The following is a 72,089-nucleotide window of genomic DNA, read 5'->3' as shown; positions in this document are numbered from 1 at the left end:
TTCTAATCTTGATGGCCTGTCCTGCGGCTGGATAATCAATTTTGAAATCCCATAACAACCTCTTTAATTTTCTCTGGAAAAATGAAAGCTGCACAGTGGGCAGCATCATCAGCTTGAAAATATCACTATTTTGCTAATTTATTTAATTATGTAAATTAGCATAAATCTATACTCTTACTAAAAATCCTCAGGAGCTGCTGACTAAGTATGACTCAGTGATGAAGGACAAGCTAGTTATTTATATATAAGGCCCCAAACAGGAAAGTCCAATATGTTCTGGAAAGTTGGCTGAGTCTCAAGTGACATAAGTACTTCCTTTACCAGTTCAGTCCATGAGCCACGGATTTTATGAATACACAGTAAATTGGTCACAGGATGCACTGGGCCTGTTCAACTGGAAATTCTTGGAGCTCCGCTAATGATTATAATGAAAGGGTGTGAGTGTTCGTCCTTGCCTTTTGTTGTCATACCATATAAAAATCTTTAAAATATGCAAATGCAATTCAAGTCCACAGACAGACCGGCCATATAGGAATTGGCTTAACGCAAACTGGATATTGAAGACTTCACATATGTGCTTTAATTATTTATTGTTGTTAACTCTCTCTGCAGGCTTCTTAACCTCTTAAGGACGTATGACGTGTATATCCGTTATAGGCCACCTCCCCCTCTTAGGTTTGGGCTCCAGCGATGAGTCGACATCTTTTTCGGCACATGACAGCTGATTTAATCAGATTTCTTGTGCCCCTAACAGCCGCGGATGGAATTGCAATCCACCTGCGGCTGTTAACTACTTACGGCAGAATTTAACTTGCGCAAACCAGATACATGTCTTAGCTTCGCCCATCGTCACCCCTGTCACATGATTGCGGGGCGCCGATGGGTTGGCATGACAACCTGGGGTCTGCAGGAGACCCCTGTGGTCGTCATTGTCTGACTGCTATGAGCACCACCTGGCGGTTGGCGCTCATGGCAGGTGATCATTTTAGCTACACAAGCGATCAGATGATGGCAACTTCTAGTCTCCCAGGGAGACTATTGAAGCCTGTAAAAAGTAAAAAAAAAAAGTTTTTAAAATTTTTTAAAAGTTATACATGGCCATATTGACGGAAAAATGAAAAAGTTATGGCAAAGAAACGAAAAAACTGAACTATACCTGGTCGTTAAGGGGTTAAAGTGCTTTTTTTGTTTACTTAAACATATATATTTTTGATTAAAAGTGATTCAACTTTTTATGTTTGTTTCTTACTTAACTTATTTTTAAAATATCTACTTGCTGTCGATAAATGGAAACATTCTTGTGCAGCGTGATGGCTCAGTAGTTATTATTATTCCTTTACAGGACTAGAGTTCCAACTTTAAAAGGGGGACATTTATTTTATTGGTAGAGCCAAAGATTTGCACAATACGCAACAGCATTTTACACCATTTAATACACTATGTTTAGTACTTATGAATTTAAAAATGATAAGTAAAGGTGGTGCGGGTAACCTTTTCCTGTAAAGTACAACATATCTATGATTGCATTTTTATATAAAAGTCACAGAAGGCATGGAACAATCACATTTACGCTGCAAGCTTATTGTTTAACATGCATAAAAAGTTGTAAATTTCTACTATGAGTGATATTTGACAAATAAGTCTTTCCCCTGTTATAAAATATTGAGAAGCGAACAAAATACCATGTTTAAAAAGTCACAATTTGCACAAAATGTCAAAAATAACTTGTGATATTTTACGTATTAAGTTCTCACTCTTATCTAACAATGGGGGGTGTACTATACGTGCTTAAAGAGGACCTTCCTTTCGTCAAATTTTAACATGTTGCACTGGACCAGTGCTTTCAGACTCCAACCTTTCTGACCTTGAGAGCCACATCCTGCTCTGAGAGAGGGTCGCGAGCCACATCTTGCTCTGAGAGAGGGTCACGAGCCACATCCATCTCTGAGATAGGGTCGCAAGCCACATCCAGCTCTGAGAGAGGGTCGGGAGCCACATTCAGGTCTGAGAGAGGGTCACGAGCCACATCCATCTCTGAGATAGGGTCGCAAGCCACATCCAGCTCTGAGAGAGGGTCGGGAGCCACATTCAGGTCTGAGAGAGGGTCGCGAGCCACATCCAGCTCAGAGAGAGGGTCTCAAGCCACATGCAGCTCTGAGAGAGGGTCATGAGCCACATCCATCTCTGAGATAGGGTCGCAAGCCACATCCAGCTCTGAGAGAGGGTCGGGAGCCACATTCAGGTCTGAGATAGGGTCACGAGCCACATCCAGCTCTGAGAGAGGGTCGCGAGCCACATCCAGCTCTGAGAGAGGGTCGCGAGCCACATCCAGCTCTGAGAGAGGGTCTCAAGCCACATCCAGCTCTGAGAGAGGGTCATGAGCCACATCCATCTCTGAGATAGGGTCGCAAGCCACATCCAGCTCTGAGAGAGGGTCACGAGCCACATCCAGCTCTGAGAGAGGGTCTCAAGCCACATCCAGCTCTGAGAGAGGGTCATGAGCCACATCCATCTCTGAGATAGGGTCGCAAGCCACATCCAGCTCTGAGAGAGGGTCACGAGCCACATCCATCTCTGAGATAGGGTTGCAAGCCACATCCAGCTCTGAGAGAGGGTCGCGAGCCACATCCAGCTCAGAGAGAGGGTCTCAAGCCACATGCAGCTCTGAGAGAGGGTCATGAGCCACATCCATCTCTGAGATAGGGTCGCAAGCCACATCCAGCTCTGAGAGAGGGTCGGGAGCCACATTCAGGTCTGAGATAGGGTCACGAGCCACATCCAGCTCTGAGAGAGGGTCGCGAGCCACATCCAGCTCTGAGAGAGGGTCGCGAGCCACATCCAGCTCTGAGAGAGGGTCTCAAGCCACATCCAGCTCTGAGAGAGGGTCATGAGCCACATCCATCTCTGAGATAGGGTCGCAAGCCACATCCAGCTCTGAGAGAGGGTCACGAGCCACATCCAGCTCTGAGAGAGGGTCTCAAGCCACATCCAGCTCTGAGAGGGGGTCATGAGCCACATCCATCTCTGAGATAGGGTCGCAAGCCACATCCAGCTCTGAGAGAGGGTCGCGAGCCACATCCAGCTGAGAGAGCGTCGCATACCACATCCAGCTCTGAGAGAGGGTCATGAGCCACATCCAGCTCTGAGATAGGGTCGCGAGCCACATCCAGCTCTGAGGGTCGCAAGCCACATCCAGCTCTGAGAGAGGTTCATGAGCCACATCCAGCTCTGAGAGAGGGTCGCGAGCCACATCCAGCTCTGAGAGAGGGTCATGAGCCACATCCAGCTCTGAGATAGGGTCACGAGCCACATCCAGCTCTGAGAGAGGGTCATGAGCCACATCCAGCTCTGAGATAGGGTCGTGAGCCACATCCAGCTCTGAGATAGGGTCGCGAGCCACATCCAGCTCTGAGATAGGGTCACGAGCCACATCCAGCTCTGAGATAGGGTCGTGAGTCACATCCAGCTCTGAGAGAGGGTCATGAGCCACATCCAGCTCTGAGAGAGGGTCATGAGCCACATCCAGCTCTGAGAGAGGGTCGCAAGCCACATCCAGCTCTGAGATAGGGTCACGAGCCACATCCAGCTCTGAGATAGGGTCGTGAGCCACATCCAGCTGAGAGAGGGTCACGAGCCACATCCAGCTCTGAGAGGGTCACGAGCCACATCCAGCTCTGAGATAGGATCGTGAGCCACATCCAGCGCCTGTCCCCCTCACAGTAGTGGTAACCAAATGCCCCATTACAGGTTTAATAATAACCAAAGCTTTTCCACAGAAATCACCCCGAAGCAGAATACCAAGATCCAGAGGTTCCCCATCTTCATAGATGAATGTTGTTGGATAGTGTTTGAAAAAACAAACAAAACAAAGACCTTTGCAATTTACTGTTTATTCAAATTTGTAGCCGTTCTTGAGTATTAACACTTTTCTTTTGTTTACAGCTACTTGCCTGGGAGACCGACCACCACTGCTAGACAACAGAACATGCACAGTGCTTTTGAGCTCTTGTCTATATCTATATATATATGTCTATGGTCCACTTACGTCTGTTTGTCTGTTTGTCACGGAAATCCCACGTCACTGATTGGTCGCGGCCGGCTGGGCACGACCAATCAGCAACAGGCACAGTCCAGCCGCAAATTGGCCCCTCCCTACTCTCCTCCAGTCAGTGCCCCCTCCATACTCACCTCCAGTCAGCACCCACATAGCGTTTTAGCAGTCCGTTAAACGGACTGTGTTACACCACGGCATAACGCTTCTTGTGGAGAGTGACTGGCCTGGCGTGCCAGTGTAAGGAGACTTATAGGCCATGCAATATTCCTATAGAAGAGGACTAGAACTCCAGGGTCAACAGAAAGGGGCCAGGTAATGTAATAAAATGAATAAACTATATAATAAAAAGGTTTCCTAGATTTTCCTAGCCAATGCCAAGGACAAGAACATTTATTTTCTGGGTTTTTAATCACAAAATATCAAATTAACCCAGACCAACATGTCACTTCTCCTAGATTAATCCTCACGTTAGATAACACTAATTTTAATTATACTGTAAGGTTATTTACTTGGAGAGTAGCCCCCATATCTGCAGGTTAATAGAATTTTTTTACTTGACAGGTTTCCCTTTAAAAATAACTAAACTTTCATTTTTTTTAATAATTTTGCCATGCATGGAAACCTATGAAACGTTGCAAATCCCTTTATTAGGGGATTTGTCTTTATTCCTGTAAAACAAAAGGAAACCTCTGCTTTTCCCCAGCCTTCAGCTGCACTGATATCAGGACGTGTTCATTTGGAGTACAGCTGATGGCAGTGATGGGTCAGCAGCACCTGTGTCCTCCTCCAGGTGTTGTGATTAACAGAGCAGTCTCCTGTAGAAGCTCATCCCCAAAGTTAATGAGACACAGGTGCAGAACTGACCCATCACTGCCATCAGCTGTACTCCAAATGTGTATATTCTGATATTAATGCAGTTAAAGGCTGGGAAAAAGCAGAGGTTTGCATTTTTCTTACAGGAATTAAGACAAATCCTCTAATAAAAGGGATTTGCAAAGTTTCATAACTTTCCATGTTGGACAGAATTATAAAAATGAAAAAAATAAAAGTTGAGTAACTTTTTAAAGTATGCATTGTCGGAGGTCCGTGTACTCTGCATGGATGCAATGAATCTCATTATAGGAGAAGGCGCCTGCTCACACCGAGGAGGCAGGAACAGGTTAACCAGAGGTGGCCTGATGGCGAAATGTTTCTAAACATGGCTTCCCTTACAGGATCCGGTATTTCCAGTTGATCTGGAGTACATTAGTCTGCTGTAAAGATTGTAACATACGAAGTGAGTGTGACCCTTAAAGAGGAAATATCATCGTGATATTCTTTTATTATTTGTGTACCGTTAAATAAAAGGAAACTTCGCTCCATCCTATTAGGACAAAGTTCCCAATCTATGTGTTACATACAATGTTGCGTCAGTTAAGGTAATGCTGTGAACGCTCTTCCTGTTTTATAGTATCTGACATTTTATATGATGGGGCCCCCATCCTGACTTCTGGGAGCCACGGTAATAGCTAGCTGCAGTTCCGGAGCCTCAGTCCTTGAAAGGTATAAGAAACAGGTAGCAAAAATGATCCCCAAAATAGTGTCACCCACATGTCCCCTGGATTGTGCCACATTGTCACACAGCTTGTGGTCCACAAACTTGAGGAATTATAGCGCCTATACCCCTTTAATAGGGCCATATGCTCATTGGGCACAGCTACGAATCCAGATTTCTACTATACGCGTCTAGTGGTGGGTTCAGCATTCCCATTCCACTGCCACTGGGAATTTCGGGGCCCAATACTGGCAAAATTTTTTGGGCCCCCTTGAGACTCTGCCCAGACTCCACCCCTTGACCCATCCACAGTCCCACTGCCCTCTCTTAGAAAAACTCCACTTCTGCTCCACGTCCTCACCAATCACACATTTACAGTTCCCATCACCACTACATAACCAGCAGCTTTTGTTTTGGCCAAAATATTTTTTAATCCGCCACCATGACAAAGTAGACTCTTTTGGCCGGGCTCTACTCTACTGTAGCTTATTAAACATTTGTTAAAATATCCAATACAATTTCGGCATATTTTTATTTATTTTTCAATTTTTAAAATGACTAATAATATCTCAAACAAGGAACAAATACCACCGCACCATGACCAGATGACATATTACCATGACATAGTGACCGAATACTATAATACTGCGCACTAATAAAAAAACACAATACTAATATCACCATAAGTGCCATTATACACAGGAGATCTGTACTTCATATGCAGTGTATAATGTCAGTATACAGGTATTACAGTGATCAGTGACATTATACACAGGAGCCCTGTATATAGTGTATAGTGTACAGGAAATACAGTGATCACCAGTAACATTATACACAGGAGCTCTGTATATACTGTAGAGTCAGTATACAGGTAATACAGTGACTCACCAGTGACATTATACACAGGAGCTCTGTATATAGTGTATAGTGTAAAGCTAATATAGTGATCAGTGACATTATACACATGAGCTCTGTATATAGTATAAGTGTACAGATAATACAGGGATCACCAGTAACATTATACACAAGAGCCCTGTATATAGTGTCAGTGTACAGGAAATACAGTGATCAGTGACATTGAACACAGGAGCTCTGTATACAGCGTCAGTGTTCAGGCAATACAGTGATCACCAGTGACATTATACATAGGAACTCTGTATATAGTGTACAGGTAATACAATGATTACCAGTGACATTATATACAGGAGCTCTACATATAGTATATAGTGTACAGGAAATACAGTGATCACCAGTGACATTATACACAGGAGCCCTGTATATAGTGTCAGTCTACAGGTAATACAGTGATCACCAGTGACATTATACACAGGAACTCCGTATATAGTGTACAGGTAATACAATAATTACCAGTGACATTATATACAGGAGCTCTTTATTTAGTGTATAGTGTACAGGAAATACAGTGATCACCAGTGACATTATACACAGGAGCTCTGTATATAGTGTCAGTTTACAGGTAATACAGTGATCACCGGTTACATTATATACAGGAGCTCTGTATCTAGTGTGTAGTGTAAAGGTAATACAGTTGTAGCGCCCCCACTGCCGCAGGGCCGAGGGGTACCCGATACCGGGCCTCTGAGTCTCTGCTCTGGGGTTGTCACGGTGGCTAGACCCGGTCCGTGACCCTGCTGAGGGGCGTACAGTAATAGATGTGTGTGGATGATGGTGGTGAGGCTGTGGTGGTGCGGTGCAGTAAATAACGAGGACACCAGGTTGCAGTCTCTTTACCTCTTTACTGAAGATCTCTGGGTCCTCAGTCCGGAATACGGTTCACCAGGCTGCGCAAGTCCGGCCGGTCCAATGGCACCTCCGGAGTTCTCCTCACAGGTGGAAATCGGTGCCTTCCTTCTAGCGCTATGTGTTGTGGTCCTTCCCTGCTGTGCTTACGGAAAGTCCCCACAACCGTTGTGTCTGTTTCTTAAGTTCCCTCACAACTCGATTAAATGATGTTCTTCTAATCCTCCGTCCCTCCCTGGTGTTCTGGTTGGGACGGCACCCGTATGACGGGTAGGCTCGGAGCTCTTCCGGGACCCTAGAGTCGCCCCTCTCCACAAGTTGCCCCCCAAGACTGCATAGGTGATTTAAGTTAGACAGCCCGCCTTAGACTGACTGTCCTGCCGCTGTTTAGAGTATTGCTTGAAGCTGAATGTTATGATACTCCCTCGGCGTTCCGGCCACCGGTAGTGCGCCTCAGTAGGGTGTTGCTCCGGTCTTACAGCACGACCCCTACTGGTATTTCTCCTTTTGCTTGATCTCGTTTCTCACTCAGCACAATCTATCTCGCTTCTAGTCCTTCCTTGGGCACCGCCGCTACCCGGAGCAGGCGCGGTCCCGTTACGTTCGTTCAAGTTGCCAAGCCTCTGTCAGGATCCCACCCCTGACAGAGACCCTACTGTATCTTCCCCTACAACACCCTCTGCCACAAGGTGTTGCCTGGTTCCAACCCAGTCAGCTTTCTGATCTAACTTCCTGCCTGACCCCCAGTTTACCCACTATGGTGGGGAGTGGCCTAATGAATAGCACCCTTAGCTCCCCCCGGAGGCCCAGCTGTGAAATGTATTGGTGTCTGTGATACCTGATCAGATGAACTCCTTCAGTGCCATCAGACGCACCGTAGCTCCCCATAGTGGCGGAGCCACAGTACTGCAACGACCAGGACTGGGGCGCTGCACTGTCATCACTGGTGAGTCACCGCCTCCTCAGCCTCCCCGCAGCAGATTCCCCCTGCGGGACGCAGACTCCACCTGCTGGACGTAGACTCCCCGCAGCAGCCTCCCCCTGCAGGAAGCAGACACCCCTTGCGGGACGCAGACTCACCCCAGCAGCCTCCACCTGCTGGATGCAGACTCCCCTCAGCACACTTCCCCTACTAGCCTCCTCTCACTCCACTCAGCAGCCTCCCCTCACTAGCTTCCCCTCACTCCACTCAGCAGCCTCCCTTCACTAGCCTCTCCTCTCTCTTCACTCAGTAGCATCCCCTCACTAACCTCCCCTCACTCCACTAAGCAGCCTCCCCTCACTCCACTCAGCAGCCTCCCCTCACTAGCCTCTCCTCACTTCCCTCATCAGCCTCCCCTCACTCCCCGCAGCAGCCTCCCCTCACTCCACTCAGCAGCCTCCCCTTACTAACCTCCTCTCTGCAGCCTCCCCTCACTCCACTCAGCAGCCTCCCCTCACTAGCTTCCCCTCACTCCACTCAGCAGCCTCCTCTCACTCCACTCAGCAGCCTCCCCTCACTAGCCTCCCCTCACTTCCCTCAGCAGCCTCCCCTCACTCCCCTCAGCACCCTCCCCTCACTAACCTCCCTTCACTCCATTAACTAGCCTCCCCTCACTCCACTCAGCAGCCTCCCCTCACTTACCTCCCCTCAGCAGCCTCCCATCACTAGCCTCCCCTCACCCTGTGGGATGCAGACCCCTAGTCCCCTCACTAGACTCCCCCTGGGCCCTGTGGGACACAGACCCCCAGTCCCCATTAGCCTCCCCCTGGGTTCTTTTGGATGCAGATTCCCAGTCCCCACTAGCCTCTCCCTGGGCCCTTTTGGACACAGACTCCCAGTCCCCACTAGCCTCCCCCTGGGCCCTGTTGGATGCAAATCCCCAGTCTCCACTAGCTTTCTCTCATCAGCCACACACTACCAGATGCAGCCTCCCAAAGCCTCTTCTCGCCGGATGGAGTCTCCTCACTTTCCTCTGCTCACTGTCTCAGCCCATTCGCCAACAATACACGTGGCATGCCACATGCCCCTCTGTTTCGGAATGAGGAAGTGCGCACAGCATGTCACATGACATCAGGACCATGATGCACCCGAGCCGGCCGCAGCTTAAAGGTACAGCGCCCATTTCTGTCCGCCGGATACATTAACAACACTGTAGGTGTATCTTTAAATCAGCACAGTGTTGTTATGCATCAAGCATGCGGCAACCTTGAACACAATGTTCCTGGGGCCGGGGAGCAGAAGCAAAGAGAGGGGCCAGCATATTCGGGCCCCCCTTTTTGCTTCTGCTCACGAGGCCCCATTCAGCAGTAAGGGCAGAAATGCCCTGATGGCAGCCCTGTATATAACATTGGACTGGGTAGATTGATAAATGAATAAGATGCCACCTCTGTCTGTACATAGTGATTCAAGTATATTGTGCCAAGTACTGCTCATATAGAGGGTGGTGGCACACCAGAAGATTCTCCTGTGAGCCAGTTCAACCTGCTAAGAGGAGACTTAATATCTGTCTACAAATATCTGAAGGGATGTCACAGTGTAGAGGGATCATTATTATTCTCATTTGCACATGGAAACACGAGAAGCAATGAAATGAAACTGAAAGGAAGAAGATACAGACAGTGAGGGTGATCAATGAGTGGAACAAGCTTCCATGAGAGGTGGTGAGTACTACTTCAATGGAAGTCTTCAAACAGAGGCTGGACAGACATCTGTCTGAGATGGTTTAGTGAATTCTGCATTGAGCAGGGGGTAGGACACTATGACCCCTGGAGGTCCCTTCCAAATCTAACATTCTATGATTCTATGATTCTTCCCCAACATCATTCAAACAACCAATCAGCTGCCACCCATAATGTAGTCCACAATCCCTGTGCTGAGTTATATAGCCAAAGACTGGATTATGCTATCCCAAACAGTACTAGAAATGTTTATTTATGATGAAGAGTCAGGAATTGCAGGTAAGAGACCCACGAGCTGAGAGTGGCGCCACCATTATATAGTATATTGGGCTACTTGCATAAAAAGTAATGAAAAAGGCAAAATCAACAAGGCAGAAAAACAACTTTTATCTAGTTACCTGGCTCTAAACTGAGACATCTTCTTAGTTGTGCATTAAAACGTTACTGTCTACCCTTTTCCTGCAATTTTGCAGATCGATTAACTCAAGAGTTGTATCACCAGAAAATGACCTATTGGGATTTTATGATATAAATATATATTTTCTAAAATTTCTCTAGTTTTTTTTCTCCATTTTTCCATATTATTATCAATATGAAAAAAAAATCAGAAACCTTGTAATTTTCATATAGGCCTAATTTTAAACTCATAGTTCCTGTACAGATGACTTTTCAGCAGTTTCATTATCATCACAGACACGATTATACTGAAAGCTAACATTTGTACATACCGTAGATAACACAGGGTCCAACACTCACAGTAGAGGATAGTCACAGTTCACCTTTTCTCCCTCGATTCCAAATCACATTTGCCCAGATTAGAGTATGCCCAGTTTATGCCTCTATACAAACAAATAGGGTCTGCGGTAAAGGGGTTTTCCAACCTTAGGATACAAGTCTGCAGTCACTCTGTGTTACTGCAGACTTGTGAATCCTCACACTGTGCGCACAGTGCGAACCACAAGGATTCTGTGGTGCCGGCACCGGGGACAGTGGGTGAGTGACCACTAGTATGTGATTTGCATATATGCAGTCATGTGCAGCATAGACAGGCGCAGATGCACTCAATGCAAGTGTACTGAGCTAGGTCGGACATGTCTAGTTGGAATGTATGAAATGCAAATTGCTCTAAACTAAACTTACAAAATTGTGATTTTCTGTCTGGATCTTTACCTGTCGGTAAAGGGGTTGTCTAATGTGTATATGAAAAAAATCTTGATCACACAGTACTCTGCTGATGAGGTAAAAAACTGAAATCTGTGCTGGAACCTGGCAACAAGTACTGGGTTTCTCTCTAGCGCCACCACAGGAAAAATGTAGCATTACATAGATGATAGCTATTGAACAGAATGGGATGTCCATTTTTGGACCCTCTTTATGACTATTTTATTGAGGTTGGACTGAGGGAATCCTACTGTGAACTGGCTTGCCAATGGAAGTGACGGGCCGAGGGCAGGACTTGTGTCCCCCTTCCCTCTGTCAGGCACCATCTGTATATACACATACACATTTACATATATATTCACATTCGGCACTCATATACAAAATATACACATGCGAATACATGACATAGCCCATTACACATGGATATACATAGTGCAAACGTACACAAGCACATGTAGGATATATGCATACACATAACAACACATGTATATATATATATATATATACAGTATATATATATATATATATATATATATATATATAAATACACACAGATATATTTTCATTATGCATTCGTTTCGATGACCAGATGATATTTTTTGACCATTTCTTCATAACTTTTTAATTTTCACAATATGAGGTCTTCTTTTTTTGCTAGACGAGTTGTAATTTTATAATGCCATTTTACCAGACAAGTCTATAAATGTTACATTTGTTTTAACCTTTTATATTCCATCACGACATGTAAACATTCTCTCTATTGTATGGGTTGTTTCGATTTTACGGATACCAAATATGTCCCTGTTATTTTCTGATTTGAGATTTTTGTTTTTAAAAAGTGCATTAAAAATACAGATATATAGAGATGCACTGGTATCAAGAGATGTTTCTCTATGTGCTTAGTACAATAGGTTTCTAATGAAAAACATTAGGTTGTGAGTTAGGCTTCTATGAATATAAAATGGCTTCACATGTCATATATTTGCTCCTAGCATGGCACAATAGGGAGAATGAAAATGAGTTTTCTAAACTAGACAATCACTTTAAAATACATAATATAATGTGCAGTAAAATTTGATTTATGATACAAGGGAAGACTCTTGTGTCCTTGCGCATCATGGACATCTGTATTCGGCATTCACTTAGAAATGTAAAGTCACCTTGTTAAACGTTTTTACTTTGACAGAGGTTAAGATTTGATATTGCTCATTGTGCTCAGCACGGCCGGGGGAACTTACTTCCTTTAAACTCTGTTTTTCCTGAGGACATGGAAGTAGTGGGTGCAAAGGATAATTACACCCTCAGGCATTTGGAAACATCATTTACCATTTTAACTGCTGTAGACCACAGAAGACAATATCAATGACTGTTTCCTCTCACTAGGAGTAAAATATCTAGGGATCTATCAGTGATGAGTAAAGTCATAAACTTACCACAATATCTATCTATCTATCTATCTATCTATCTATCTATCTATCTATCTATCTATCTATCTATCTACAGACAAAAAATGAAGGCAGCACACCAGTCCAAGGTGAAAAAAATGTGGTTATTTCATTGCCCAAAATCGCTTTTCGCTTTTTTCTTCTATCTATCTATCTATCTATCTATCTATCTATCTATCTATCTATCTATCTATCTATCTATCTATCTATCTATCTACCTGTCACAGTGTAGCGGGATCATCCTTATTCTCATTTGCACAAGGAAACACGAGAAGTAATGGAATGAAACTGAAAGGGAGAAGATACAGATTAGATATTAGAAAATCTTTTTGGCAGTGACGGTGATCAATGAGTGGAACAGGCTGCCACCAGAGGTGGTGAGATCTCCTTCAATGGAAGTCTTCACACAGAGGTTGGACAGACATCTGTGTGAGATGGTTTAGTGAATCCTGCATTGAGCAAGGGGTTGGACACGATGACCCTGGAGGTCCTTTCCAACGCTACCATTCTATGATTCCATGAGTCTATCTACAATATCTATCTAGTATTTTACCTCAGTATTTGTAAGCCAAGATCAGGAGTGGAACAGTCAGATGAAAAGTATAATAGAAACACGTCACCACTCTGTATTTATCACACACTCCTGGTTTTGTCTTACAAATACTGAGGTAAAATACTGACCAAATACTGAATATGCGAACGTGGCCTAGGTTCATGCAGAGCCCCAGAGTCCTGGTCGTTGCAGTACTGTGGCTCCGCCACTATGGGGAGCTATGGTGCGTCTGATGGCACTGAAGGGGTTCATCTGATCAGGTATCACAGACACCAATACATTTCACAGCTGGGCCTCCGGGGGGAGCTAAGGGTGCTATTCATTAGGCCACTCCCCACCATAGTGGGTAAACTGGGGGTCAGGCAGGAAGTTAGATCAGAAAGCTGACTGGGTTGGAACCAGGCAACACCTTGTGGCAGAGGGTGTTGTAGGGGAAGATACAGTAGGGTCTCTGTCAGGGGTGGGATCCTGACAGGGGCTTGGCAACAAGAACGAACGTAACGGGACCGTGCCTGCTCCGGGTAGCGGCGGTGCCCAAGAAAGGATTAGAAGAGAGATAGATTGTGCTGAGTGAGAAACGAGATCACGCAAAGGAGAAATACCAGTAGGAGTCGTGCTGTAAGACCGAAGCAACATCCTACTGAGGCGCACTACCGGTGGCCGGAACGCCGAGGGAGTAGACTAACATTCAGCTTCAAGCAATACTCCAAACAGCGGCAGGGCAGTCAGTCTAAGGCGGGCTGTCTAACACATATCACCTATGCAGTCTTGGGGGGCAACTTGTGGAGAGGGGCGACTCTAGGGTCCCGGAAGAGCTCCGAGCCTACCCGTCAAACGGGTGCCGTCCTGACCAGAACACCAGGGAGGGACGGAGGATTAGCAGAACATCATCTAATCGAGTTGTGAGGGAACTTAAGAAACAGACACAACAGTTGTGGGGGACTTTCCGTAAGCACAGCAGGGAAGGACCACAACACATAGCGCTAGTAGGAAGGCACCGATTTCCACCTGTGAAGAGAACTCTGGAGGGGCCATTGGACCGGCCGGTCTTGCGCAGCCTGGTGAACCGTATTCCGGACTGAGGACCCAGAGATCTTCAGTAAAGAGGTAAAGAGACTGCAACCTGGTGTCCTCGTTATTTACTGCACTGCACCACTACAGCGTCACCACCATCATCCACACCTGTTATTCACTGAGCGCCCCACGGCAGGGTCACGGACCGGGGCCTAGCCGCCGTGACAACCCCAGAGCAGAGACTCGGAGGCCCGGTACCGGGTACCCCTCGGCCCTGCGGCAGTGGGGGCGTCACAACTTGGGGCGCCACAACTTGGCGTCACGAACAGGATCTACTTAAGCCTGAAGAATCAGGTCATGTGTGCCTTGGAACTGTGATTTACTGTGCTTGGACTGTACTTTATTGCAAGGACTGTGCTGCGCCATTTGCCGCCAAAATCCGCCGCCATTGCAGCGCTGAGGAGAGCGCAGGAGAAGAGGAGGGGCGTGAAGTGGGCGTAGGCAAGCTGGAGAGCGCGAACGGCAATGGCCGCCCAGTCTAAATATTTCTGTGTCCTGAGGACGTGTCCGTCAACAGCTGAGGTCCGCCTCCTGATCCTGTTTGGAGGGTGGAGACCATGGAGACGGGGCCGCCCACGAAAGAGACCGCGGGAAGAAGACATTGGAGAGGAGATAAAGATGGCGACGCCGGAAGCACCGCACGGGAATGGTCGAACCCGGAGAGAGGCTGGACAGCCCGAGGTGGCCCAGGGTACGCCGTCACTGCGAGAGCTGACCCTTACAGAGCCAACGATGGGCCGACCTCCCCGGCCGCCGTCGGAAGAGTGTATGGCCGCGGCCGAAGCCCGGCGGATCGCTGCCCGCCTGGAGGCCGATGCCCGCGTGATCGCTCAGCTGGGCCAGCCCACGGAGGTCTGCTTGTCTCCAGTGTCCCCTGCTCCTTCCAACCCGGTCGCGGCTGAAAGTGCGCTGCAGATACAGGGCCTGAAGCTCATGCCTGAGGCCGAACACCTGCGGCGCTTGATGGCTGCATGGCGAGCCCGACCACAACCGGCAACCCAGGTTGATCTAACCACCGTTGCGGAGCCCCCCTTGTCCCACTGGGGTGTAGTGGTCTCCTTCAACCCTCAATATGGACGCGGGGTTATCCAAGAGATTGGAGAGCCGCTACAAGTCCATGTGGACCGGGAGGAGGTGGAGCCCTGCGAAGGAAGATTCCCTTGCGACCTGGAGTCAGGTGACGCGGTAACTTATACCAGATGGAGGAGAGCCACGGGAGAGGCTGGCTGGATGGCGCGGGGCGTCCAGCAGTGCGTCGCACTACAAGCCGCTGCCGGAGCATCGGAGGATAAATCTCCTACTGAAAAAGCTGCTGAATCTGGCCCTGAAGAACAGCGGAGCACCCGGACTCACCATGTACCTTGGGGGCGTGCCGGAGCTTCGGTGAAAAGAACATCCCGGCGAGGGATCCTGTCGTTGTTGGGGCGGGACCCGATCCTTGAACCAGCCGGACGACCCGTTGGTCTGGTGAGGCCCGGGAGGAAACCACCTTCTTCCCCGAAGAACGAGTAAGCATAATGCTTTAAAGATGTACATAGTTTTTAACTGTTTGGTTCCTGATTTTTTGCTGCTGAACCCGTCCAGGGTTAACTCTTAAGGGGATCCTTCTGTGGACCTGGGATCCCTATTGTTTGTTTTTGTTTGTTTTTCTAAAGTTTTGCACAAGTTTCTAGTTAAAAAGAACTGCTGAAATCATGAACAGTGCATGATCCGAACTTCTTGTACATAGTTTGCACCTTATTAAAGGCGCTCCTGTCATGATCTCAATGGCAAGAGAACATAGCATAAGCATATATAGGAACTAGCTCTTGGAAGATGGGAACTGAGCTGACCATGAACTAAACCTAACGCACAACTAGCAGTGGCCGGGTAGCATGCCTACGTTGATTCTAGATGCCCAGCACCAGCCGGAGGACTAAATAAAGCTAGCAGAGGGAAATATTAGTCCTAGCTCACCTCTAGAGAAATACCCCGAAAGGAGACAGAGGCCCCCCACATGTATTGGCGGTGAGTTAAGATGAAATAACAAACGTAGTATGAAAATAGGTTTAGCAAATTTGAGGTCCACTTACTACATAGCAGAAGACAGAAAGGACACTTTCATGGTCAGCTGAAAACCCTATCAAAACACCATCCAGAAATTACTTTAAAACTCTGGCATTAACTCATAACACCAGAGTGGCAATTCCTGTTCACAAGAGCTTTCCAGACACAGTAACGAAACTACAGCTGTGAACTGGAACAAAAATGCAAAAGCAAACATGGACAAGAGTCCAACTTATCTAGTAGTTGTCTAGGAGCAGGAACAAGCACAGAGAGGCTTCTGATAACATTGTTGACCGGCAAGCAACTAACAGAGCAGCCAGGTTATATAGCGACTCCCACATCTTGATGGGAACAGGTGAACAGAGAAGATGAAGACACCAGTTCAATTCCACCAGTAGCCACCGGGGGAGCCCAGAATCCAAATTCACAACAGTACCCCCCCCTCAAGGAGGGGGCACCGAACCCTCACCAGAACCACCAGGGCGATCAGGATGGGCCCTATGAAAGGCACGAACCAGATCGGAGGCATGAACATCAGATGCATTCACCCAAGAATTATCCTCCTGGCAGTATCCCTTCCACTTGACCAGATACTGGAGTCTCCGTCTGGAAACACGAGAGTCTAAGATTTTCTCCACAACGTACTCCAACTCACCCTCAACCAACACCGGAGCAGGAGGCTCAACGGAAGGCACAACCGGTACCTCATACCTGCGCAATAATGACCGGTGAAAAACGTTATGAATAGAAAAGGATGCAGGGAGGTCCAAACGGAAGGAAACAGGGTTAAGAATCTCCAATATCTTATACGGGCCGATAAACCGAGGCTTAAACTTAGGAGAAGAGACCCTCATAGGGACAAAACGAGAAGACAACCACACCAAATCCCCAACAGAAAGCCGAGGACCAACACGACGGTGGCGGTTGGCAAAAAGCTGAGTCTTCTCCTGGGACAACCTCAAATTGTCCACCACCTGCCCCCAGATCTGATGCAATCTCTCCACCACAGCATCCACTCCAGGACAATCCGAAGATTCCACCTGACCAGAGGAAAATCGAGGATGAAACCCCGAATTACAGAAAAACGGGGACACCAAAGTGGCAGAGCTGGCCCGATTATTGAGAGCGAACTCCGCCAATGGCAAAAAAGCAACCCAATCATCCTGGTCAGCAGACACAAAACACCTCAGATATGTCTCCAGGGTCTGATTAATCCGCTCGGTCTGGCCATTCGTCTGAGGATGGAAAGCGGACGAAAAAGACAAATCTATGCCCATCCTTGCACAGAATGCCCGCCAAAATCTAGACACGAATTGGGTCCCTCTGTCAGAAACGATATTCTCAGGAATACCATGCAAACGAACAACATTTTGAAAAAACAGAGGAACCAACTCGGAAGAAGAAGGTAACTTGGGCAGAGGAACCAAATGGACCATCTTAGAAAAACGGTCACACACCACCCAGATGACAGACATCTTCTGAGAAACAGGCAGATCTGAAATAAAATCCATCGAGATGTGCGTCCAAGGCCTCTTAGGAATAGGCAAGGGCAACAATAATCCACTAGCCCGAGAACAACAAGGCTTGGCCCGAGCACAAACGTCACAAGACTGCACAAAGCCTCGCACATCTCGTGACAGGGACGGCCACCAGAAGGACCTTGCCACCAAATCCCTGGTACCAAAAATGCCAGGATGACCTGCCAACGCAGAAGAATGAACCTCAGAGATGACTCTACTGGTCCAATCATCAGGAACAAACAGTTTATCAGGTGGGCAACGATCAGGTCTATCCGCCTGAAACTCCTGCAAGGACCGCCGCAGGTCTGGAGAAACGGCTGACAATACCACTCCATCCTTAAGGATACCTGTGGGCTCAGAGTTACCAGGCGAGTCAGGCTCAAAACTCCTAGAAAGGGCATCCGCCTTAACATTCTTAGAACCCGGTAGGTATGACACCACAAAATTAAACTGAGAGAAAAATAATGACCAGCGCGCCTGTCTAGGATTCAGGCGCCTGGCGGTCTCAAGATAAATCAAATTTTTGTGGTCAGTCAATACCACCACCTGATGTCTGGCCCCCTCAAGCCAATGGCGCCACTCCTCAAAAGCCCACTTCATGGCCAAAAGCTCCCGATTCCCAACATCATAATTCCGCTCAGCGGGCGAAAATTTACGGGAAAAGAAGGCACAAGGCCTCATCACGGAGCAGTCAGAACTTTTCTGCGACAACACTGCCCCAGCTCCGATCTCAGAAGCGTCGACCTCAACCTGAAAAGGTAGAGCAACATCAGGCTGACGCAACACAGGGGCAGAGGAAAAACGGCGCTTAAGCTCCCGAAAGGCCTCCACAGCATCAGGGGACCAATCAGCAACATCAGCACCCTTCTTAGTCAAATCGGTCAATGGCTTAGCAATATCCGAAAAACCAGCAATAAATCGACGATAAAAGTTAGCAAAGCCCAAAAATTTCTGAAGACTCTTAAGAGAAGAGGGCTGCGTCCAATCACAAATAGCTTGAACCTTGACAGGATCCATTTCAATGGAAGAGGGGGAAAAAATATATCCCAAAAAGGAAATCCTCTGTACCCCAAAAACACACTTAGAACCCTTCACACACAAAGAATTAGACCGCAAAACCTGAAAAACCCTCCTGACTTGCTGGACATGAGAGTCCCAGTCATCCGAAAAAATCAGAATATCATCCAGATACACAATCATAAATTTATCCAAATAATCGCGAAAAATATCATGCATAAAGGACTGGAAAACTGACGGAGCATTTGAAAGACCAAAAGGCATCACTAAATACTCAAAGTGGCCCTCGGGCGTATTAAATGCGGTTTTCCACTCATCCCCCTGCCTGATTCGCACCAAATTATACGCCCCACGAAGGTCAATCTTAGAGAACCACTTGGCCCCCTTTATGCGAGCAAACAAATCAGTCAGCAACGGCAATGGGTATTGATATTTAACAGTGATTTTATTCAAAAGCCGATAATCAATACATGGTCTCAAAGAGCCGTCTTTTTTTGACACAAAGAAAAAACCGGCTCCTAAGGGAGATGACGATGGACGAATATGTCCCTTTTCCAAGGACTCCTTTATATATTCCCGCATAGCAGCATGTTCAGGCACAGACAGATTAAATAAACGACCCTTTGGGTATTTACTACCCGGGATTAAATCTATGGCACAATCGCACTCTCGGTGCGGAGGTAACGAACCAAGCTTGGATTCTTCAAAGACGTCACGATAGTCAGACAGGAACTCAGGAATTTCAGAGGGAATAGATGATGAAATGGAAACCACAGGTACATCCCCATGTGCCCCCTTACATCCCCAGCTCAACACAGACATAGCTCTCCAGTCGAGGACTGGGTTGTGAGATTGCAGCCAAGGCAATCCTAGCACCAAATCATCATGTAGATTATACAGCACCAGAAAGCGAATAATCTCCTGGTGATCCGGATTAATACGCATAGTTACTTGTGTCCAGTATTGTGGTTTATTATTAGCCAATGGGGTGGAGTCAATCCCCTTCAGAGGAATAGGAGTCTCCAAAGGCTCTAAATCATACCCACAGCGTTTGGCAAAGGACCAATCCATAAGACTCAAAGCGGCGCCAGAGTCGACATAGGCGTCCGTGGTAATAGATGACAAAGAGCAAATCAGGGTCACAGATAGAATAAACTTAGACGGTAAGGTGCAAATGGAAACAGATTTACCAAGCTTTTTAGTGCGCTTAGAGCATGCTGATATAACATGAGTAGAATCACCACAATAGAAACACAACCCATTTTTCCGTCTAAAATTCTGCCGCTCGCTTCGGGACAGAATTCTATCACACTGCATACTCTCTGGCGACTTCTCAGTGGACACCGCCAGATGGTGCACTGGTTTGCGCTCCCGCAAACGCCTATCGATCTGAATAGCCATTGTCATGGACTCATTCAGACCCGCAGGCACAGGGAACCCCACCATAACATCCTTAATGGCATCAGAGAGACCCTCTCTGAAAGTCGCCGCCAGGGCGCACTCATTCCACTGAGTAAGCACAGACCATTTACGGAATCTTTGGCAGTAAATTTCCGCTTCATCTTGCCCCTGAGATAGGGACATCAAAGTTTTCTCTGCCTGAAGCTCCAAATGAGGTTCGTCATAAAGCAACCCCAAGGCCAGAAAAAACGCATCCACATTGAGCAACGCAGGATCCCCTGGTGTCAATGAAAAAGCCCAGTCTTGAGGGTCGCCCCGGAGCAAGGAAATCACAATCCTGACCTGCTGTGCAGGGTCTCCGGCAGAGCGAGATTTCAGGGACAAAAATAATTTGCAATTATTTCGAAAATTCTGAAACCCGGATCTATTCCCCGAGAAAAATTCCGGCAAAGGAATTCTCGGCTCAGATACAGGTGCATGACAAACAAAATCTTGCAAATTTTGTACCTTCGTGGCGAGATTATTCAAACCTGCAGTTACACTCTGAAGATCCATTACAAACAGGTGGACACAGAGCCATTCAAAGATTAGAAGGAGAGAAAAAAAAAAATTTCAGCAGACTACTTATTTCTCTCCTTTCTCAGCCAAGGATTTTAACCCTTTAGTGGGCCGGTCAAACTGTCATGATCTCAATGGCAAGAGAACATAGCATAAGCATATATAGGAACTAGCTCTTGGAAGATGGGAACTGAGCTGACCATGAACTAAACCTAACGCACAACTAGCAGTGGCCGGGTAGCATGCCTACGTTGATTCTAGATGCCCAGCACCAGCCGGAGGACTAAATAAAGCTAGCAGAGGGAAATATTAGTCCTAGCTCACCTCTAGAGAAATACCCCGAAAGGAGACAGAGGCCCCCCACATGTATTGGCGGTGAGTTAAGATGAAATAACAAACGTAGTATGAAAATAGGTTTAGCAAATTTGAGGTCCACTTACTACATAGCAGAAGACAGAAAGGACACTTTCATGGTCAGCTGAAAACCCTATCAAAACACCATCCAGAAATTACTTTAAAACTCTGGCATTAACTCATAACACCAGAGTGGCAATTCCTGTTCACAAGAGCTTTCCAGACACAGTAACGAAAATACAGCTGTGAACTGGAACAAAAATGCAAAAACAAACATGGACAAGAGTCCAACTTATCTAGTAGTTGTCTAGGAGCAGGAACAAGCACAGAGAGGCTTCTGATAACATTGTTGACCGGCAAGCAACTAACAGAGCAGCCAGGTTATATAGCGACTCCCACATCTTGATGGGAACAGGTGAACAGAGAAGATGAAGACACCAGTTCAATTCCACCAGTAGCCACCGGGGGAGCCCAGAATCCAAATTCACAACACGCTCCCTACTGGTTTTACTTAAAGAAGGACTCTTTGTGAAGATACCACACTGGAACCTTTGCTGAGTATGGACTGGTAGCTTGAGAAGGCGTGCTACCTCGTAGAGACTTGGTCCCCTCTTAAAGGGGATGTTCATTTGTTGCGCTTAACCCGTGATATTGCTTAAGATAGGAAGCAATAATGTCTTGACCAAAGAAAGAGATGATAATGTTTACATGAGAAAGTTATATGTATTTAATTAGTTAATTGTGAAGAAATACTGATGATGTTCTCTGGGAAGGAAAAGGTGAAAGATAGAAGAAGGATGCAGTGGGCCCGTAGGGATAGACGTGGTGTCCAGCATGCATGATAGAAAGAAAGATAATGAGAAGGCTTAATGTTCAATAGAAAATGTTTTGATGATGTTGATAGATAGTTAGGATAGAAGGTAAACCCTGAGTCCTCATAGGAGTCATGTAGAGATGGCTCAGTGCTCTTAAACTGAAAGTAATGTTATGTTCTATACTGTGTATAGTAGTTGAAAAGGCAGTAGGCCCTGGCTGAACGGGGCGGTCCTGTAACCGAAAGGAGAGGCAGAAGGTCTGGTGCCGATAGGACAGGCGGTCCTGCAGATCTAAAGAAGGAGAATGAAAAAGTTAAATTACCTTATAATGTGATTATAGGAAGGTCTTTAGTGGATTCAGAGTGTATGTCCTTAAAGGCAATGTTAAATTATTGTTCAACAATTTTGCACTTAGTAGAATACCCGGTTGGGTAACAGGAGTTATTTATAGCCTGTAATTTATAACGTTAACCATGTTTGTAACGTTCAAGTGTCCTTACCTCCCATAAAGGGAAGCCTGTTCAAGTATACTTATTGTTATTGCACTCAACAAAACTGTATGTCTTTTTGCTAACTTGTATTGTTGTTTTCTTCCCAGTCCCGGAGTACTGTGTTTAACCAGGGGGGAGTGCAGCGCCCCAGAGTCCTGGTCGTTGCAGTACTGTGGCTCCGCCACTATGGGAAGCTATGGTGCGTCTGATGGCACTGAAGGGGTTCATCTGATCAGGTATCACAGACACCAATACATTTCACAGCTGGGCCTCCGGGGGGAGCTAAGGGTGCTATTCATTAGGCCACTCCCCACCATAGTGGGTAAACTGGGGGTCAGGCAGGAAGTTAGATCAGAAAGCTGACTGGGTTGGAACCAGGCAACACCTTGTGGCAGAGGGTGTTGTAGGGGAAGATACAGTAGGGTCTCTGTCAGGGGTGGGATCCTGACAGGGGCTTGGCAACAAGAACGAACGTAACGGGACCGTGCCTGCTCCGGGTAGCGGCGGTGCCCAAGAAAGGATTAGAAGAGAGATAGATTGTGCTGAGTGAGAAACGAGATCACGCAAAGGAGAAATACCAGTAGGAGTCGTGCTGTAAGACCGAAGCAACATCCTACTGAGGCGCACTACCGGTGGCCGGAACGCCGAGGGAGTAGACTAACATTCAGCTTCAAGCAATACTCCAAACAGCGGCAGGGCAGTCAGTCTAAGGCGGGCTGTCTAACACATATCACCTATGCAGTCTTGGGGGGCAACTTGTGGAGAGGGGCGACTCTAGGGTCCCGGAAGAGCTCCGAGCCTACCCGTCAAACGGGTGCCGTCCCGACCAGAACACCAGGGAGGGACGGAGGATTAGCAGAACATCATCTAATCGAGTTGTGAGGGAACTTAAGAAACAGACACAACAGTTGTGGGGGACTTTCCGTAAGCACAGCAGGGAAGGACCACAACACATAGCGCTAGTAGGAAGGCACCGATTTCCACCTGTGAAGAGAACTCTGGAGGGGCCATTGGACCGGCCGGTCTTGCGCAGCCTGGTGAACCGTATTCCGGACTGAGGACCCAGAGATCTTCAGTAAAGAGGTAAAGAGACTGCAACCTGGTGTCCTCGTTATTTACTGCACTGCACCACTACAGCGTCACCACCATCATCCACACCTGTTATTCACTGAGCGCCCCACGGCAGGGTCACGGACCGGGGCCTAGCCGCCGTGACAACCCCAGAGCAGAGACTCGGAGGCCCGGTACCGGGTACCCCTCGGCCCTGCGGCAGTGGGGGCGCCACAACTTGGGGCGCCACATTCACACCACAGTATTTTCATCCGAGAGAATTGGGCCGATTATACAAATCACATTCTGATCAGAGTGTCAGCATAGTGTGATCCTCCATCTTCTCCATTCTGTCAGTCCATGGAAATCAGACTGTTCTCCCAACTCAAAAATCCGAGTGCAGTAGGATTTTTCCATGGACTCATTGATCCAAATATCAGATCAGAGGCAAATTGAGTATGCTGAGATCTTTTCCTCACAGGCATTTGTTTGTTAAGTAAATTTTTCATGCTTCATTTTTTTTAGTCCACCGGCCTGCTGTAACTAAAATGAACAAAATCAACATTACTCACCTTCTGCTGCTCTAGCGCTGCCTTTTCACCACTATACCCGGTCATTCTTGACACGGCAGATACCTTGTGACTATAGCACATGACTGCTGCAGCCAATGACTAAACTCTGTGGTCAGGATGATATAAACTACATGAGAATGCCGCCACTAGTGACTGCCTGCAGTGGTCACGTGCTATAGTTGTGAGGTCACTGTTGCAGCCATGATCTCACAGCTATAGCACGTGATTGCTGCAACCAATCACTGAGCTCAGTGGTCAGACCAATATAGATGGCATGAGACTGCCTGCAGTAGTCTTGTGCTATAGTTGTGAGGTCACGGCTGCAGCCATGATCTCTCACCTATAGCACATGACTGCTGCAACCAATCACTGAGCTCAATGCACGAGACTGCCTCCAGTGGTCACGTGCTATAGTTGTGAGGTCACCGCTGCAGCCATGATCTCACAGATATAGCAAGTGGCTGCTGCAGCCAGTCACTGAGCTCAATGCATGAGACTGCCTGCAGTGGTCACACGCTATAGTTGTAATCTTAAACCTGGAAATACACTTAAATATCCCTTCGGATTTTGCAGGCGCAGAGCAGTTTACAACACGGGGATATTAACAAGCATTTGTAAACTGCACAAATCCGTAGCAAATCCTTGTGCCGTGCCCCTCGTGGTACAATCCCACTTGTATCACATGACTAATTTAATTTAATTAATATGTGATTATGGGAAGAATCCCTCCCAGAAAAATCCTGGCTCACCAAAGCGAATTGGTGAGAGCGAGCGGTCAGACGTACAACGTGTGCGCTCTGCGTGCGGACCCTGCACTTCTAGACAGTACACCGCACAAGAATGTGGTTCTGTCACCAGACTTTCTATTCTTCTAAACCTCGTCTAAAACGACTCGTGTGTAGAAGTGATTTCTGAGTCTTCTCAGTGCAGCAGGTTTATCCACATTTTGAGAAAACTCCTACTGCTTCGGGCTGTAAAACATGAGCCGTGTGCCAATATTCAGCTCAGCAGACGGCACACGGATGTCATGCACACATCGCATCTCATGTCATCTGGTTTGTTTATGGAGGTCAAAAATGTACTATGTATAAAGTGTATATATACACTCACCGGCCACTTTATTAGGTACACCATGCTAGTAACGGGTTGGACCCCCTTTTGCCTTCCGAACTGCCTCAATTCTTCGTGGCATAGATTCAACAAGGTGCTGGAAGCATTCCTCAGAGATTTTGGTCCATATTGACATGATGGCATCACACAGTTGCCGCAGATTTGTCGGCTGCACATCCCAAAGATGCTCAATACAAGGCAGGATGGATCCATGCTTTCATGTTGTTTACGCCAAATTCTGACCCTACCATCCGAATGTCGCAGCAGAAATCGAGACTCATCAGACCAAGCAACGTTTTTCCAATCTTCTACTGTCCAATTTCGATGAGCTTGTACAAATTGTAGCCTCAGTTTCCTGTTCTTAGCTGAAAGGAGTGGTACCCGGTGTGGTCTTCTGCTGCTGTAGCCCATCTGCCTCAAAGTTCGACGCACTGTGCGTTCAGAGATGCTCTTAGGCCTACCTTGGTTGTAACGGGTGGCGATTTGAGTCACTGTTGCCTTTCTATCAGCTCGAACCAGTCTGCCCATTCTCCTCTGACCTCTGGCATCAACAAGGCATTTCCGCCCACAGAACTGCCGCTGTTGTGAATTTGGATTTTGGGCTCCCCCGGTGGCCACTGGTGGAATTGAACTGGTGTGCATCATCCCCTCTGTTCACCTGTTCCCATCAGGATGTGGGAGTCGCTATTTAGCCTTGCTCCTCTGTCACTTCCATGCCGGTCAACATTGTAATCAGAAGCCTTTCTGTGCATGTTCCTGCTGCTAGACAACTTCCAGCTAAGTTGGACTTTAGTCCTTGTTTGTTTTTGCATTTTGTTCCAGTTCACAGCTGTAGTTTCGTTTCTGTGTCTGGAAAGCTCTTGTGATCTGAAATTGCCACTCTGATGTTATGAGTTAATACTAGAGTCTTAAAGTAATTTCTGGATGGTGTTTTGATAGGGTTTTCAGCTGACCATGAAAGTGTCCTTTCTGTCTTCCTGCTATCTAGTAAGCGGACCTCAATTTTGCTAAACCTATTTTCATACTACGTTTGTCATTTCATCTAAAATCACCGCCAATATATGTGGGGGCCTCTGTCTGCCTTTCGGGGAAATTTCTCTAGAGGTGAGCCAGGACTATATTTTCCTCTGCCAGGATTAGTTAGTCCTCCGGCCGGCGCTGGGCGTCTAGGGATAAAACGCAGGCAACGCTACCCGGCTACTGTTAGTTGTGCGGCAGGTTTAGTTCATGGTCAGTTTAGTTTCCATCCTTCCAAGAGCTAGTTCTTATGTTTGCTGGGCTATGTTCTCTTGCCATTGAGAACCATAACAGTTTGACCGGACCAAAAAAGGGTTAAATTAATTGACAGAGAAAGGAGAGAAAAGAGAAGTCTGCTGAAGATTTTTTTTTTTTTTTTTTTTTTTTTCTTCCCTTCAGTTCTGAGTGTGCTTGTAATTGAATCCTTGCAAGTCTGCCTATATTGCAGCCTTTCTCTCTCTCTCTCCTTCTAATCCTGGAATGGCTCTGTGTTCACCTGTTTAAAATTGATTTTCAGAGTTTAGCTGCAGGTTTGAATAATCTCACCACGAAAGTTCAAAATTTACAAGATTTTGTTGTTCAGGTTCCTATATCTGAACCTAGAATTCCTTTGCCTGAATTTTTCTCGGGGAATAGATCTTGCTTTCAAAATTTCAAAAATAATTGCAAGTTGTTTTTGTCCCTGAAATCTCGCTCTGCTGGAGATCCTGCTCAGCAGGTCAGGATTGTGATTTCCTTGCTCCGGGGCGACCCTCAGGATTGGCTTTTGCATTGGCTCCAGGGGATCCTGCGTTGCTCAATGTGGATGCGTTTTTTCTGGCCTTGGGGTTGCTTTATGAGGAACCCCAGTTAGAACTTCAGGCGGAAAAGGCCTTGATGTCCCTATCTCAGGGGCAAGACGAAGCTGAAATATACTGCCAGAAATTTCGTAAATGGGCTGTGCTTACTCAGTGGAATGAGTGCGCCCTGGCGGCGAATTTCAGAGAGGGTCTCTCTGACGCCATTAAGGATGTTATGGTGGGGTTCCCTGTGCCTGCGGGTCTGAATGAGTCCATGACAATGGCTATCCAGATCGATAGGCGTCTGCGGGAGCGCAAACCTGTGCACCATTTGGCGGTGTCTACTGAGAAGACGCCAGAGAATATGCAATGTGATAGAATTCTGTCCAGAAGTGAACGGCAGAATTTTAGACGGAAAAATGGGTTGTGCTTCTATTGCGGTGATTCAACTCATGTTATATCAGCATGCTCTAAGCGTACTAAGAAGCTTGATAAGTCTGTTTCAATTGGCACTTTACAGTCTAAGTTTATTCTATCTGTGACCCTGATTTGTTCTTTATCATCTATTACCGCGGATGCCTATGTCGACTCTGGCGCCGCTTTGAGTCTTATGGATTGGTCCTTTGCCAAACGCTGTGGGTATGATTTGGAGCCTCTTGAAACTCCTATACCCCTGAAGGGGATTGACTCCACCCCATTGGCTAGCAATAAACCACAATACTGGACACAAGTAACTATGCGGATTAATCCGGATCACCAGGAGATTATTCGCTTTCTTGTGCTGTATAACCTACATGATGTGTTGGTGCTTGGATTGCCATGGCTGCAATCTCATAACCCAGTCCTTGACTGGAAAGCTATGTCTGTGTTAAGCTGGGGATGTAAGGGGACGCATGGGGACGTACCTGTGGTTTCCATTTCATCATCTATTCCCTCTGAGATTCCTGAATTCTTGACTGAATATCGTGACGTTTTTGAAGAACCTAAGCTTGGTTCATTACCTCCGCACCGGGAGTGCGATTGTGCCATAGATTTGATTCCGGGTAGTAAATACCCTAAGGGTCGTTTATTTAATCTGTCTGTGCCTGAACATGCTGCTATGCGAGAATATATAAAGGAGTCCTTGGAAAAGGGACATATTCGTCCTTCGTCATCTCCCTTAGGAGCCGGTTTTTTCTTTGTGGCTAAGAAAGATGGCTCTTTGAGGCCGTGTATTGATTATCGGCTTTTGAATAAAATCACGGTTAAATATCAATATCCGTTGCCACTGCTGACTGATTTGTTTGCTCGCATAAAGGGGGCCAAGTGGTTCTCTAAGATAGATCTCCGTGGGGCGTATAATTTGGTGCGAATTAAGCAGGGGGATGAGTGGAAAACCGCATTTAATACGCCCGAGGGCCACTTTGAGTATTTGGTGATGCCTTTTGGTCTTTCTAATGCACCTTCGGTCTTTCAGTCCTTTATGCATGACATTTTCCGTGATTATTTGGATAAATTTATGATTGTGTATCTGGATGATATTTTGATTTTTTCGGATGACTGGGACTCTCATATCCAGCAGGTCAGGAGGGTTTTTCAGGTTTTGCGGTCTAATTCCTTGTGTGTGAAGGGTTCTAAGTGCATTTTTGGGGTTCAAAAGATTTCCTTTTTGGGATATATTTTTTCCCCCTCTTCCATCGAGATGGATCCTGTCAAGGTTCAGGCTATTTGTGATTGGACGCAACCCTCTTCTCTTAAGAGTCTTCAGAAATTTTTGGGCTTTGCTAACTTTTATCGTCGATTTATTGCTGGTTTTTCTGATGTTGTTAAACCATTGACTGATTTGACTAAGAAGGGTGCTGATGTTGCTGATTGGTCCCCTGCTGCTGTGGAGGCCTTTCGGGAGCTTAAGCGCCGCTTTTCTTCCGCCCCTGTGTTGCGTCAGCCTGATGTTGCTCTTCCTTTTCAGGTTGAGGTCGACGCTTCTGAAATCGGAGCTGGGGCGGTTTTGTCGCAGAGAAGTTCCGATTGCTCCGTGATGAGACCTTGTGCTTTTTTCTCGCGTAAATTTTCGCCCGCCGAGCGGAATTATGATGTTGGGAATCGGGAGCTTTTGGCCATGAAGTGGGCTTTTGAGGAGTGGCGTCATTGGCTTGAGGGGGCTAGACATCAGGTGGTGGTATTGACTGACCACAAAAATCTAATTTATCTTGAGTCCGCCAGACGCCTGAATCCTAGACAGGCGCGCTGGTCGTTGTTTTTCTCTCGGTTTAATTTTGTGGTGTCCTACCTGCCGGGTTCTAAGAATGTTAAGGCGGATGCCCTTTCTAGGAGTTTTGAGCCTGACTCCCCTGGTAATTCTGAACCTACAGGTATCCTTAAGGATGGAGTGATATTGTCTGCCGTTTCTCCAGACCTGCGGCGGGCCTTGCAGGAGTTTCAGGCGGATAGACCTGATCGTTGCCCACCTGGTAGACTGTTTGTTCCTGATGATTGGACCAGTAAAGTCATTTCTGAGGTTCATTCTTCTGCGTTGGCAGGTCATCCTGGAATCTTTGGTACTAGGGATTTGGTGGCAAGGTCCTTCTGGTGGCCTTCCCTGTCTCGAGATGTGCGAGGCTTCGTGCAGTCTTGTGACGTTTGTGCTCGGGCCAAGCCTTGTTGTTCTCGGGCTAGTGGATTGTTGTTGCCCTTGCCTATCCCGAAGAGGCCCTGGACGCACATCTCGATGGATTTTATTTCGGATCTTCCTGTTTCTCAGAAGATGTCTGTCATTTGGGTGGTGTGTGATCGTTTCTCTAAGATGGTCCATTTGGTTCCCCTGCCTAAGTTACCTTCTTCTTCCGAGTTGGTTCCTCTGTTTTTTCAAAATGTGGTCCGTTTGCATGGTATTCCTGAGAATATCGTTTCTGACAGAGGTACCCAATTCGTGTCTAGATTTTGGCGAGCATTCTGTGCTAGGATGGGCATAGATTTGTCTTTCTCGTCTGCTTTCCATCCTCAGACTAATGGCCAGACCGAGCGGACGAATCAGACCTTGGAGACATATTTGAGGTGTTTTGTGTCTGCAGATCAGGATGATTGGGTTGCTTTTTTGCCTTTAGCGGAGTTTGCCCTCAATAATCGGGCCAGCTCTGCCACCTTGGTGTCTTCCTTTTTCTGTAATTCGGGGTTTCATCCTCGATTTTCTTCTGGTCAGGTGGAATCTTCGGATTGTCCTGGAGTGGATGCTGTGGTGCAGAGGTTGCATCAGATTTGGGGGCAGGTAGTGGACAATTTGAAGTTGTCCCAGGAGAAGACTCAGCTTTTTGCCAACCGCCGGCGTCGGGTTGGTCCTCGGCTTTGTGTTGGGGACTTGGTGTGGTTGTCTTCTCGTTTTGTCCCTATGAGGGTTTCTTCTCCCAAGTTTAAGCCTCGGTTCATCGGCCCGTACAAGATATTGGAGATTCTTAACCCTGTGTCCTTCCGTTTGGACCTCCCTGCATCTTTTTCTATTCATAATGTTTTTCATCGGTCATTATTGCGCAGGTATGAGGTACCGGTTGTGCCTTCCGTTGAGCCTCCTGCTCCGGTGTTGGTTGAGGGCGAGTTGGAGTACGTTGTGGAAAAAATCTTGGACTCCCGTGTTTCCAGACGGAAACTCCAGTATCTGGTCAAATGGAAGGGATACGGTCAGGAGGATAATTCTTGGGTGACTGCCTCTGATGTTCATGCCTCTGATCTGGTCCGTGCCTTTCATAGGGCTCATCCTGATCGCCCTGGTGGTTCTGGTGAGGGTTCGGTGCCCCCTCCTTGAGGGGGGGGTACTGTTGTGAATTTGGATTTTGGGCTCCCCCGGTGGCCACTGGTGGAATTGAACTGGTGTGCATCATCCCCTCTGTTCACCTGTTCCCATCAGGATGTGGGAGTCGCTATTTAGCCTTGCTCCTCTGTCACTTCCATGCCGGTCAACATTGTAATCAGAAGCCTTTCTGTGCATGTTCCTGCTGCTAGACAACTTCCAGCTAAGTTGGACTTTAGTCCTTGTTTGTTTTTGCATTTTGTTCCAGTTCACAGCTGTAGTTTCGTTTCTGTGTCTGGAAAGCTCTTGTGATCTGAAATTGCCACTCTGATGTTATGAGTTAATACTAGAGTCTTAAAGTAATTTCTGGATGGTGTTTTGATAGGGTTTTCAGGTGACCATGAAAGTGTCCTTTCTGTCTTCCTGCTATCTAGTAAGCGGACCTCAATTTTGCTAAACCTATTTTCATACTACGTTTGTCATTTCATCTAAAATCACCGCCAATATATGTGGGGGCCTCTGTCTGCCTTTCGGGGAAATTTCTCTAGAGGTGAGCCAGGACTATATTTTCCTCTGCCAGGATTAGTTAGTCCTCCGGCCGGCGCTGGGCGTCTAGGGATAAAACGCAGGCAACGCTACCCGGCTACTGTTAGTTGTGCGGCAGGTTTAGTTCATGGTCAGTTTAGTTTCCATCCTTCCAAGAGCTAGTTCTTATGTTTGCTGGGCTATGTTCTCTTGCCATTGAGAACCATAACATGCCGCTCACTGGATTTTTTTTCTTTTTCGGACCATTCTCTGTAAACCCTAGAGATGGTTGTGCGTGAAAATCCCAGTAGATCAGCAGTTTCTGAAATACTCAGACCAGCCCTTCTGGCACCAACAACCATGCCACGTTCAAAGGCACTCAAATCACCTTTCTTCCCCATACTGATGCTCGGTTTGAACTGCAGGAGATTGTCTTGACCATGTCTACATGCCTAAATGCACTGAGTTGCCGCCATGTGATTGGCTGATTAGAAATTAAGTGTTAACAAGAAGTTGGACAGGTGTACCTAATAAAGTGGCCGGTGAGTGTATATATGTGAACAGTGCACATAAACACACACACATATATATATATATATATATATATACATATACACACACTGTATACTATGCAAACGTTTTAGACAGATAAGGATGATTTCAAAGATAGAAGTGTTACTTTGCCTTCAAAACAGCATCAATGCTCCTAGGTCCTTCTACTGGCAGACAGTTCTAGAAGGAACTTGGCAGGAGGTTGTTCCAAACATCTTGACGGACTAACCACAGAACTTGTGTGAATGTCACTTGTGCAAATCCTTCTCTCTCCATATAATCCATGACAACCTGGATTATGGTGAGATCAGGGCTGTGTCATCACTGCCAGGACTCCTTGTTCTTCTTTACCTTGAAGATAGCCCTTAATGACATTGGTTGGATGTTTGGGTCCTTTTCCTGCTGCAGAATAAATTTGTAGCCAATCAGACGCCTCCATTACATGATGGATAAGTATCTGCCTGTATTTCTCTGCTTTGAGGACACTATTAATCTGGATAACATCTCCGACTGTATTGACTGAAATATGACCCCAAGCTTCAAAGGACCCTCCACCCGTTCTGCAGTGTTGCCTGCAGATGCTCATTGTTGTACCACCCTCCAGCTCTTGCAAACAAACTGTCTTCTGTTGCAATCAATTTTTTCACGTTTTGACTTCTCAGTTCAGAGCACCTGCCGCTATTTTTCTGCATCCCAGTTCCTATGTTTTCATGCTTGGTTGACTTGATTGACCTTGTTTCTATGTCAAAGATTTGGCTTTTTGACCGGAATTCTGCCATGAAGACCACTTCTGGCCAGGCTTCTCCACAGAGTAGTCGGGTGTAGCGGAGTCCCTCTGGTTGCTGCCAGTTCTGAGCTGATGGCACTGCTGGACATCTTCTATTTTCAAAGGAAAGGAAGCTTGATGTTTCTATGTCAAAGATTTGGCTTTTTGACCACAATTATTCCATGAAGACCACTTCTGCCCAGACTTCTCTATAAAGTAGTCGGGTGTATCTGAGTCTCACTGGTTGCTGCCAGTTCTGAGCTGATGGCACTGCTGGACATCTTCTGATTTCAAATGAAAGGAAGCTTGATGTGTCTTTGATCTGCCGCACTAAAGATGAAAAGTTTTACCGTTAATCACCGTCTAGCCGTTGTTAAAGATGGCGCTTCACCTTAAATTGTGTTTGGCGGAAAGGAACAACTTCTCTTGACTGTTCTTATCTTTTGGAACATCTAATCTCAGACTAAACCTTCTCATTGACAACAGTAACAGCCGGCTGTAACCTGATACACGCACATAATAAAGCACAGAGGAAACAAGGAGATTTGCAACAACAAAAAAATCTGCAGACCTTAGAAAGAGAGATGACGGTGATATGAGAAAATATGTCTCCTGTTATATAAGTGAGAGCAGCCACATGACTGGATGCAGAACGTAAAAGCCAAAAACTACTCAAAGCTGTATCCTGTAAAACGGGCCATTTTGACACTTTGGTAGTCCTTGTGCATCCATGGTCCTGTACAACAATGTTATAACTGTGCACCCCCGCAAGAGTAACAATATTGTGGCAAATAAAATTAAGCCCCACATACCCCGTAAGTGCCGTAGCCTCAGCTGCACCTGTTAATGTTCTGCCAAAATGCCAAATTTCCAATCATTCTTCCATACATTGCCTGTCGAAAGCTCCCATTAGCCTACAATTTAGCAGTCACTGTATGTGATTGCAGACTTGTCAATCCTCACATCGCGTGCATTAATGTGCTGCAAAGTTTATCCGGTCATGTGGCCGCAAGTATGCAATTTGTATATTTCTGGCCACATTCCGACTAGACTGTACCTGACCTCACTCAATACTCTTATATTGAGCACGTCTAGTCGGCATGTGACAGCAAGTATGCAAATCACATACTTGCAGTCACGCGCCCGCAGCTGCTGGTGCCGACCCTGGAGAATCCTCACCGTGCACAGTGCAGGCAATGTAAAGTTTCACATGACTGAAGTCCTATAGGACGCTGTTTTTTTATTTATCTGGATATGGAACATGTTCTCGGATGGACTCCCTGGTTTAGACGTGCGCCTCTTCGTCTTTCAAGACTTGGACACTTAAGGGTGCGGTTTAACAACTTTCTTTGTTTCGATATTTGAAGTCCTATAGGGTGACTGCATATTTGTAGCCTAATGGGCAGCACGGTGGCTTAGTGGTTAGCACTGCAGCCTTGCAGCGCTGGAGTCCTCGGTTCAAATCCCACCAAGGACAACATCTGCAAAGAGTTTGTATGTTCTCTCTGTGTTTGCATGGGTTTCCTCCGGGCACTCCGGTTTCCTCCCACATTCCAAAGACATACTGATAGGGAATTTAGATTGTGAGCTCCATTGGGGACAGCAATGATAATGTCTGTAAAGCGCTGTTGAATATGTTAGCGCTATATAAAAATAAAGATTATTATTATTATTATTAATGCAAAGGCCAGGCAACCCCTTTAAAGATGCCCTCAAAGTGCCTGCAACAGATCTTTCTACCGGGTGTCTAAGATACTACTGCAGCTCACCGCAAACATGCTCCTCGAAATGCCAGCAATGGATGTTCTCATACAAAGCCATAGATGCCACCAGCTAAGTGCCAGTCTTAGATGCCCATCAGATGCCATAAAACAGCTTCTTCATGGGTTTTATTGTTCAATGTGATTTTAACTGAAAAGTACAGCTAGCGAAAAGTTGTGTCAGTTCTTCCTAAAGTTGCATCATGTGATTTAAGACTTCTGGGTAAGGCCTGAAATGGCACGATTAGTCACCCAACCCGCCCACTCTACCACTTAGTAGTGATTACATTTCTAATTTCAAACTTGGCCCAATTAGTGGATGTGATGTACTATTACATTATAGATATACAGTAGAACCGTCAATAAAATAAAGGTAACCTGTCATGTTGTGGGTGTGATTCTATCTGTGGGCACCAAAATATCGAGCAGAAGCTGAGCAGACTTTGTATACAGGTATGTAGGAAGCAAATTTAGTATATTTTCTCTTTCTCTTTTTAAGAGTCCAGAGGGTGGTCCAAATCAGTGATTGAAAGCACAGCCTTACGTGTAGCTGTCACTGAGTAGGACTGCCCACTGGACTCCTGAACAGAGAAAGAGAACATATTTAAATAAATAAAATACAAGCTATAATAAATATTCTCCTGCAAAATGATATATTATTCTGCTCCATATCATGCTGAAGATCAGACACTATGTTCAATGGGACAGGTTCCCTTCAAAGGAGTCCTCCTGTGACTATGCTTCTATAGACCAGAGTTTCCCAAACTTCAGTGCTCATGGCCACCCACAGATCATGTTTTCAAGGTTCCACAGGTGATAGAATTCCTGATACCTTCATGATACTTCCACCACCTGTGCAATACTAATGAAATCCTGAAAACATGACCGATTAGGGACTTTGAAGACTGGGGTTTGGGGAACACTGCTATAGACAGATGATGTCCATGAGGTCCATGCTGTCAGACTCTACATCCCCTTCGCCATGCGAGTGGCGGTGGTATATCATCCTCCCGCCCCTCTCATCAGTTCCTGGATCACTTTGCCACCTGGCTTCCACACTTTCTCTCCTGTGACATCCCCACCCTCATCATGGGTGACTTCAATATCCCCATTGCTTTTCCCCTCTCCCCATCTGCTTCTCACCTTTTATCTCTAACCTCTTCTTTCGGCCTCTCGCAGCATACGAACTCTCCAATGCATGAAGACGGAAACTCCCTCGACTTGGTCTTCTCCCGGCTGTGCTCAGTGGATGATTTCACAAACTCCTGTCTCCCACTCTCTGATCACAATCATTTTTCATTCTCTATCAAGAACTGCCATCCTGCTCAGGTCACCCCCACTTTCCACAGGCCATTAACACCCAGAAACTTAAGAAGAACTTGCAGTCTTCATTGGCACCTATCTCCTCCATCTCATGTCCTGATTCTGCCCTGAAGCATTACAATGAAACCCTGCAAAGTGCCCTGGATGAAGCGGCACCTCCTATACATAGAACAACTCGGCACAGACGGCGACAACCGTGGTACACGCTGCAAACACGTTTCCTGCAGCGGTACACCAGGTGCACCGAACGTCTGTGGAGAAAATCTAATCTACCTTAAGATTTTGCAGCGCCCCAGAGTCCTGGTCGTTGCAGTACTGTGGCTCCGCCACTATGGGGAGCTGTGGTGCGTCTGATGGCACTGAAGGAGTTCATCGGATCAGGTATCACAGACACCAATACATTTCACAGTCGGGCCTCCGGGGGGAGCTAAGGGTTCTATTCACTAGGCCACTCCCCACCATAGTGGGTAAACTGGGGGTCAGGCAGGAAGTTAGATCAGAAAGCTGACTGGGTTGGAACCAGGCAACACCTTGTGGCAGAGGGTGTTGTGGGGGAAGATACAGTAGGGTCTCTGTCAGGGGTGGGATCCTGACAGAGGCTTGGCAACTTGAACGAACGTAATGGGACCGTGCCTGCTCCGGGTAGCGGCGGTGCCCAAGGAAGGATTAGAAGCGAGATAGATTGTGCTGAGAAATGAGATCACGCAAAGGAGAAATACCAGTAGGAGTCGTGCTGTAAGACCGAAGCAACATCCTACTGAGGCGCACTACCGGTGGCCGGAACGCCGAGGGAGTATCATAACATTCAGCTTCAAGCAATACTCCAAACAGCGGCAGGACAGTCAGTCTAAGGCGGGCTGTCTAACTTATATCACCTATGCAGTCTTGGGGGGCAACTTGTGGAGAGGGGCGACTCTAGGGTCCCGGAAGAGCTCCGAGCCTACCCGTCAAACGGGTGCCGTCCCAACCAGAACACCAGGGAGGGACGGAGGATTAGCAGAACATCATCTAATTGAGTTGTGAGGGAACTTAAGAAACAGACACAACAGTTGTGGGGGACTTTCTGTAAGCACAGCAGGGAAGGACCACAACACATAGCGCTAGAAGGAAGGCACCGATTTCCACCTGTGAAGAGAACTCTGGAGGTGCCATTGGACCGGCCGGACTTGCGCAGCCTGGTGAACCGTGTTCCGGACTGAGGACCCAGAGATCTTCAGTAAAGAGGTAAAGAGACTGCAACCTGGTGTCCTCGTTATTTACTGCACCGCACCACCACAGCCTCACTACTACAACATCACTACCATTATCCATATCTATTATTCACTGTACGCCCCTCGGCAGGGTCACGGACCGGGCCTAGCCACCGTGACAACCCCAGAGCAGAGTCTCAGAGGCCCGGTACCCGGTACCCCTCGGCCCTGCGGCAGTGGGGGCGCTACAATTTCATCCATTATAAGTTCATGCTTTAAACATACAACTCTGCCCTTCACCTCTCCAAACAAACCTATTTCAACACCCTCATCACCTCACTGTCCAACAACCCTAAACGTCTCTTTGACACTTTTCATTTCCTACTCAACCAAAGAGTGCAGGCCCCAACTACGGATCTCTTCGCTGACGATCTGGCCAATTACTTCAAAGAAAAAATTGACCACATCCGATAGGAAATTATCTCCCAATTCTTTCATACCATGCACTGTCCTCCCTCCCCCACTGCATCTAGCTCACTCTCTGGTTTCGAACCAGTCACAGAAGAAGTAATCAGGCTCCTTGCATCTTCTCGCCTGACCACTTGCACCAGTGACCCCATTACGTCACATCTCCTCCAGTCCCTTTCCCCTGCTGTCACCTCTCACCTAACAAAAATATTCAACCTTTCTCTCTCTTCCGGTATTTCTCCCTCCCATTTAAGCATGCCATCATACATCCATTACTTAAAAAACCATCCCTTGACCAAAACTGTCCCGCTAACTATAGACCTGTCTCTAATCTTCCCTTCATCTCCAAACTCCTCGAATGCCTGGTCCACTCCCATCTTATCCGCTATCTCTCAGATAACTCTCTTCTCGACCCTCTTCAATCTGGTTTCCGCTCTTTACACTCTGCTGAAACTGCTCTCAATAAAGTCTCTAATGATCTACTAACAGCTAAATCTAATGGTCACTACTCCATGCTAATTCTCTTGGATCTCTCTGCAACATTCGACACTGTGGACCATCAGCTCCTTCTCACTATGCTCCGCTCCATCGGCCTCAAGGACACCGTTCTCTCTTGGTTCTCCTCCTATCTCTGTGACCGCTCCTTCACTGTATCTTTTGCTGGTTCATCCTCCTCTCACCTTCCCCTTACTGTTGGGGTTCCTGAAGGATCAGGCCTAAGCCCCCTCCTCTTCTCTTTGTATACTGCCCCTATTGGACAAACAATCAGTAGATTTGGTTTCCAGTACCATCTCTATGCTGATGACACCCAATTATACACTTCTGCTCCTGATATCACGCCTGCCTTTCTAGAAATCACCAGTGATTGTCTTACCGCTGTCTCCAACATCATGTCCTCCCTCTTTCTGAAACTGAACCTGTCAAAAACTGAACTCCTGGTGTTTCCTCCCTCTACTAACCTACCTTTGCCTGACATTGCCATCTCAGTGTGTGGTTCCACCATTACTCCCAAGCAACATGCCTTGGATTCATACTTGATTCTGAGCTTTCATTCACCCCCCACATCCGCTCACTGGCTCGCTCTTCTTATCTGCACCTGAAAAGCATTTCTAGAATTCACCCTTTTCTTACTTTCGACTCTGCAAAAACTCTTACTGTTTCACTTATTCATTCTCATCTGGACTATTGTAACTCTCTATTAATCGGCCTCCCTCTTACCAAACTCTGCCCTCTCCAATCTGTTATGAATGCTGCAGCCAGGATCATATTCCTCCTCAATTGTTATACTGATGCCTCTACCTTGTGCCAGTCATTACACTGGTTACCCATCCACTCCAGAATCCAGTACAAAACTATTACTCTCACCCACAAAGCTTTCCATGGCTTAGCACCACCCTACATCTCCTCCCTGGTCTCTGTCTACCACCATACCAGTGTCCTCCGTTCTGCTAATGAGGTTAACATCCTCATTAATCAGAACCTCCAACTCCCGTCTCCAAGACTTTTCACGTGCTGCGCCAATTCTTTGGAATGCACTTCCCAAGTTAATACGATTAATCCCCACAGCTTTAAGCGTGCCCTAAAAACGCATTTGTTCAGACTGGCCTACCGCCTCAACGCATTTAACCTAACTATCCCTGTGTGGCCCATTTAAAAAACTCAAACCATAATCAGGTTCCTCGCATCATGTTCTCATACACTTTATGCAGTTATTAGCCCTCTGTGTCTGTACTGCTACATATTTAGGCTGTTAACTGGTTCATGCAGCTTTACATGAACACCCGATTCTTACACTATGGCTGGCCCGAACAACGAAAGCAATTGTTACCATCCACCTCTCGTGTCTCCCCCTTTTGCTCATAGATTGTAAGCTTGTGAGCAGGGCCCTCATTCCTCCTGGTATCTGTTTTGATCTATGTGTTTATTGTGGTGCTGTAATGTCTATTGTCTGTACAAGTACCCTCTATAATTGTAAAGCGCTGCGGAATATGTTGGCGCTATATAAATAAAATTATTATTATTATGTAAGGCTCACCTGGTGAGGTGGAGCAGCTAAGCCTCTGGTTCTCTTGCGGGGTACTCCAGGCGTTGGTGAAGATTCCCAGAAGACACATGGAAACAAGGACTTGAACTATCCGGAATGTCAGGATCAGCAAATGGATGGAATGGAACCCAGCAGGTTTAGATGCAAGTTAAAAAAAACAGCAAGTACAGGTAATGGAACCAATAAAACATGGAACACTAGAGTCTCACTCCTAAAACACAGGAGTGTGTCCTAATGGCCTTAGGTAGGATTAGGGAGATGACATTATTGATCCACACTGGGAAACCTAAAAAACTCCACGTTTTTAGCACAACAGAGGGCAGCGGAGTGAGGTGAAGGAAGCAGAGCCAGGCCTAACACAAGACAGGTATGTAACACATGGGTCATAAAGATGATCATGATGAGTGGCACTGACGGTTATGTGAGAAATAAGGGTATTATAATAAAATAAATAATATTTATTCTGAAAAAAACATATCTATAACTAAAGATATCACTGAAAACTCCCCAAATTTTCCTTGCCCGGTCCACTTTAAGAATAATCTTATATTTGATGATAAGCTGTTTGACTTGGCTGCCAAGTTATTATTTTGTGTAGATTTTTTTGGCAAGCGAACTTACGATAGGTTCTGTAAATGTGTTTGAATTAACAGGTCAATAATTACATTCCTTTGTCAACTCGTCAGGAATGCAGACTTTTGATACGGAGTTAAAGATTTATGTGGAAACTTCTAAGAATTGCTCAGACAGCTGATTTGATAAATATTTGCTTTGCATAAGACTCTTCAATGCACAGTCTTCAATCCGAGGTATTAAAGGGGCCAGGCCAAACGCGATAATGGTATGGACATTTGATATTTCAGGCCAAGTCCTTAGCAAATATTCACATGTTAAACAGATAAAATAAAGGAATGCATCTGGTTTTCATATGGAGACATGATGTTTCTTAAGTACAGTATATTAGTTCAGCCATAATTCCATATTTCCATAGATATATGGAATCAATGGTGCTATATAAATTATTATTATTATTGATAATAATATTATTATATTATTGCATACGATTGTATAATTACCCAAATTATACTGCTTTTTATGGAAGTCATCAACATTTTCCTCATCAGTGCTGCAACTGTCTTTATGCAACGTCTTCCTGCCCTTCATCCATAAACCCCTCATTGTTGTAACTAGGCTTATATGCACTTAAAGCCAAGTTCACACATCAGTTTTTTCACATATGTCAAAAACCAGACTGTTTTTTTTTCAGTGTGCTGGACCCACTTTTGGACAATGTGTCCAAACAAGCAGTATTAGTGTAGTTATATTCTTGTACATAGGGAGCAGTATTATAGTAGTTATATTCTTATACATAGGGACAGTATTATAGTAGTTATATTCCTGTACATAGGGAGCAGTATTATAGTAGTTATATTCTTGTACATAGGAGCAGTATTATAGTAGTTATATTCTTGTACATGGGGCAGTATTATAGTAGTTATATTCTTGTATATAGGAGCAATATTATTGTAGTTATATTCTTGTACTGTACATAGGGAGCAGTATTACAGTAGTTATATTCTTGTACATAGGGGCAGTATTATAGTAGTTATATTCTTGTATATAGGAGCAATATTATTGTAGTTATATTCTTGTACTGTACATAGGGAGCAGTATTACAGTAGCTATATTCTTGTACATAGGGGCAGTATTATAATAGTTATATTCTTGTATATAGGAGCAATATTATTGTAGTTATATTCTTGTACATAGGAGCAGTATTATAGTAGTTATATTCTTGTACATAGGAGCAGTATTATAGCAGTTATATTCTTGTACATAGGGGCAGTATTATAGTAGTTATATTCTTGTACATAGGGGCAGTATTATAGTAGTTATATTCTTGTACATAGGGGCAGTATTATAGTAGTTATATTCTTGTACATAGGGGCAGTATTATAGTAGTTATATTCTTGTACATAGGGGCAGTATTATAGTAGTTATATTCTTGCACATAGGAGCAGTATTATAGTAGTTATATTCTTGTACATAGGAGCAGTATTATAGCAGTTATATTCTTGTACATAGGGGCAGTATTATAGCAGTTATATTCTTGTACATAGGGGCAGTATTATAGTAGTTATATTCTTGTACATAGGGGCAGTAATATAGTAGTTATATTCTTGTACATAGGGGCAGTATTATAGTAGTTATATTCTTGTATATAGGGGCAGTATTATAGTAGTTATATTCTTGTACATAGGGGTAGTATTATAGTAGTTATATTCTTGTACATGGGAGCAGTATTATAGCAGTTATATTCTTGTACATAGGGGCAGTATTATAGTAGTTATATTCTTGTACATAGGGGCAGTATTATAGTAGCTATATTCTTGTACATAGGGGGCAGTACTATAGTAGTTATATTCTTGTATATAGGGGCAGTATTATAGTAGTTATATTCTTGTGCATAGGGGCAGTATTATGGTAGTTATATTCTTGTACATAGGGGCAGTATTATAACAGTTATATTCTTGTACATAGGAGCAGTATTATAGTAGTTATATTCTTGTACATAGGGGCAGTATTATAGTAGTTATATTCTTGTACATAGGGGCAGTATTATAGTAGTTATATTCTTATACATAGGAACAGTATTATAGTATTTATATTCTTGTACATAGGAGGCAGTATTATAGTAGTTATATTCTTGAACATAGGAGCAATATTGTAACAGTTATATTCTTGTACATAGGGGCAGTATTATAGTAGTTATATCCTTGTACATAGGGGCAATATTGTAACAGCTATATTCTTGTACATAGGAGCAGTATTATAGTAGTTATATTCTTGTACATAGGGGCAGTATTATGGTAGTTATTTTCTTGTACATAGGGGCAATATTGTAACAGCTATATACTTGTACATAGGAGCAGTATTCTAGTAGTTATATTCTTGTACATAGGGGCAGTATTATAGTAGTTATATCCTTGTACATAGGGGCAATATTATAACAGTTATATTCTTGTACGTAGGGTCAGTATTATAGTAGTTATATTCTTGTATATAGGGGCAGTATTATAGTAGTTATATTCTTATACATAGAAACAGTATTATAGTATTTATATTCTTGTACATAGGAGGCAGAATTATAGTAGATATATTCTTATACAAAGGAGCAGTATTATAGTAGTTATATTCTTGTACATAGTGGGCAGTATTATAGTAGATATATTCTTGTACAAAGGAGCAGTATTATAGTAGTTATATTCTTGTACATAGTGGGCAGTATTATAACAGTTATATTCTTGTACATAGGAGCAGTATTATAGTAGTTATATTCTTGTACATAGGGGCAGTATTATAACAGTTATATTCTTGTACATATGGGGCAGTAATTTAGTAGTTATATTCTTGTACATAGGGGGCAGTATTATAGTAGTTATATTCTTGTACATAGGGGCAGTATTATAGTAGTTATATTCTTGTACATAGAAGCAGTATTATAGTAGTTATATTCTTGTACATAGCAGACAGAATTATAGTAGTTATATTCTTGTACATAGGGGCAATATTGTAACAGCTATATTCTTATACATAGGAGCAGCATTATAGTAGTTATATTCTTGTACATAGGGGCAGTATTATAGTAGTTATATCCTTGTACATAGGGGCAATATTGTAACAGCTATATTCTTGTACATAGGAGCAGTATTATAGTAGTTATATTCTTGTACATAGGGGCAGTATTATAGTAGTTATATCCTTGTACATAGGAGGCAATATTATAACAGTTATATTCTTGTACATAGGGTCAGTATTCTAGTAGTTATATTCTTGTATATAGGGGCAGTATTATAGTAGTTATATTCTTATACATAGGAACAGTATTATAGTATTTATATTCTTGTACATAGGAGGCAGAATTATAGTAGTTATATTCTTGAACATAGGAGCAGTATTATAGTAGATATATTCTTGTACAAAGGAGCAGTATTATAGTAGTTATATTCTTGTATATAGTGGGCAGTATTATAACAGTTATATTCTTGTACATAGGAGCAGTATTATAGTAGCTATATTTTTGTACATAGGGAGCAGTATTATAGAAGCTATATTCTTGTACATAGGGGCAGTATTATAGTAGTTATATTCTTGTACATAGGGGGCAGTATTATAGTAGTTATATTCTTGTACATAGGGGCAGTATTATAGTAGTTATATTCTTGTACCTAGAAGCAGTATTATAGTAGTTATATTCTTGTACATAGCAGACAGAATTATAGTAGTTATATTCTTGTACATAGGGGCAATATTGTAACAGCTATATTCTTGTACATAGGAGCAGTATTATAGTAGTTTTATTCTTGTACATAGGGGCAGTATTATAGTAGTTATATCCTTGTACATAGGGGCAATATTGTAACAGCTATATTCTTGTACATAGGAGCAGTATTATAGTAGTTATATTCTTGTATATAGGGGCAGTATTATAGTAGTTATAATCTTATACATAGGAACAGTATTATAATATTTATATTATTGTATATAGGAGGCAGTATTATAGTAGTTGTATTCTTGTACAAAGGAGCAGTATTATAACAGTTATATTCTTGTACATAGGAGGCAGTATTATAGTAGTTATATTCTTGTATAAAGTGAGCAGTATTATACTAGCTATATTCTTGTACATAGCGGCAGAAGTATAGTAGTACATAGTGGCGGAAGTATAGTAGTTCTATTCTTGTACATATGAGAAGTATTATAGTAGATATATTCTTGTACATAGGAGCAGTATTATAGTAGTTATATTATTGTACATAGGGGCAGTATTATAGTAGTTATATTCTTGTACATAGGGGCAGTATTATAGTAGTTATATTCTTGTACATAGGGGCAGTATTATAGTAGTTATATTATTGGACATAGGGGCACTATTATAGTAGATATATTCTTGTACATTGGAGCAGAATTATAGTAGCTATATTCTTGTACATAAGGGCAGTATTATAGAAGTAATATTCTTGTACATAGGGGGCAGTATTATAGTAGATATATTCTTGTACATAGGAGCAGAATTATAGTAGCTATATTCTTGTACATAGGGACAATATTATAGAAGTAATATTCTTGTTTATAAGGGCAGGATTATAGTAGTTATATTTTTTACACATCAGGCAGTATTATAGTAGTCATAGGATAGCCTCTATGTACATGAATATATCTGCTATAATACTACCCATATGTACAAGGATAAACAGTGGGGAAAATAAGTATTTGATACACTGCCGATTTTGCAAGTTTTCCCACCTACAAAGAATGGAGAGGTCTGTAATTTTTATCATAGGTACACTTCACCTGTGAGAGACCGAATCTAAAAATAAAACCCAGAAAATCACATTATATGATTTTACGTTATGAAATTGCATTTTATTGCATGAAATAAGTATTTGATCACCTTCCAACCAGCAAGAATTTTGGCTCTCACAGACCTGTTAGTTTTTCTTTAAGAAGCCTCCTACTCCGCACTCAGTACCTGTATTAATTGCACCTGTTTGAACTTGTTAACTGTATAAAAGACACCTGTCCACACACTCAATCACTCACACTCCAACCTCTCCACTATGGCCAAGACCAAAGAGCTGTCTAACGACACCTGGAAAAACATTTTCGACTTGCACAAGGCTGGGATAGACTACAGGACAATCGGCAAGCAGCTTGGTGAGAAGGCAATAACTGTTGGCACAATTAATACAAAATGGTAGAAACACAAGATGACTGTCAATCTTCCTCGGTCTGAGGCTTTATGCAAGGTCTCGTCTCGTGGGGTAAGGATAATTCTGAGAAAGGAATTAGTCAGGAATCAGCTCAGAACTACATGGGAGGACATGGTTAATGATCTGAAGAAAGCTGGAACCACAGTCACAAACATTAATGTTAGTAACACAGTACGCCTTCATGGAATAAAGGTTCCCCCTGCTCACGCCACCACATGTGCAGGTCTGTTTGAAGTTCGCCACTGACCATCTGGATTATCCAGACGAGGCAATGGAGAAGGCCATGTGGTCAGATGCGACCAAAATAGAACTTTTTGGTGTTTGGAGGAAGAAGAAGTATGAGTACAACCCAAAGAACATCATCCCAACTATGAAGCATGGTAGGAGAAACATCATACTTTGGGGGTGTTTTTCTGCAAAGGGGACAGGACAACTGCACCGTATTGAAGGGAGGATGGATGAGGTTATGTATCACAAGATTTTGGCCAACAACCTACTTCCTTCAGTAAGGGCATTGAAGATGGGTTGTGGCTTGGTCTTCCTGCATGACAGTGAGCCGAAACACACAGCCAGTGCAACTAAGTAGTGGCTCCATAAGAAGAATTTCAAGGTCCTGGAGTAGCCTAAGCAATCTCCAGACCTGAACCAAATAGAAAATCTTTGGAGGGAGTTGAAACTCGGTGTTGCCCAGCGACAGCCCTGAAACCTGAAAGATCTGGAGCAGACCTGTATGGAGGAGGGGGCCAAAATCCCTGCTGCAGTGTGCAAACTTCACCAAGAACTACAGGAAACATGGGACCTCTGTAATTGCAAACAAAGGTTTCTGTATCAAATATTAAGTTCTGTTTTTCTATTGTATCAAATACTTATTTCATGCAAGGAAATGCAATTTAATTATATAAAAGTCATACAATGTGATTTTCTGGATTTTATTATAAGATTCTGTCTCTCACAGTTGTAGTGTTCCCACAAAAAAAATTACAGACCTTTCCATTCATTGTGGGTGGGAAAACTTGCAAAATCAGCAGAGTATCAGACACTTATTTTCCCCACTGTATAACCACTAGTTGTGCTTTTAATTGTTTTACATGGGTATTAATCACCTATGCAATGCTTCATATCATTATAAAGATGTCCATGACGGAAGCCTCTGGAAGGCCCCAGTTGACCTAGCAACCTTTCTGCACCCGAGAATCATGCCGTAATAAGCATAGTGGGCATCGGAAGAGATATCTGTCCCACTTTGCAATATCGATATTGACAAAACCTACTCAAAACTGGGTGAAAAAAAACTAAATTAAAAGGAACCAAATAAAATGTAGAGTTTTTATCGATAATATTAAAATATAAATATATAAAAAAGGGGAAACCAAATGACAAAATGTGCCAAACCACAATACAATAATTGGAGTGGGTACACGGCCACAATCACAAACTCATATATTATCACAAAAACCCATGAGAAATAGCCTACACATTAATTATACATATAAATTGCAAACATGCATTATAAAATGATAAGGCAAGGGAAATGGAGTGAAAAAAATATAATATAAAATTGCATGAAGTCCGTACCCCATGATTCCTGTTCCTCCAGTGACATTAAAGAAGTTAAACAACAGCAGCAGGCAGAGCTAGCTCTTAAAGGTGCTGTTAGAGGCATGTGCCGGCTGTGTAACATAGCCAGCACTCGCTGTGTATGGTGCAGGCTCAGCTACTGAGCCTGCTACATACACACACGCCCTTGGTGGATGTTGGGAAGATGTTACAGAAGTTGTACAGAACAGAACAGGACTGAATCGTGTATTAAAAGGGTTGTTCAAGATAAGTTCTCCAGACATACGGCAACAGGGCTGCACGCGTCTATGGGTTGTGTCTGGTATTGTAACCCAGCTTCATAGAAATAAATGGCCATGAGCTGTATTAGCACACATATCTGGTCACAGGTGTGGTGCTGTTTTGGGAAAGAAAAAAAAAATCAGTCAAGCTTTTTCTAAATCTGGACAAAGACTTCTTTGTTGAAGTCTCCTCCGTATCCTGTTTTCTATGTGTTAAGTAAACAGCACAATAAAGCCGTCTCTGAACATATTTTCTACACAAAACATGGATTTTCTATACTTGCCAAGTTGGCTGATACCTCACTACAATAAACTGTTCCCAGAAATAGTAGGCATTCACCAGGACTCACTGCCCGGATTATCATTCATCACCCAGAAATGTATCTGCGGCCAAACGATCTTCTGAATCAGCCTCCGCTGGTGTTTTCTGCTTCCTTGTGAAAGTGAATCACTTCACAACTACACACTACGGAGCTGTGACGTGCACCTTCATCTACAATGACCTGGACCACGAACGAACTCACAGCAACAGAATGAACAAACTGGACCCCGACCTTGTATTCGGCACCCATCTCATCATACATAACACTGCTGGAGGATTCATAAGCGTGCAGTCACACAGAGTCACTGCTGACCTATCAATTTAGACCGGACAACCACTTTAAATCCTTATCTTGAATGTAAAAATTCGTTGTGCACTTTCTGAGAAATCCAGAGTTGAAATCATATGCAAATAAGCTGCAAGTTCTTCAGGGTGGGACAATGCACTTTGCAGCTCTCCTGCCCTCCTCTATTCCCTGTCCCTACTGAGATCCACTGCAAGCGTCGTCCGTGCCTGCATGGGAGGCAAAGTTCACATGACATTGCAAGACCCTGTGGGGCTTGCAAGAGGCCTCGGTCATGAAAGTTGGTCAATGACTCGAGTGACCTGTTCATCAGACACAGGAGGCAGACAGTGGGCAGGGAACATGCAGGCAGGGCAGGGGAGCTGCAAGTGCATTCCTCCACCTCAAAGCATTTGCATCTAATTTCCATACTTTTAATGACTGATTTCTCAGAAACTCCAAAATGAATTTTTGTAATGAATGTTTTGATTTAATCAGCATGAAAGAGCATGTACATATATGGCATTAACTGTAGACATAAAATCCTCATGATAGGTTCCCTCTAAGTATTAATGGAGCAATTCTAGTCAGTAGTTGGTAGTAGTTTTCTTTGGACAATTTAAGATATCTATTTGATTAATGAGATCAGACCTTTGTTCTGCACTTGATCATTTACTACTACAAAGGAAAATGTATTATTCCATATACTGGTATACTGTAAAGAGGGACTAAAACCTCACAGATTGGAAGAGTATGCAAAAAGCAGGATCCTCATGGGCGGAACAATGAAGAGAGCAGCAATAGGGATAAGGATCCCAGCAGTGGAAAGAAAAATGATAATTGCTTACCGGTAATTTGATTTTCCAGATCCATGACAGCACCGTTACGTGAGAGATGGCTCCTGCCCTCAGGAACAGGAAACCTGCAGTGGAGATAAAAGATGGGGGCGCCTCCAAAGACTATTTACTTATTGATTCATGCATTATCATACTATTATATATATATTTTTTTATTTTTTTGTGAATCACACAACCATCACCAAGATAGGGCGGGAATTAGTACGGTGCTGTCATGGATCTGGAAAATCAAATTACCGGTAAGTAATTATCATTTTTTCCCTTCCCCATGACAGCACCGTTACGTGAGAGGAAGACATAGAAAAGACTCCTAGGGTGGGACAACAGCAGATAGCACCTTTCTCCCAAAGGCAAGACTTGATAGTCCCAGATCTAGCCTGTAGTGGCGGAAGAAAGTAGAGGGTGACGACCATACTGCTGCATTGCAGATCTGTTCTATAGAAGCGTTTGCCCTTTCCACCCAGGATGTGGCGATGGCCCTTGTAGATTGGGCCGTTACACCCAGTGGAGGGTTTTGCCCTGAAGAGGAATAGGAAAGTGAGATCGCCATGTGGAGCCACCGTGCGATGGTTGATTTTGTGGCCTTTTCCCCCTCTTTGCCCCCTGGAAGGAGACAAAAAGGGCTGACGACTGACGCCATGGTTTTGACACTTCTAGATACTGAAGTAGGCAACGTCTGACGTCTAGGCAATGAAAGGTTTTTTCTCCCTGGGATTTGGGGTTAGCACAGAATGAAGGCAAAACTATCTCCTGATCCCTGTGGAATTTGGAATTGACCTTTGGTAAGAAGGCCGGGTGAGTTTTAATAATGACTCTGTCATCTAGAAAAGTAGTGTATGGGGGATCTACAGATATAGCTTGGAGCTCACTAATACATCTAGCTGACGTAAGGGCAATCAGGAGAACCGTTTTTAAGGTTAAAGCTTTCACCGAGATGGAACTAAGAGGCTCAAAAGGAGAGGAGGTTAAGGCATTCAACACTAAATTTAGATCCCAGGGAGCTACCTTTGGCTGAGGTTTGAATGGTCGGGCCATAAAGGAGGCTCGGAGGAACCTACACACCAGGAGTCATCAGCCAATTTTTTGATCAAACAAGGTGCTAAGCGCTGAGACTTGTACTTTTAGAGTGCTGGTAGACAATCCTCTCTCCAAGCCTTTTTGGAGTAATTCTAGAACTTCGGCCATTGGGACTTTTTGGATGGTATTCGACAGGTGTCGTCCTGAAAATTCTAGAACTTTCCCCCACACCTTTTGGTATTTGTCAGTTGTGAGCTTTTTTCTGTTGGATAGCAGAGTAGTCACTAACGGGTCCGAGAACCCTTTTGCTAGCAGAAGTCCCCTCTCAAGTTCCATGTAGTGAGGTGCAGATTGTGTACGGTGCAGATTGTGTACTTGAGGATGCGTTACTGGACCCTAGTGTAGGAGATTTGGGACATCTGGAAGGATCCAAGGGTCCGAGATGAACATACGCCTGAGCCAAGTGAACCATGCCCTCTTTGGCCAGAAGGGTGCGATTAGGATTATGTGTGTCTTGTCCTCCCGGATTTTCTTCAAGACTGTAGGAATTAGTGGAATTGGGGAAAAGGCATAAGCAAGTTTGAATTTCCATGGGTGTAGCAACGCATCCACCACTTCCGGGTGTTCCCTTGGGTTCAGGGAGTAGAATCTTTTTACTTTTCTATTCTGTTTTGTGGAAAACAGATCCACTTGTGAAACCCCCCAGGTGGCACAGATTTCTCCAAATATGTTTTGATTTAAGGACCACTTGCCCTGATGTTGCACATGTCGACTCAAGAAATCTGCGACAACGTTGTCCGTCCCCCTTAGGTGTGTGCTTGTTAGCGATAAGAGGTGGTTTTCCGCCCAGCAAAACAGTCTTTTTGCCTCTTCCATCAACGATCTTGATCTTGTTCCTCCTTGTTGATTTATGTACGAGACTGTTGTGCTGTTGTTGGACAACACCACTAGATGTCTTCCTTTGATGTGCTCTTCCGTTTGAAGAATTGCTTGTGTTACTGCTGTTAATTCTTTCAGGTTTGAGGAGGCTGCTTCCATCTGAGAATCCCATAGGGCTTGTAGGATATGACCTGTTAGATGCGCCCCCTGTTATGACCCCAATGGCGAGGGTCTCAGAGATATCAGCAAGTCTGCGAAGTACAAAAATCCAGCTCATAGGGCAGTGGTAACTGGGTTGACCATATATCTACTCCTAACGCCAACACTAGAAGTAGCCGGGGAACATGCCTACGTTGGTCGCTAGATGTCTCGCGCCAGCCGGAGGACTAACTACCCCTAGAAGAGGAAAACAAAGACCTCTCTTGCCTCCAGAGAATAGACCCCAAAAGTTGGATACAAGCCCCCCACAAATAATAACGGTGAGGTAAGAGGAAATGACAAACACAGAGATGAACTAGGTTTAGCAAAGAGAGGCCCACTCACTAATAGCAGAATGTAGTAAGATAACTTATATGGTCAACAAAAACCCTAACAAAAATCCACACTGGAGATTCAAGAACCCCCGAACCGTCTAACGGCCCGGGGGGAGAACTCCAGCCTCCCTAGAGCTTCCAGCAAGGATAGGATACAGATTATGTACAAGCTGGACAAAAATGCAAACAAAAACAATAGCAAAAAGCAAGAAAGCAGACTTAGCTTAATCAAGCAGGAACCAGGATCAGTAGACAAGAGCACTACAGATTAGCTCTGATATCAACGTTGCCAGGCATTGAACTGAAGGTCCAGGGAGCTTATATAGCAACACCCCTGACCTAACGACCCAGGTGAGCATACAAGGAATGATAGACATACCCAGAGTAAAGACACTAGTAGCCACTAGAGGGAGCCAAAAGGTAAATTCACAACAGTACCCCCCCCCTTAGTGAGGGGTCACCGAACCCTCACCAAGACCACCAGGGCGATCAGGATGAGAGACGTGAAAGGCGCGAACTAAATCGGCCGCATGCACATCAGAGGCGACCACCCAGGAATTATCCTCCTGACCATAGCCCTTCCACTTGACCAGGTACTGAAGCCTCCACCTGGAGAGACGAGAATCTAAGATCTTCTCCACCACGTACTCCAACTCGCCCTCAACCAACACCGGAGCAGGAGGCTCAGCAGAAGGAACCACAGGCACAACGTACCGCCGCAACAAGGACCTATGAAATACGTTGTGAATGGCAAACGACACCGGAAGATCCAGGCGAAAGGATACAGGATTAAGGATCTCCAATATCTTGTAAGGACCAATGAATCGAGGCTTAAATTTGGGAGAGGAGACCTTCATAGGAACAAATCGAGAAGACAGCCATACCAAATCCCCAACACGAAGTCGGGGACCCACACCGCGGCGGCGATTGGCAAAACGCTGAGCCTTCTCCTGTGACAACTTCAAGTTGTCCACCACATGATTCCAGATCCGCTGCAACCTATCCACCACAGAATCCACTCCAGGACAGTCAGAAGGCTCCACATGTCCCGAGGAAAAACGAGGATGGAAACCGGAGTTGCAGAAAAATGGCGAAACCAAGGTGGCAGAACTAGCCCGATTATTAAGGGCAAATTCAGCCAACGGCAAGAAGGTCACCCAATCATCCTGATCAGAAGAGACAAAACACCTCAAATACGCCTCCAGAGTCTGATTAGTTCGTTCCGTTTGTCCGTTAGTCTGTGGATGAAAAGCGGACGAAAACGACAAATCAATGCCCATCCTACCACAAAAGGATCGCCAGAACCTGGAAACAAACTGGGATCCTCTGTCCGACACAATATTCTCAGGAATGCCGTGCAAACGAACCACGTTCTGGAAGAACACAGGAACCAGATCAGCAGAGGAAGGCAGCTTAGGCAAAGGAACCAGATGGACCATCTTGGAGAAACGATCACATATCACCCAGATGACAGACATGCCTTTAGACACCGGGAGATCCGAAATGAAATCCATAGAGATGTGTGTCCAAGGTCTCTTCGGGACAGGCAAGGGCAAGAGCAACCCGCTGGCATGAGAACAGCAAGGCTTAGCTCGAGCACAAGTACCGCAGGACTGCACAAATGACCGCACATCCCTTGACAAGGAAGGCCACCAAAAGGACCTGGCCACCAGATCTCTGGTGCCAAAAATTCCCGGGTGCCCTGCCAACACTGAGGAATGAACCTCGGAAATGACTCTGCTGGTCCATTTAGCAGGCACAAACAATCTGTCAGGTGGACAAGAGTCAGGCCTACCAGCCTGAAATCTCTGCAACATACGTCGCAGATCTGGAGAAATCGCTGACAAGATAACTCCTTCCTTAAGAATACCCTCAGGTTCAGCGACTCCAGGAGCATCAGGCACAAAGCTCCTAGACAGAGCATCGGCCTTCACATTCTTAGAACCTGGTAAATACGAGACCACAAAGTCAAAACGGGAGAAAAACAATGACCAGCGGGCCTGTCTAGGATTCAGGCGTTTAGCAGACTCGAGATACATCAAATTTTTGTGATCAGTCAAGACCACCACCCGATGCTTAGCACCCTCGAGCCAATGACGCCACTCCTCAAATGCCCACTTCATGGCCAATAACTCCCGATTGCCCACATCATAATTTCGCTCTGGCGGCGAAAACTTCCTAGAGAAAAAGGCACAAGGTCTCATAGTAGAGCAACCAGGGCCTCTCTGCGACAAAACGGCCCCTGCCCCAATCTCCGAAGCATCCACCTCAACCTGAAAGAGAAGTGAGACGTCAGGCTGGCACAAAACAGGCGCCGAAGTAAACCGGCGTTTCAACTCCTGGAAAGCCTCCACTGCAGCAGGAGCCCAGTTAGCTACATCAGAGCCTTTCTTGGTCATATCCGTCAGCGGTTTAACAACGCTAGAGAAATTTGCGATAAAACGACGGTAGAAGTTAGCAAAACCCAAGAACTTCTGAAGACTCTTAACTGACGAGGGTTGAGTCCAATCATGAATAGCTCGGACCTTGACTGGATCCATCTCCACAGCAGAAGGGGAAAAAATGAACCCCAAAAAGGGAACCTTCTGTACACCAAAGAGACACTTTGAGCCTTTTACAAACAAAGAATTTTCACGCAAAATCTCAAAAACCATCCTGACCTGCTCCACATGCGAGTCCCAATCATCAGAAAAAACCAGAATATCATCCAGATAAACAATCAAAAATTTATCCAGATACTTCCGGAAAATGTCATGCATGAAGGACTGAAAAACTGAAGGTGCATTAGAGAGCCCAAATGGCATCACCAAGTACTCAAAATGACCTTCGGGCGTATTGAATGCGGTTTTCCATTCATCGCCCTGCCTAATGCGCACAAGGTTGTACGCACCACGAAGGTCTATCTTGGTGAACCACTTGGCACCTTTAATCCGGGCAAACAAATCTTACAACAACGGCAAAGGATACTGAAATTTGACAGTGATCTTATTTAAAAGCCGATAGTCAATACAAGGCCTCAAAGATCCGTCCTTTTTGGCCACAAAAAAGAATCCCGCACCAAGAGGGAAAGAAGAAGGACGGATATGCCCCTTCTCAAGAGACTCCTTGATATATGAACGCATCGCGGTATGTTCAGGTACCGACAGATTAAACAGTCTCCCCTTAGGAAACTTACTGCCAGGGATCAAATCTATTGCACAGTCACATTCCCTATGAGGAGGCAGTGCACTGGACTTAGACTCGCTGAAGACATCCTGATAATCAGACAAATACGCCGGAACTTCCGAAGGCGTAGAAGAAGCAATAGACAAGGGCAGGGAATCTCCATGAATTCCATGGCAGCCCCAACTTGACACTGACATAGCCTTCCAGTCCAAGACTGGATTATGGGTCTGTAACCATGGCAAACCCAAAACAACCAAATCATGCATTTTATGCAGAACAAGAAAACGTATTACCTCCCGATGTTCGGGAGTCATGCACATGGTAACCTGTGTCCAAAACTGCGGTTTATTTTTTGCCAATGGCGTAGAATCAATACCCCTAAGAGGGATAGGATTTTCCAATGGCTCAAGAACAAATCCGCAGCGCTTGGCAAATGACAGATCCATAAGGCTCAGGGCCGCACCTGAGTCCACAAACGCCATGACAGGATACGATGACAGTGAGCAAATCAAAGTTACAGATAGAATAAATTTAGGTTGCAAATTACCAATGACGACCGGACTAACAACCTTAGTAAGACGTTTAGAGCATGCTGAGATAACGTGTAGAATCACCACAGTAGTAACACAAGCCATTCTGGCATCTATGAATTTTCCGCTCATTTCTAGTCAGGATTCTATCACATTGCATTAATTCAGGTGCCTGTTCAGACAACACCATGAGGGAATTTGCGGTTTTGCGCTCCCGCAACCGCCGGTCGATTTGAATAGCCAGGGCCATAGAATCATTCAGACCTGTGGGAATGGGAAAACCCACCATCACATTCTTAATGGCTTCAGAAAGACCATTTCTAAAATTTGCAGCCAATGCACACTCGTTCCACTGGGTCAGCACGGACCATTTCCGAAATTTTTGGCAATACACTTCAGCATCGTCCTGGCCCTGAGACATAGCCAGCAAGGCTTTTTCTGCCTGAATCTCAAGATTGGGTTCCTCATAAAGCAAACCGAGTGCCAGAAAAAACGCATCAATATCAGCCAATGCCGGATCTCCTGGCGCCAGCGAGAAAGCCCAATCCTGAGGGTCGCCCCGTAAAAAAGAAATAACAATTTTCACTTGCTGAGCGGAGTCTCCAGAGGAACAGGGTCTCAGGGACAAAAACAATTTACAATTATTCCTGAAATTTCTAAACTTAAATCGGTCTCCGGAAAACAGTTCAGGAATCGGTATCTTAGGTTCTGACATAGGATTTCTGGTAACATAATCTTGTATGCCCTGCACACGAGCAGCAAGCTGGTCCACACTTGTAATCAAGGTCTGGACATTCATGTCTGCAGCAATCACAAGCCACTCAGAGGTAAAGGGGAAAAGAAAAAAAAATGAGAGAGAGAAAAAAAAACTCAGAACTTTCTTTCTTATAATCCCGCTTCTGCAATGCATTTAACATTTAATACTGGCCTGGCAAACTGTTATGACCCCAATGGCGAGGGTCTCAGAGATATCAGCAAGTCTGCGAAGTACAAAAATCCAGCTCATAGGGCAGTGGTAACTGGGTTGACCATATATCTACTCCTAACGCCAACACTAGAAGTAGCCGGGGAACATGCCTACGTTGGTCGCTAGATGTCTCGCGCCAGCCGGAGGACTAACTACCCCTAGAAGAGGAAAACAAAGACCTCTCTTGCCTCCAGAGAATAGACCCCAAAAGTTGGATACAAGCCCCCCACAAATAATAACGGTGAGGTAAGAGGAAATGACAAACACAGAGATGAACTAGGTTTAGCAAAGAGAGGCCCACTCACTAATAGCAGAATGTAGTAAGATAACTTATATGGTCAACAAAAACCCTAACAAAAATCCACACTGGAGATTCAAGAACCCCCGAACCGTCTAACGGCCCGGGGGGAGAACTCCAGCCTCCCTAGAGCTTCCAGCAAGGATAGGATACAGATTATGTACAAGCTGGACAAAAATGCAAACAAAAACAATAGCAAAAAGCAAGAAAGCAGACTTAGCTTAATCAAGCAGGAACCAGGATCAGTAGACAAGAGCACTACAGATTAGCTCTGATATCAACGTTGCCAGGCATTGAACTGAAGGTCCAGGGAGCTTATATAGCAACACCCCTGACCTAACGACCCAGGTGAGCATACAAGGAATGATAGACATACCCAGAGTAAAAACACTAGTAGCCACTAGAGGGAGCCAAAAGGTAAATTCACAACAGCCCCCCAGCCTAATGGGCTCGCATCCGTGGTTAGAACTAACGGACTGTGGATTGACCATGGCACCCCTTTTTTAAATTTTCAGATTTTAGCCACCAATTTAGAGAGTCCCGTACTTGTGGTGATAATGTGATTTTTCGATTTAAGTTGTAGGGGTTTTTTGCTTGTTCTGACAAGGTTTGCCACTGTAACCCTCTGGAATGCAGATGCGCCCATTGGACCGCTGGAATTGTTGCCGTGAGCATACCTAGGAGAGACATAGCCTCCCTCACCGAGATGGACTGGCCACCTGTGTTTGCTTTATCTTTTTGTTTTATGGCCTCGACTTTCCTGTCTGGAAGGACATAATCTTGTCTGATTGAATTTAACTGAATGCCTAGAAACTCTTGTATCTGGGTTGGAACCATTCTCGATTTTTTTAAGTTTATTACCTATCCCAACATGGACAGTATCTCTCGTATTCTTGTCACTGCCTTTATGCAGTCTTCCTGGTTGTCTGCTATAAGGAGAAAATCGTCTAAGTAGGGTACTAGAAGAATATTTTCTTTCCTTACGTAGGATGCTATCTCCGAAATTATTTTTGTGAAGATACGAGGGGCTACTGACACCCCGAAGGGAAGGCACTGGTATTGCAGATGGGTATAAACTTGTTCCAGCTGCACCACCAACCTCAGATACTGTTGATGTTCTACGGAGATTGGTACGTGGTAGTAAGCATCTGTAAGATCTATCACTGCCATGTAACAGCCCGGATACAGTAATTTTACTGCCGTTTTTAGGGTTTCCATTTTGAATTTTTCTACACGGATGTGTCGGTTTAGGGCCTTTAGGTTGAAAATCGTTATCAGAGAACCATCTGGTTTTGGCGTGAGGAACAGGGTGCTGTAAAACCAGCTTCCTATCTCCTGTGGTGGCACTCTTACAAGGACTTCTTTTTCCAGAAGGAGATGGATTTCTCTTTCTAGTATCATCTGGTTTCTTTTGGCCACGCGTGTGATTTTCACCCGCTGAGGAGGCTGGGTAATAAAGTTTAACCGTAGGCCCTTGGATAATAGGTTGATTACCCATTGTGAGGGTTGCAGTTTTACCCACTGATGGTCAAAAAACCGAAGCCTTCCCCCCACCCGGACTCTGGCGTCATTATTGTTTAGGGTCTGATTTATGAGGGGGCTTATTGAAGAGGAAACCTCTCCCTCTTCTATCATTCCTGGTTTTCCCTCATATGGATCTATCCCCTGGCCAGCCTCGGCCTGCTTTACCTGATCCCCGAAAGGATCGTCGAGTGTCACTCCAATGGCGTTTGAAGAAGGGGGGCGGAGGGAAATGCTTTTCTTATCTGCCGCTTTCTCCAAAATTTCATCTAATGCCTTTCCAAATAAATATTGTCCTTCGCAGGGCACCGCACAGAGTTTTACCTTTGATTGGAAGTCAGCATTCCAATTTTTCAACCATAATGCTCTTCTACCTGAATTGGAAAGGGCGCTTGCCCGGGCATTAAATCGTACTGAATCAATAGCAGCATCTGCTAGTAACCCTGCCGCATTTTGTAAGGAAGGTATTACTTCCAGAAGTCGGTCTCTCGGACATTTGTCTCTTATTTGCTCACTTAGTTTTTCTAACCATTTCACCATGGCCCGGGCTGTGCAAGTGCCGGCTACTGCTGGTTTAAGCGCCCAGGTTGGAGCTTCCCATGCTGATTTTAAAAAGGCATCCGCCTTTTTACCAAGGGGGTCCTTTAAGGCGCCCATGTCCTCAAAAGGAAGTGCAATACCCCGGGAGGTACTCGCAATGGCCGCATCAAGTTTAGGCGCTTTTTCCCATTTCTCACAGATCTCTTTGTCAAAGGGATATTTACGTTTTAAGGCCTGGGGAACTGCCATTTTTTTATTTTGCCTTCTCCATTCTTTCTTAATCAGATTTAGCACATTATCATGAAATGGAAATACCCTCCGTTTTCTTACCTCCAGATTACTAAACATAGAATCATGGATTGATTGTTGTTCTTTTGGAGTTTCGACTCCCAGGGTAGACCGAACAAGTTTTAACAACTTTCCAACGTCTTCATATAACACGTACGGGTGACCACACTCTTCATCTGAAGAGTCCAAGTCAGAGTCCCCACCAGGTAGTAATTCCCTCGGTTCCCCTTCAGATTCTATGTCAGAGATTTGTGCGGGGGTAGAAGGTAGATTTTCGGAGCTATGCAATCCATGTTGTTTCAATTGCTCCTTTACTGTGCTCTGTACTTCGTCCCTAACAATAGCCTTAATATTTTGAAGGAATGATGAGGACTCCTCGGTCACAGTTTTTTCTATACACGGACGACAGATACGTTTTTCATAAGCTCTAGGGAGGGCTTTCTCACAGAGTGCACATACTCTATTGTTTTGTTTAGACGTAACTTTCTTTTCCTGCATACATGACATAGAAAGACAATGTTACTGATACATTTTTCCTTACAAAGGCATTCACCCACCAGAACCTTAATACCACGGTCGGGTGTGGGTTCTCTGCTGGAACGACCAAATCCACTGGGTCCGCCATTCTGCAGGAGGCTATTGCAAGCGTTAGCTTGCCACTTTGCCTCCTTAAATGCTACAGGGTGGAGCGGTGTGTGCATCCCTGAAACTTCTCCCCTCCGGGAGTGTCAGCACACCGCTTCCTCTCGGCGTGTGACGTCACTTCCGGTTTGAAACCGGAAGTTCTCCCATTAACATAGTGGCCGGCTTCTTGATGGGCACGCCCCTAACCCCAGCCCAGCCTCCGGCCAGGAGCGGACGCTGAGGAGCCCGCAGCAGGAAGGATGCTTCGGACGCAGCTCCAGTAAGTGACGTGTGCCGACCCCCTCTCCGGACCAGTACTGCCAGAGGGAGATTCCTCCGCATGCAGCATCGCAGGCTCCCCGCAGGAACAGGAAACCAAACTGAGGAGAGAGGTACCGCCCCCATCCTTTATCTCCACTGTAGGTTTCCTGTTCCTGGGGGCGGGAGCCATCTCTCACGTAACGGTGCTGTCATGGGGAAGGGAAAAACGTATTATTTCCAGTAGAATTCTTCTTCTTTTTGGTGGTAAAACAAAGTGGTGTATCTAAATACTAAGGAAATGGGACTTGTTAATACAAGCACCTGAGGAACATGTTCCCTCCAGATCTCCTCTATATGGGGCTCTCTGGATTCTAGGTGAAGCCCTTAGGATTATCATAGAACACAAACATGAAGCACCTGTCCTAATGATGCCATGAAGTCATATATTAAGAAATTAAATGCATCAGTCATATTGGACAAAGTGCCAAGAATTAGATTGCGAGACATAGGCAACTATGAACTTGTGGTTGAACAAATGACATATACCACCACAGCCCGAAAACACATTCTAAAGGCAGAGAAGAATTGACCAAGAAGATTCATTCCTTGCGTCCCTGTAGGTCGGAGGGACAGCTGCAGTTAGAGCTTAATTAAGTAACGAAGCTCCTACATCCTCAATCCAAACTGTGCCGTCCGGCGCTTCTTCCATGCTGTGGGAATGACTCACTATTTACACAATACAAGGAAAATGAAGAAGATTAATTACTACTAGTTCAGTCAAGGATAGGAATGTTCAAAATCCATTATTATTACACCATTATTGCTAAGCTGGTACCATGTAATAGAGCTCCTAGCAAGTGTGGACGGAACTACCCACAATAAAGAGGTTTACCGGTACATAATAAAGTTTAATTACCGTATAACTGAAAGGTCTCCGACTTTTTAATAAGCTTTGGGGGGGACATTTATCATTGCATTTTTACTAAATATTGCTTGAAATTCACTTTTGGCATGAAGCGTGACATTTTTATGATTGTATTTCTACATAAAAGTCACTAATAGGCGCATATTCTAGACCGGTCATAGCTGTCTTACAAAAGCATAGAACAAATATACTTATGCTGCAACTGTTTTTAACATGCATGAAAAGGTCACAACTTGGTAAAAATTGTACATTAACGTGTAACAACTGACACATTGGTCTGCTCTGCTCTAATATTGGAAAATACCTATTAACATGCATCAAAATTAGCGATTTGAATAAAAAAAAATTATTTGCACCAAGAATGGTGTTTGACACATTGTTCTCAGACTCTTATCTAATAATGGGAAGGGCACTACCATACTTAAAACATTGTGCATTAATGTATCATTATAGGGAGCATGTCAGCAGAAAATAACTGTTCAAACCAAGCACAAGCGTCCAGTGCACTCTGTGTGTAGCCAAAGAGTTCAGTGTATCTTCCCATCTACTTGTCTTGCAACTCCATTCTTTTCTTTGATTGACAGTTTTGACTTTATAGGAGCAAGAGAAGTGTGGAGATAGAAGGAAAACAAGCAGGTGGGACAATGCACCAACATGTTTGGCCACACCAAGTGTACACTGGATACCTGTGCTTGGTTTGAACAGTCATTTTGTGCTGTCAGACTCCGTTCAAGGTATATTCGGTAAATTAGTATTTACCTTACTTTCTGTATATAGCGTCATCATATTCTACAACACTTTAAAGACATTGTCATCACTTTACCCTTGCAAACATAGGGAGGGCATACAAACTTTTTACCGATATTGTCCTTGGTGAGATTTGAGCCCAGGACTGCAGAATTGGTACAAGTCTATCCAATCTGGGCACTGTGCTGTATACTAAACAGGCCGGACTCCAGACTGATATGTTGTAGCACACTAGAAGAAGAATTTGTGCAGTTTGTGCATTGCCTAGGCTGGACACAGCCAGACTAGTTGTATTGTGAATGTTAACCAGCGACATCATTCATTGAAAGAAAAAAGACATCTTGAAAATAGTGAGAAATTAAAGAGGATCTTTGGCATGTTTAACTAGCAAAATTGTGGAATACTGTCTGCAGAGCTGAATAAATCATTGCTTTTCATTTTTAATTTCTTCTCTTCGTTGCAGAGATATTATCTTGTAAAGACATTCTAATTTCATTTGCAATTTGTTTATGCACAAGACAAGACATGTCACACAACCCTGCTCTCCTCCATGATCACTACCTAGAATACTGCAGAGCTATCTGTAATTAGAACATATCTTGTAGCTTTCATCCCAAGGTTTTGTCAGCTCTGCTGTACTCCTGCTCCTCCCACACTGACTGCAGTGAAACGAAGACTGCCAGAGGTGTTTCTAATGATCCATAGTTCTGCTGTACACAAAACAGTAATAGAGAAGAGCACAGCTTGTCTCACACAGAGAACACCGGGTCTAGGTTTATCTAGGGGAGTGTATTTTTTTCCCCTGCTGACACATCCTGCTTATGATTGGTCAACATCATGCAGGGGAAGAAGTGCTTGCCCCCAGAGACAAATCTCTCCTACCGCCATCTTGAGCTTTACATCAATTCAAATCTAAACTTTAGAAGCCAATATCTCTGCAATGGAGAGGAAAAAATAAAAAATATGTTATGTTCAGCCTTGCAGCCACTATTCCATGACGTGGCCAGTTTAACATGCTAAAACTGGTGAAGGGTTCTCTTTAAAATATAAACTATATTAGAAAGTTATGAAGGTTAAAAAGGTTGAAAGGGAAGCTAAAATTACCTATTGTTTAAATCAGGCTTTGTGTTAAATTTGTTAATTTATATTTTTATTAGCAATGTTTATTTTTTCCATATGACAACCTTTATTGAAAAAGATAGAAATCTTGCAACTTTTACACTGGCCACTAGGGATTTTTAAACTCTAACTGTAGTTTCAGGAAACAACAAATGTACATAGCCACTATGAACAGACTCTGAACTTATCTTTTATATTGAAACAGCGTGCACAAAGGTCATTGTGAAGTGAGGGGAGCAGGGTTAGCTGTGACATTAACTATTGTGATTGGTAGATCCTGTGTTATCAGCTGAAAATAAAGGTGTTACCTGTCCTTGTAATCCTGCCTCTGATGATAAGAAGTCTGCTGAAAGCTTTTCCAGAAAGGGTAGAAAGTATGAGACTAAAACTGCCCCATGGGCCTCTGTATAATCGACCCACCCTTGGTGCACTTGCTGGAAACTAGGCCACCCACAGTGCACTTGGAGCGCCCAGCCAGGGCCTAGGGGTACTGTTGTGAATTGGGTTTCTGGGCTCCCCCGGTGGTCACTGGTGGTACTGAACTTGTGTGCTTCATCTCCTCTGTTCACCTGTTTCCATCAGGATGTGGGAGTTTTCTATTTAACCTTGCTCCTCAGTCATTTCTATGCCGGCCAACAATGTTACCAGAAGCCTTTCTGTTGCATGTTCCTGCTCCTAGACTACTATCAGCTAAGTTGGACTTTTAGTCCTAAGATTGTTTTGCATTTTTGTTCCAGTTCTCTGTTTTTGAATATTTCTGAGGCTGGAAGCTCTTGTGAGCTGAAATTGCCACTCTGGTGTCATGAGTTGATATTAGAGTCTTAAAGTAATTTCAGGATGGTGTTTTGAAAAGGGTTTTCAGCTGACTGTGAAGTTCCCTTTTCTGTCTTCCTACTATCTAGTAAGCGGACCTCAATTTGCTAAACCTATCTTCATACTTCGTATGTCAATTTCCTCTAAAATCACCGACAATATATGTGGGGGCTACTGTCTGCCTGTTGGGGAAAATTTCTCTAGAGGTAAGCCAGGTCTGTATTTTCCTCTGCTAGGGTCAGGCAGTCCTCCGGCTGGCGCTGGGCGTCTAGGGATAAAACGTAGGCACGCTACCCGGCCACTGTTAGTTGTGCGGTAGGTTTAGCTCACAGTCAGCTCGAGTTCCCATCTTCCAAGAGCTAGTCCTTTTGTATGCTTTACTACGGTCTCTTGCCATTGAGAACCATGACAGTTTGGCCGGCCAAGGGTTAAAATAATTGGCAGAAGAAAGGAGAGAAAAGAAGTCTGCAGAGAATTTTTTTTTTTTTTTTTTTCCTGAGTTTGCTCATTAGTTGATTTCTTGCATCTCTGCTTACTGCAGCCTTCGTCTCTCTCTCCTTCTAATCCTTGAATGGTTCTGATTTCACCTGATAAAAATGGATCAGCAGAGTTTAGCTACAGGTTTGAATAATCTCGCTATGAAGGTTCAAAGTTTACAGGATTTTGTAATTCATGCTCCTATATCTGAACCTAGAATTCCTTTACCTGAATTTTTCTCCGGGGATAGATCTCGCTTCCAGAATTTCAAACATAATTGTAAATTATTTTTGTCTCTGAGATCTCGCTCCACTGGAGATCCTGCACAGCAGGTCAGGATTGTAATTTCCTTGCTCCGGGGCGACCCTCAGGATTGGGCATTTGCTTTGGCACCAGGGGATCCTGCGTTGCTCAATGTGGATGCGTTTTTCCTGGCATTGGGGTTGCTTTATGAGGAACCTCATTTAGAGATTCAGGCTGAAAAAGCCTTGATGGCCCTGTCTCAGGGGCAAGATGAGGCTGAAATATACTGCCAAAAATTTCGTAAGTGGTCTGTGCTTACTCAGTGGAATGAGTGCGCCCTGGCGGCGAAATTCAGAGAGGGTCTCTCTGATGCCATTAAAGATGTTATGGTGGGGTTCCCTGTGCCTACAGGTCTGAATGAGTCCATGACAATGGCCATTCAGATTGATCGGCGTTTGCGGGAGCGCAAACCTGTGCACCATTTGGCGGTGTCTACTGAGAAGGCGCCAGAGATTATGCAATGTGATAGAATTCTGTCCAGAAGCGAACGACAGAATTTTAGGCGAAAAAATGGGTTATGCTTCTATTGTGGTGATTCAACTCATGTTATATCAGCATGCTCTAAACGTACTAAGAAGGTTGATAAGTCTGTTTCAATTGGCACTTTACAGTCTAAGTTTATTCTGTCTGTGACCCTGATTTGCTCTTTATCGTCTATTACCGCGGATGCCTATGTCGACTCTGGCGCCGCTTTGAGTCTTATGGATTGGTCCTTTGCCAAACGCTGTGGGTTTAATTTAGAGTCTCTGGAAGTTCCTATACCTCTGAAGGGTATTGACTCCATGCCATTGGCTAGTAATAAACCACAATACTGGACACAAGTAACTATGCGTATTAATCCGGATCACCAGGAGATTATTCGCTTCCTTGTGTTGTATAATCTACATGATGTGTTGGTGCTTGGATTGCCATGGCTGCAATCTCATAACCCAGTCCTCGACTGGAAAGCAATGTCTGTGTTAAGCTGGGGATGTCAGGGGACTCATGGGGACGTACCTTTGGTTTCCATTTCGTCATCTATTCCCTCTGAGATTCCGGAATTTTTATCTGATTATCGTGACGTTTTTGAGGAGCCTAAACTTGGTTCACTACCTCCGCACAGAGATTGCGATTGTACTATAGATCTGATTCCGGGCAGTAAGTTTCCAAAGGGTCGTTTATTTAATCTGTCTGTGCCTGAACATGCTGCTATGCGGGAATATATTAAGGAGTCCTTGGAAAAGGGACATATTCATCCTTCGTCATCTCCCTTAGGAGCCGGTTTTTTCTTTGTATCTAAAAAAGATGGCTCTTTGAGGCCGTGTATTGATTATCGGCTTTTGAATAAAATCACAGTTAAATATCAGTATCCTTTGCCACTGCTTACTGATTTGTTTGCTCGAATAAAGGGGGCCAAGTGGTTCTCTAAGATTGATCTTCGTGGGGCGTATAATTTAGTGCGAATTAAGCAGGGGGATGAGTGGAAAACCGCATTTAATACGCCTGAGGGCCATTTTGAGTATTTAGTAATGCCTTTTTGTCTTTCAAATGCCCCTTCAGTCTTTCAGTCTTTTATGCATGACATTTTCCGTGAATATTTGGATAAATTTATGATTGTGTATCTGGATGATATTTTGATTTTTTCGGATGACTGGGACTCTCATGTCCAACAGGTCAGGAGGGTTTTTCAGGTTTTGCGCTCTAATTCCTTGTGTGTAAAGGGTTCTAAGTGTGTTTTTGGGGTTCAAAAGATTTCGTTTTTGGGGTACATTTTTTCCCCCTCTTCCATCGAGATGGACCCTGTCAAGGTTCAGGCTATTTGTGATTGGACGCAACCCTCTTCTCTTAAGAGCCTTCAGAAGTTTTTGGGCTTTGCTAATTTTTATCGTCGATTTATAACTGGTTTTTCTGATGTTGCTAAGCCGTTGACTGATTTGACTAAGAAGGGTGCTGATGTTGCTGATTGGTCCCCTGCTGCTGTGGAGGCCTTTCGGGAGCTTAAGCGCCGCTTTTCTTCCGCCCCTGTATTGCGTCAGCCTGATGTTACTCTTCCTTTTCAGGTTGAGGTCGACGCTTCAGAAATCGGAGCTGGGGCGGTTTTGTCGCAGAAAAGTTCCGACTGCTCCGTGATGAGACCTTGCGCGTTCTTTTCTCGTAAGTTTTCGCCCGCTGAGCGAAATTATGATATTGGTAATCGGGAGCTCTTGGCTATGAAGTGGGCTTTTGAGGAGTGGCGTCATTGGCTTGAGGGGGCTAGACATCAGGTGGTGGTATTGACCGACCACAAGAATTTGATTTATCTTGAGTCTGCCAGGCGCCTGAATCCTAGACAGGCGCGCTGGTCGTTATTTTTCTCTCGGTTTAATTTTGTGGTTTCTTACCTACCGGGTTCTAAAAATGTGAAGGCGGATGCCCTTTCTAGGAGTTTTGAGCCTGATTCCCCTGGTAATTCTGAACCTACAGGTATCCTTAAGGATGGGGTGATATTATCTGCTGTTTCCCCAGACTTGCGACGGGTCTTGCAGGAGTTTCAGGCGGATAGACCTGATCGTTGCCCGCCTGGTAGACTGTTTGTTCCGGATGATTGGACCAGTAGAGTCATCTCGGAGGTCCATTCTTCTGCGTTAGCTGGTCATCCTGGAATCTTTGGTACCAGGGATTTGGTGGCTAGGTCCTTCTGGTGGCCTTCCCTGTCGCGAGATGTGCGAGGTTTTGTGCAGTCTTGTGATGTTTGTGCTCGGGCCAAGCCTTGTTGTTCTCGGGCTAGTGGATTGTTGTTATCTTTGCCTATTCCGAAGAGGCCTTGGACTCACATCTCCATGGATTTTATTTCTGATCTCCCTGTTTCTCAGAAGATGTCTGTCATCTGGGTGGTGTGTGACCGTTTCTCTAAGATGGTCCATTTGGTCCCCTTGCCTAAATTGCCTTCCTCATCCGAGCTGGTTCCTCTGTTTTTTCAAAATGTGGTTCGCTTGCATGGTATTCCGGAGAATATCGTTTCTGACAGGGGAACTCAATTCGTGTCTAGATTTTGGCGAGCATTCTGTGCTAGGATGGGCATTGATTTGTCTTTTTCGTCTGCTTTCCATCCTCAGACTAATGGCCAGACCGAGCGAACTAATCAGACCTTGGAGACTTATTTGAGGTGTTTTGTGTCTGCGGATCAGGATGATTGGGTTGCCTTTTTGCCCTTGGCGGAGTTTGCCCTCAATAATCGGGCTAGTTCTGCCACCTTGGTTTCTCCTTTCTTCTGTAATTCGGGGTTTCATCCTCGTTTCTCTTCCGGTCAGGTGGAGTCTTCGGATTGTCCTGGAGTGGATGCTGTGGTGGAGAGGTTGCATCAGATTTGGGGGCATGTGGTGGACAATTTGAAGTTGTCCCAGGAGAAGACTCAGCAGTTTGCCAACCGCCGTCGTCGTGTTGGTCCTCGTCTTTGTGTTGGGGACTTGGTGTGGTTGTCTTCTCGTTTTGTCCCTATGAAGGTTTCTTCTCCTAAGTTTAAGCCTCGGTTCATCGGCCCGTACAAGATATTGGAGATTCTTAACCCTGTGTCCTTTCGTTTGGACCTCCCTGCATCTTTTTCTATTCATAATGTCTTCCATCGGTCATTGTTGCGCAGGTATGAGGTACCGGTTGTGCCTTCCGTTGAGCTTCCTGCTCCGGTGTTGGTTGAGGGTGAGTTGGAGTACGTTGTCGAGAAGATCTTGGACTCCCGTGTTTCCAGACGGAGACTTCAGTATCTGGTCAAGTGGAAGGGCTACGGTCAGGAGGATAATTATTGGGTGACAGCCTCTGATGTTCATGCCTCCGATTTGGTCCGTGCCTTTCATAGGGCTCATCCTGATCGCCCTGGTGGTTCTGGTGAGGGTTCGGTGCCCCCTCCTTGAGGGGGGGGTACTGTTGTGAATTGGGTTTCTGGGCTCCCCCGGTGGTCACTGGTGGTACTGAACTTGTGTGCTTCATCTCCTCTGTTCACCTGTTTCCATCAGGATGTGGGAGTTTTCTATTTAACCTTGCTCCTCAGTCATTTCTATGCCGGCCAACAATGTTACCAGAAGCCTTTCTGTTGCATGTTCCTGCTCCTAGACTACTATCAGCTAAGTTGGACTTGTAGTCCTAAGTTTGTTTTGCATTTTTGTTCCAGTTCTCTGTGTTTGAATATTTCTGAGGCTGGAAGCTCTTGTGAGCTGAAATTGCCACTCTAGTGTCATGAGTTGATATTAGAGTCTTAAAGTAATTTCAGGATGGTGTTTTGAAAAGGGTTTTCAGCTGACTGTGAAGTTCCCTTTTCTGTCTTCCTACTATCTAGTAAGCGGACCTCAATTTGCTAAACCTATCTTCATACTTCGTATGTCAATTTCCTCTAAAATCACCGACAATATATGTGGGGGCTACTGTCTGCCTGTTGGGGAAAATTTCTCTAGAGGTAAGCCAGGTCTGTATTTTCCTCTGCTAGGGTCAGGCAGTCCTCCGGCTGGCGCTGGGCGTCTAGGGATAAAACGTAGGCACGCTACCCGGCCACTGTTAGTTGTGCGGTAGGTTTAGCTCACAGTCAGCTCGAGTTCCCATCTTCCAAGAGCTAGTCCTTTTGTATGCTTTACTACGGTCTCTTGCCATTGAGAACCATGACAGGGTACTCGGTACTGTGTCCGGTCGTAATTAAAGGGGTGGTCATGGTGGCAGCGACCTGGCCCGTGGCCCTGGGAGTCCAAATTAAAGGAAATGTCTTTAAAGCAGTTATTAGAAATAAGAATGTTCGTGAGGCCACCTGTGGTATTCGGTCAGGGTTGACTGACGCTGCTTAAAGGGGTCCTCTGGGAGAGATGGCACTGCAGCAAGTATGCTTCAGCTTCCCACAGGTGAAGCTTGGTCAACAGGGCTCCCGGTGTATTTGGCAAAGATAGTGTGGTGCCAGAAATTATCGGAGGACACATGGTTGCAGTCTCTTTACCTGTTTACTGGTGGCTTACGGTCACAGTCCAGGGTACCAGCAACAGGTGACGATGGAGTCCAGGCAGCCTGGAAACGAGTTGTATTCCCTTCTCCAGGTCAGATTGGAAGCCTTCCACTACTCACTGTGTAATAGTCCCTTGCTACCTATTGCTTCTCTCAAGGTACTCTCTCACTCTCTGTCCTAAGAGCATTCCTGCAAGGTAGGCAATGCGAGCCGTTTTATAGGGGTCTTTATTCATGGTGACTCTGGGGTCTGTATGTTGCTGTACCTCAGGGTATAGATGTGGGCAAGTTACTTTCAATCTCTTGCCCTCCAGTTTCTGTTGTGGGGCATACAGTCCCACACAGCCTCGGACTCCCGGTTCCGGTTCAGTGTGGAGGGAGCCTCTGCTCTTTCCTTCTTCTCTGTCTCACACAAACTCCAGACTGAACTAACATCTCCTCCAAGCCAGAATATATATATCTAGGGAAGCTCCCCTGAAACTGGGTCTAGAGCTCCCCCTTCTGGCCTGGAGTCATAACATGTTGCATGTACAGGTTACCTGTCAAAGGGATCGTCCTCATTTCCAGGCATGGCATCACCCTCCCTGAGAGGAAGGCAATACCACTGTGGTACCTGAACTCCTGGGGTGCCACACACTTGCAGTCTCATTTACATAAAAATTCAAGCATGTGAGGGTTGTGGTAGGCATGGAATATCAATGGAAAGTGTTGAGGCACTAGCTGGAAATTGCTCTTGCCCTTGGTGGATTTGTTGGGAATCGACCCACACTTGGTGCACTTGCTGGAGACTGGCCCGCCCTCAGTGCACTTGCAGTCTCATTTACATAAAAATTCAAAGTTGATTTTCTCAGTCATGGAAAAATAATTTGTAGCCAGGAAGGTGTGTCTGAACTTGCCTTTTTACTACCCTACCCAGCAATCTTATTAGTTTGATGACTCTAAAGCTCCTGACATGATCCATTTACTTTATTTACATAAAACCAAAAAACCCTTTTAAGATTGTTTAGAAAACACACAATGATCCATAATTATTTTGGAAAATGTCCAATTGCTTGTTCTATGAAAGTACATTTTTTCTTTAGATTGATATTTCAGAGAAATGTCAACAGAAACCGTAGAAGATTTTCTAATATTGCCTATCGCTAAACAAAATATGGCATGTGCCTTATACATTATGGATTACATCCCTCATAATTTTTAAATCCCCTAGAATGATGTCACCGTGCCAATCCCTCAGCTCTTCTCTCCCAATCATTCTTTAGGGATGGGCCCACAATGGCACTTCATATTTTGTCCACAGTCTATTTCTGCCATGCTTTCATAATTAAGTGGTTTTGTGTTTGGACTCACAATGTAGTACAGTATCTATTTTAGATTCCATGTTCCTAAAAAGATTGTTTGCTTTTGACAATCCTTTTTTTGCCAGCAGATTCTGCTGACAATAAACTGATAGCAGAGATCCCTAGATACCAGTTGAGTAAGAAGACTCCACAGGGAAAGTGAAAAATTATACAGGGTGGGCCATGTATATGGGTACACCAAAATAAAATGGGAATGGTTGGTGATATCAACTTCCTGTTTGTGGCACATTAGTATATGGGAGGGGGAAAGCTTTTCAAGATGGGTGGTGACCATGGTGGCCATTTTGAAGTTGGCCATTTTGGATCCAACTTTATTTTATCCAATGGGAAGAGGGTCATGTGACACATCAAACTTATAGAGAATTTCACAAGAAAAACAATGGTGTGCTTGGTTTTAACTTAACTTTGTTCTTTCATGAGTTATTTACAAGATTCTCTTTGTTTACAGCCATTGACATGTCGCAGAGGTTAACACGTGAGGAGCGGATAGAAATTGTGTTGAGGTATGGTGAATGCAGTACCTGGGTCACTGCAGCAGATATTAATGCAGGACACCCTACGCAAGAAAACTGCCACCATTTCCATTTTATTTAGGTGTATCCATATAAATGGCCCACCCAAAAAAGTTTGCCTCATCATTGGACATAATGTTCTGTGTAAACGGAGGGCCCTGTTCCAATTTTTGTTTTGCCCATTCTGCAAATTCAGCGCACCGATCTGGCATCAGTTGAACATCCCTTCGGCGGATATTAGCTACTCACAAATGGCACCCTCACAAAATCCAGCTGCTGCAGCATCTTAACGAGGATGACCCAGATCGGCACCCTAAATTTGCAGAATGGGCAAAACAAAAATTGGAACAGGACCCTCAGTTTACACAGAACATTATGTTCAGTGATGAGGCAAACTTTTTTGGGTGGGCCATTAATATGGATACACCTAAATCAAATTGGAATGATGACAGTTTTCTTGCGTAGGGTGTCTTGCATTGAAATCTGCTCTGTACTGCTTTCACCATACATCAACACAATTTCTATCCAATCCTCACGTGTTAACCTCTGCGACATGTCAATGGCTGTAAATAAAGAGGAACTTGTAAATAACTCATGAAAGGATAAAGTTACATTAAAACCAAGCACATTTCTTGTGAAATTCTCAATAAGTTTGATGTGTAACATGACCCTCTTCCCATTAGAAAAAATAAAGTTGGATCCAAAATGGCCGACTACAAAAAGGCCGCCATGGTCACCACCCATCTTGAAAAGTTTTCCCCCTCCCATATACCAATCTGCCACAAACAGGAAGTTGATACCAGCAACCATTCTCATTTTATTTAGGTGTATCCATATACTTAGCCTACCCTGCATAGTGCTAAGTAAAATCAATAGACCATGGGTGTAATGCACAACAGGACAGCTTTATAACTTTATGGAGGCATGGGAGCGAGCTTTCCCACCCAGACTCTTTTGGTCACTCCTAAATCCTGGACCCAAAATCCGGTCCCAATTAAAAACTCCGATGTTGGAGCCTTCAATTATGGGACTTGCATCACCGAGGCTAGCCACCTCGGTGACAACATACCTGCAATCCAGGACTTTTCCTCCTGCTCCATTAGAATATATATATATATATATATATATATATATATATATATATATACACATACTCACACATTAGGTATATATAATGCAGGTTATGAGTTCATTATTGACTTTAGTGCAACTTTATTGAATTTAGTGCATCTTTCAACTTCTATGTACCACCGCCAAGGACTGGCATACGTTTACATTCCTCTCATGAAGCCCCTTCAGACTCTGACATCTGAAAGTATACTTGTCTGGTGGAAAAAGGTAGCGCTACCATGAGTCCAATGTTATGCTAACCATAAAGCATCCTGAGGCCACTCGTGTGGGGGCTTTTCATCCATGGAGGTGGTTTACTAAGAATTTTGCCTAAGAACACTGCCACGAATAAAGACTTTGATCTAAATATCCTGCAAAAGCAATTCTCCCAGCCATCCAGGAGCAATTTGATAATATATAATGCTTTTTCCAGCATGATGGAGACCATGTTACAAGGAAAAAGTGTTAACTAAGTGACGCGGTAAACAAAACATCGAACTTTTGGGTCCACGGTCAGATCTTAATCCCATTGAGGCCAATGCTCAAAACGCCGGTGGTCAAATAAAAAAACACAAATTGTGATAAACTCCAAGCACTGATGAGACAAGAATGGGTGGCCATCAGTCAGGATTTGGCCCAGAAGCAGTTATCAAGCGGCCAGGGTGAGGGTAGAAGTCTTTAAAAATACGGTGAATACTGTCAGGCTATGTGCACACCTTGCGGAAAGTC

The sequence above is a fragment of the Ranitomeya variabilis genome, chromosome 4 (genome assembly GCF_051348905.1).
Source record: "Ranitomeya variabilis isolate aRanVar5 chromosome 4, aRanVar5.hap1, whole genome shotgun sequence".
In the NCBI taxonomy this organism is placed as follows: domain Eukaryota; kingdom Metazoa; phylum Chordata; class Amphibia; order Anura; family Dendrobatidae; genus Ranitomeya; species Ranitomeya variabilis.
This window is presented reverse-complemented; position numbering follows the sequence as displayed.